This window comes from Eretmochelys imbricata, chromosome 14, assembly GCF_965152235.1.
Source record: "Eretmochelys imbricata isolate rEreImb1 chromosome 14, rEreImb1.hap1, whole genome shotgun sequence".
Classification (NCBI taxonomy): Eukaryota; Metazoa; Chordata; order Testudines; family Cheloniidae; genus Eretmochelys; species Eretmochelys imbricata.
The window spans coordinates 55,684,787-55,741,840 of NC_135585.1; the positions used below are offsets into that span (position 1 = coordinate 55,684,787).

General features: G+C 62.8%; 4 protein-coding genes across 4 annotated transcripts in view; 3 read left to right on the plus strand and 1 right to left on the minus strand.

The window, feature by feature from the left end:
* Window positions 1-1,894, plus strand: part of LOC144274207 (major histocompatibility complex class I-related protein 1-like) — a 15,359-nt gene extending 13,465 nt beyond the window's left edge. The window contains exons 5-6 of the mRNA XM_077832837.1: window positions 972-1,079; window positions 1,774-1,894. Coding sequence (XP_077688963.1) covers window positions 972-1,079; window positions 1,774-1,820 — 155 coding nt within the window. The 3' untranslated portion in view covers window positions 1,821-1,894. The remainder of the gene's footprint in view (window positions 1-971; window positions 1,080-1,773) is intronic.
* Window positions 1,895-14,063: 12,169 nt separating this feature from the next.
* PSMB9 (proteasome 20S subunit beta 9) lies at window positions 14,064-20,413 on the minus strand. The gene is made up of 6 exons (XM_077834275.1): window positions 20,291-20,413; window positions 16,973-17,040; window positions 15,913-16,044; window positions 15,678-15,807; window positions 14,889-15,030; window positions 14,064-14,239 (listed from the first exon to the last, which is right to left on the minus strand). Exons 1-6 carry the CDS (start codon window positions 20,339-20,341, stop codon window positions 14,112-14,114), a joined length of 651 nt encoding a protein of 216 aa, XP_077690401.1. The 5' UTR covers window positions 20,342-20,413; the 3' UTR covers window positions 14,064-14,111.
* A 1,979-nt stretch (window positions 20,414-22,392) lies between these two features.
* On the plus strand, window positions 22,393-52,165 carry LOC144274208 (uncharacterized). The gene is made up of 23 exons (XM_077832838.1): window positions 22,393-23,331; window positions 24,719-24,833; window positions 25,169-25,299; window positions 25,871-26,076; window positions 29,678-29,875; window positions 30,346-30,474; window positions 30,657-30,845; window positions 31,104-31,277; window positions 35,609-35,768; window positions 37,025-37,161; window positions 37,940-38,178; window positions 44,554-44,916; window positions 45,318-45,841; window positions 46,508-46,622; window positions 47,097-47,227; window positions 47,722-47,927; window positions 49,371-49,568; window positions 50,021-50,149; window positions 50,456-50,644; window positions 50,929-51,102; window positions 51,198-51,357; window positions 51,588-51,724; window positions 51,809-52,165. Exons 1-23 carry the CDS (start codon window positions 22,821-22,823, stop codon window positions 51,998-52,000), a joined length of 4,707 nt encoding a protein of 1,568 aa, XP_077688964.1. The 5' UTR covers window positions 22,393-22,820; the 3' UTR covers window positions 52,001-52,165.
* PSMB8 (proteasome 20S subunit beta 8) lies at window positions 39,177-44,061 on the plus strand. Its single transcript, XM_077832883.1, is given in 7 exon segments — window positions 39,177-39,259; window positions 39,261-39,615; window positions 39,884-40,031; window positions 40,380-40,491; window positions 40,699-40,828; window positions 41,150-41,354; window positions 43,854-44,061. Coding segments are annotated over 7 exon segments (1,122 nt in total). The 3' UTR covers window positions 43,943-44,061.
* Window positions 52,166-57,054: the final 4,889 nt, after the last annotated feature.

The following is a 57,054-nucleotide window of genomic DNA, read 5'->3' on the forward strand; positions in this document are numbered from 1 at the left end:
GTAATCTGGGTTACAGCCTGCATCTACATTGCAAAGTGGGCAGGCTCCAGGCTGGGTTCTGACCCACAGCCCCAGCCAGGTAAGCTAGCCTGGGTTCAAAGTACACCCATATCTGAGTCAAAGGTTTTTGTGGGTGGACGGTAAGGGGGGGATTGGGCTAAAACCCAGGTAAAGGCCTAGGTTAACTGTGCAGTGAAGACATATGGAAAAACACCACATTCAGGTGTGTGAACGATTTCAGAGCGACTTGCAATCTAGTCAGTTTCATCAAAACCTTCACTGCCCCAGAACCCCGTTCCTGAGCAAGACACTCCTTGCACAGGCGATCTGTCTCACTCACACAACCCTGAGCCCCACCTCTATTTGGTGTTTGGGGTTTTTTTGTGTATCATTTTGTTATGTTTCAGAGTAGCAGCCGTGTTAGTCTGTATTCGCAAAAAGAACAGGAGGACTTGTGGCACCTTAGAGACTAACCAATTTATTTGAGCATGAGCTTTCGTGAGCTACAGCTCACTTCATGCTCAAATAAATTGGTTAGTCTCTAAGGTGCCACAAGTACTCCTTTTCTGTTTTGTTATGTGTGGTTCTGATGCAAAGTGGTATCTGAGCTAAAGTCTCCAGCATTCCCCTGCTTAGGATGCAATTGCACATGTTTGTGTTCATTTGGGAGACTTTGTTTTTAATCCAGTCTATGATTCATAAGCATCTATCACACTTCTGAGTTTGGGTCTTGTATTCCTTCCCTTTCCTCCCCCATCTGCACCTCAGGCTCATCAGCCTGGCTCCTGCTTTATGTAGGTCTTCTATCCTGTTCCTACCTTTCCTGGCTAGAGAGCTTGCTTTTAAAGGGACACCATCGATTTTTTTCAGTGAGTCTTTCTACCCCTGGCTCTGGGAGGGGAGTGGGGCTGTAGTGGGGCAAGAGGATTCTGGGTTTTTTTCCGTATTCACTGGCTTCTTTTCCATTTTAGAGCCGAAGTCCAATGTGATCCCCATTGTGGCTGGAGTGATTGGTGCCCTGGTGGCTGCCATAGTAACTGCAGTAGTTGGAATCATCATCTGGAGAAAGATTGGCTCAGGTAGAGGTCCTGGGGTGGGTGGGTTTTCTGCCTTCTGTGGACTGGCTGGGCCATGCAGCCCTAGGGGGAGCAGCAATACAGAGCCCAGGATCAGTGCTGTGTGACCACCCCTCTGGGGGCTGAGCCAGAGGTCCCAGGGTGGGAGCTGCTTCTGGGCCAGACCCAGACACTACACAGCAGTGGTGGGCAACCCGTGGCCCGCGGGCCGCACACGTCCCGCCAGAGTAATCCGCTGGTGGGCCACAGAGAGTTTGTTCACATTGACCATCCACGCAGCTCCCAGTGACAGTGGTTTGCTATTCCCGGCCAATGAGAGCTGTGGGAAGCGGCGCCTGCAGGCGAAGGGGCTGCTTCCCGCAGCTCCCATTGGCTGGGAACAGCAAACCGCAGCCACTGGGAGCTGCGGGCAGCCGTGCCTGCGGACGTCTGCAAAAGATCTCGCGGCCCACAATCAGATTACCCTGACTGGCCGCAGGTTGCCCACCACTGCTATAGAGTGAGGGAGGGACGCTGCTCACACTGAGATGTCTTCTTCCCTGCCCCTTGTACTTGATCTATTGTGGGCCCCTGAGTCTCTGAGCCCCAGATGTCAGTGCTAGCCTAAGGGCCTCATTTCTGGACTGTGGGGACAGACTGGAGCCATCTCCTGCCTTGGGAACCGCATTCACTGAAATCTGCCCTTCTCTCTCCGCAGGGAAAAAGGGAGCTGACTACTCACCTCCAGGTGTTGGATCATATTAAAGAAGTTCTGTATTAAAATCACAAATGAGTTTGATTCCCCATAGTTTAAATTCCAGGGTATTACTAATTCAGAGGTCTCTTGGTTTTTGGTACTGTTTCTCTCCCTCTATGTGTGAAACTTGCAAGCTGCTAATTGTGTTAGTACATTCTAAGACCGAGTCTGTTCTCAAAGCGATTCACACAGAGAGAGACTCAAAGCAATACTCTGTAACAACAGAAACAGCACCCAGAGACTCCCCGCCCTTTTGTTGTATTCATTTCGCTTTGTTAACAATTGTGATTAAAATAGAGATAGAGAATGTACGTATGTGGATGGATGCTTGGTGTGGATAATAACTAAATGATCAGGGAGGTGCCAGCCTAAGAATCCAGCGTCCATCGGCTGAAGAAGGCGTCAAGTGGAAATAACCAGAGGACCCCCCCGGAGGGCAAACTGGAATCCACCCAACTGTCTCAAGAATGGGAGAACCAAAGAACAAGATAACATCTTGGAGCCGTCAGGAATGTGCTGATTGATTCAGCCACAGCATGATGAAGCCATTCCCATAGACTGGCCTAGGAAGAAATTCCTATAAAAATGGACTCTGGAAAGTGAGAACTTTGGGGTCTGATTCTGCAAACCAACTTCCAGGAGCATCAGACGAGCATCTGGCAAGGCCCTGCTCCCTCCTCATGTCCAGTGGCTTGGCATGAGCAACTCTTAAGGCTGGTAACTATGATAACAACCTTGCAGAACCTGTGTGTATGTGTGTATGAATGAATGTGTGAATAAATATGAGATTGAATGGAATGTTATAGCTATAACTAGCTGCTTACTATGATTCTTTCTATATTCACAATAAATGTGGCATTTTGCCTTTTCCCCTTTAATAAGATCCTGCTGGTTTTTATTTTATTGGTGTAAGCAGAGTCAGGATGAGCTCCACCCTGACATCTGGAGGTGAGGTGTGGCAAGTTGTGGAAAAGAATTTCAGGGGCCGATCTCATTTGCATAGGCACACCCACCCCGCCTAGAAGGAGGCCAGAGCTGCCCAAATGGTCGTTTGGCTGCTGTGGGATCCCCAGTGTCTCTGTTATTGGGGCAGGAAGAATAAATTGTTATTACCCTGATTATGGGAATTGAGGACAGTGGAACTGTAGTTGGCGTTTTGTTATGATGGAGGGACTCGCCATCAACTAAGTAGCACTCGCTAGGCAAGAGACATGGGGTCCAAAACTCTGTGAATGGAGAGAGGCTGGGGGCAGATATTAATACTTGGTGGTCTGGGCCCCTGGTGAGGGCCTTACATGTTAATTGCACTTCCTCCTCTCTCCACTGTGGAATATCAGAGCTAATTTTGTTTCCATTAGGAGTCTAGTTACAGGCTGCTGAGCTGAATTCCCTTTGGGCCAATGGTGCACCAGCCCTGAGGCTCCCCTACCACAAGCTGAAATCACAAAAGAGCTAAACTTACTAAGAGCTGAAATCACTGAGCGTTGCGTTAAGTAGTGGGGGAGCCTGAAGCTATATGGTGGAGCAGTTTGCGGGAGGGTGAGCGGAGCGGCTGGTGGAGCAGAGCAGTTTGCGGGACGGAGAGAGCAGCTCATGGGACAGCTGGCAGAGTGGAGCCCCATGGAGAGGTGGGGCCATCAGATTTGGACCTCGTAAGGTGTCCCTTAACCCTCCCCCACACACACACACACAATCTCCACCCAGGTTGGGAGGTAAAACTCTGCAGATAAACTTTCGAACTCTGGGGCTGCCCTGACCAGGGACAGAGACTTTTGGGTTGTTGGACTTTTGGGACTTTGAGTGATTTGGGGTTGCTGGACTCAAGAACCAAAGGGAAAGGACACGCCCCAATTTGCTTGGGGTGGGTTTTTTGCTCATGGGTTGTGTTAGGAATCCTGTTGGTGGTGTTTCCCCAACATAATGCCACATTGTTTCTCTCTGTTATTAAAAGGCTTTTTGCTACACTCAGACTCTGTGCTTGCGAGAGGGGAAGTATTGCCTCGTGGAGGCGCCCAGCGGGGGTGGTATAGATTTCTCCCAGGTCACTGGGTGGGGGCTCGAGCCGGTTTGCATTGTGTTATTGGAATGGATCCCCTAAATATTGAACCCGGCCCTTGTTGCTGCCAACTCTGACGGGCAGAAGGGTTACATTGGTATAACACAGGGAAGTGAGAGAAACCCCCCACACACACACACCTCACCCCCTCTGAGCTACTGCCTGTGCAGCTGGTAATACTGACCTTTCTCCCCAGGTTCACACAGGCTGGAGAAAAGTCTCAGAAAGTGACATTAAAATTCCATTGTGACCTCTTCCTATCCGGTTACTCTATACTCCATGCTTGTTTCTGTAACATTTTTGGCTTAGCGCTGTAGCCCAGAAGTCCCTAGGGCTCAGAGGCAGCTCAGTGTAGCTAGGGTTAGTGATGAATTATCATCATCCAAAAAGCTAATACCCATTAATCTCATACTGCTTCTGACATTGGGTTTTTGGTGCCTGTGAAATCCAGTTACATAATCAGTGAAAGATGAAGAATGTAGAACTGATCAATGAATTTTTTTTTAATTGTTCACTTTATTAATATAACTTCATAAGTAAAGTATTATGAATGAAACAATCTTTAATTCATAAAACCAGGTACCCCAAGAACTGGCTAATTGAGTTTCACTTTCAATCCAATTGCTGCTTAAATCACTGAAACTTACACTGTTTCAACATTGTAACTTCTGTTCACTGTTTGCCATTCCTTACACTTGTCCATGGTGTAACCCAAACTCTATTTTAAAATCCTCACTCCATTTTGTAAATCCTGGTGCAAACTTCATTTTGCAAAACCCTGATGTAATCTTATTAGTTTAGTTTAGATGTGGGAATGAGGTATGTATGGATAATGGAATCAACCTCCAGCCCCAGCCTGTCCTGATGAAATAAAGTGTAAACACCAAGGGCTGAAGATGCAGACAACAGCCCTGACAAAGCAAGAAGAGTCCACCCTCAAAAGAAAAGGACAAAAGTACAATTGAAGAAACATCAAAGCCAGGTCCCTGGCTGAAAGGCATGTCTGCGACTGACGGGTGATCAATCACACCAGACCCAGAGGAAGCGTGACACAGCAAGACCTATAGACTCTGGATTCAAACTAAAGCCTACAAAAAGGATGGGTGAGATGGAAGACTTTAGAGGGTAACGTTCTGCTGCCAACATGGAAGGGCCTCGGTGCACGCCCCACAGAGACCCAGCCCCTCCTTGTGCCCGGCTTTCCTGGCCAGTTAGCCGCCACAGGCTACGAACCCACGCCACGAACTCAAGCTACATTCAGGACTGGTAACTATCTAGCAGCTGCAGAACATTTGGGGGAGTGTGTGTGTGTACATAGGTATTAGATCATAGAATCATAGAATATCAGGGTTGGAAGGGACCTCAGGAGGTCATCTAGTCCAACCCCCTGCTCAAAAGCAGGACCCATACCCAATTAAATCATCCCAGCCAGGGCTTTGTCAAGCCTGACCTTAAAAACTTCTAAGGAAGGAGATTCCACCACCTCCCTAGGCAACGCATTCCAGTGTTTCACCACCCTCCTAGTGAAAAAGTTTTTCCTAATATCCAACCTAATCCTCCCCCACTGCAACTTGAGACCATTACTCCTTGTCCTGTCCTCTTCCACCACTGAGAATAGTCTAGATCCATCCTCTCTGGAACCACCTCTCAGGTAGTTGAAAGCAGCTATCAAATCCCCCCTCATTCTTCTCTTCTGCAGACTAAACAATCCCAGTTCCCTCAGCCTCTCCTCATAACTCATGTGTTCCAGACCCCTAATCATTTTTGTTGCCCTTCACTGGACTCTCTACAATTTATCCACATCCCTCTTGTAGTGTGGGGCCCAAAACTGGACACAGTACTCCAGATGAGGCCTCACCAATGTCGAATAGAGGGGAATGATCACGTCCCTTGATCTGCTCGCTATGCCCCTACTTATACATCCCAAAATGCCATTGGCCTTCTTGGCAACAAGGGCACACTGCTGACTCATATCCAGCTTCTCGTCCACTGTCACCCCTAGGTCCTTTTCCGCAGAACTGCTGCCGAGCCATTCGGTCCCTAGTCTGTAGCGGTGTATTGGATTCTTCCGTCCTAAGTGCAGGACCCTGCACTTATCCTTGTTGAACCTCATCAGATTTCTTTTGGCCCAATCCTCCAATTTGTCTAGCTCCCTCTGTATCCTATCCCTGCCCTCCAGCGTATCTACCACTCCTCCCAGTTTAGTGTCATCCGCAAACTTGCTGAGAATGCAATCCACACCATCCTCCAGATCATTTATGAAGATATTGAACAAAACCGGCCCCAGGACCGACCCCTGGGGCACTCCACTTGATACCGGCTGCCAACTAGACATGGAGCCATTGATCACTACCCATTGAGCCCGACAATCTAGCCAACTTTCTACCCACCTTATAGTGCATTCATCCAGCCCATACTTCCTTAACTTGCTGACAAGAATACTGTGGGAGACCGTGTCAAAAGCTTTGCTAAAGTCAAGAAACAATACATCCACTGCTTTCCCTTCATCCACAGAACCAGTAATCTCATCATAGAAGGCGATTAGATTAGTCAGGCATGACCTTCCCTTGGTGAATGGTGGCTGTTTCTGATCACTTTCCTCTCATGCAAGTGCTTCAGGATTGATTCTTTGAGGACCTGCTCCATGATTTTTCCGGGGACTGAAGTGAGGCTGACTGGCCTGTAGTTCCCCGGATCCTCCTTCTTCCCTTTTTTAAAGATGGGAACTACATTAGCCTTTTTCCAGTCATCCGGGACTTCCCCCGTTCGCCACGAGTTTTCAAAGATAATGGCCAATGGCTCTGCAATCACAGCCGCCAGTTCCTTCAGCACTCTCGGATGCAACTCATCCGGCCCCATGGACTTGTGCACGTCCAGTTTTTCTAAATAGTCCCTAACCACTTCTTTCTCCACAGAGGGCTGGCCATCTCTTCCCCATGCTGTGATGCCCAGCACAGCAGTCTGGGAGCAGACCTTGTTTGTGAAGACAGAGGCAAAAAAAGCATTGAGTACATTAGCTTTTTCCACATCCTCTGTCACTTGGTTGCCTCCCTCATTCATTAAGGGGCCCACACTTTCCTTGGCTTTCTTCTTGTTGCCAACATTTATCTTCATAAATGATCTGGAGGATGGTGTGGATTGCCCTCTCAGCAAATTTGCGGACGATACTAAACTGGGAGGAGTGGTAGATACGCTGGAGGGGAGGGATAGGATACAGAAGGACCTAGACAAATTGGAGGATTGGGCCAAAAGAAATCTGATGAGGTTCAATAAGGATAAGTGCAGGGTCCTGCACTTAGGACGGAAGAATCCAATGCACCGCTACAGACTAGGGACCGAATGGCTAGGCAGCAGTTCTGCGGAAAAGGACCTAGGGGTGACAGTGGACGAGAAGCTGGATATGAGTCAGCAGTGTGCCCTTGTTGCCAAGAAGGCCAATGGCATTTTGGGATGTATACGTAGGGGCATAGCGAGCAGATCGAGGGACGTGATCGTCCCCCTCTATTCGACATTGGTGAGGCCTCATCTGGAGTACTGTGTCCAGTTTTGGGCCCCACACTACAAGAAGGATGTGGATAAATTGGAGAGAGTCCAGCGAAGGGCAACAAAAATGATTAGGGGTCTAGAACACATGACTTATGAGGAGAGGCTGAGGGAGCTGGGATTGTTTAGCCTGCAGAAGAGAAGAATGAGGGGGGATTTGATAGCTGCTTTCAACTACCTGAAAGGGGGTTCCAAAGAGGATGGCTCTAGACTGTTCTCAATGGTGGTAGATGACAGAACGAGGAGTAATGGCCTCAAGTTGCAGTGGGGGAGGTTTAGATTGGATATTAGGAAAAACTTTTTCACTAAGAGGGTGGTGAAACACTGGAATGCGTTGCCTAGGGAGGTGGTGGAATCTCCTTCCTTGGAAGTTTTTAAGGTCAGGCTTGACAAAGCCCTGGCTGGGATGATTTAACTGGGAATTGGTCCTGCTTCGAGCAGGGGGTTGGACTAGATGACCTTCAGGGGTCCCTTCCAACCCTGATATTCTATGATTCTATGATTCTATGAACATACCTGAAGAAACCCTTCTTGTTACTCTTGACATCTCTCGCTAGCTGCAGCTCCAGGTGCAATTTGCCCCTCCTGATTTCATTCCTACATGCCCGAGCAATATTTTTATACTCTTCCCTGGTCATATGTCCAACCTTCCACTTCTTGTAAGCTTCTTGTTTATGTTTAAGATCCGCTAGGATTTCACCGTTAAGCCAAGCTGGTCGCCTGCCATATTTACTATTCTTTTGACTCATCGGGATGGTTTGTCCCTGTAACCTCAACAGGGATTCCTTGAAATACAGCCAGCTCTCCTGGACTCCTTTCCCCTTCATGTTAGTCCCCCAGGGGATCCTGGCCATCCGTTCCCTGAGGGAGTCGAAGTCAGCTTTCCTGAAGTCCAGGGTCTGTATCCTGCTGCTTACCTTTCTTCCCTGTGTCAGGATCCTGAACTCAACCAACTCATGGTCACTGCCCCCCAGATTCGCATCCACTTTTGCTTCCCCTACTAATTCTACCCGGTTTGTGAGCAGCAGGTCAAGAAAAGCTCCCCCCCAGTTGGCTCCTCTAGCACTTGCGCCAGGAAATTGTCCCCTACGCTTTCCAAAAACTTCCTGGATTGTCTATGCACCGCTGTATTGCTCTCCCAGCAGATATCAGGAAAATTAAAGTCCCCCATGAGAACCAGGGCGTGCGATCTAGTAGCTTCCGTGAGCTGCCGGAAGAAAGCCTCGTCCACCTCATCCCCCTGGTCCGGTGGTCTATAGCAGACTCCCACCACTACATCACTCCTGTTGCTCACACTTCTAAACTTAATCCAGAGACACTCAGGTTTTTCTGCAGTTTCGTACCAGAGCTCTGAGCAGTCATACTGCTCCCTTACATACAGTGCAACTCCCCCACCTTTTCCACCCTGCCTGTCCTTCCTGAACAGTTTATATCCATCCATGACAGTACTCCAGTCATGTGAGTTATCCCACCAAGTCTCTGTTATTCCAATCACGTCATAATTCCTTGACATCACCAGGACCTCCAGTTCTCCCTGCTTGTTTCCAAGGCTTTGTGCATTCGTATATAAGCACTTGAGATAACCTGCTGATCGCCCCTCATTCTCAGTATGAGGCAGGAGCCCTCCCCTAACAGACATTCCTGCCTGTGCTTCCTCCCGGTATCCCGCTTTCCCACTTACCTCAGGGCAGATATTAGTTATTGTTGATAAATCAAATTGTATTATAATAAACATGACATCTTGTCTTGTCCCCTGAAACAATCCTGAGGAGGGGTATGAGGAGAAGAGCATCTGGACCACCACCACCCTCATGTTCTGGGAAACACTAACCCCCTCTTCTCCTCCACAGGAAGTTATCAAGGGTCCAACTCCTCTACAGAAAATAACTTGATCAATAAAGGAACTTCTGTCCCAGGTGACTTGCTCTCAGAGAGGCCTTTGGGGGAGACACCAGTCATTTAAACCTGGAGTCACCCAGAATGTATCATCAACATGAAGAATAACAAGAAGCATATAAATTATGATTCTTCTTACAGGGCTTCTTCGCTGAACACTGCTGTTTCTAGCTGCTGGTGCCCCTGTACAAAGCAGTAGCTGCTTTAGGGTGTGGTGACTGTTAACAAAAAACTAATGCTTATAATACAGTAAATCAGTGTCCTGCTCAGAGCTGGTAGCACTGTCCCCATCAGCAGCCTGGGGAAAGCTTCATGGGACAGGAGTAACTTCCTGGGCTTGATCTGTGAATCAGTGAGCCCTTCTCCATTTCCCCCATTTCCCTGTTCCTGAGGTCTCCTGCTGTACCAGGAACAGGAATTATTTCCAAGCAACATAAGGCCCACCTCCAGTGACATAAGGTTAATCTGAACCCCAACTCTCTGCTCCATCTACCCTCTCAGGCCCCCCTCTCTCTCCCATCCAGGCAGGACTTGCAGCAATATCTTTATTAAAGGGTGGGGGCTACACATGCAGATCCCACCACTGCTGTGACACCTATAAGAAATCTGACCATTGATAGAGCCCTGCGTGGATACAAAACTTGTATCCGTGTCCGATCCGTGGGTATAAAGTGGACATCCGCGGATTTGCAGGGCTCTAACCATTGACAATTACTAGGTTGAGGGACAGTTAGGAAAACATAGTTTATAAAAAAGCAAGTGCATATAAATCAGTATATCACTTACTGTGTTCCTCCCCATTTTGTCTGTTTTGTTATTTAAGCTGCTAGGTCTTTGGGGGGCAGAGTCTGTTTAGCACAATAGGGGCCGGGGTCCCAATCTTAGTCGGGACCTCTGACTGCAACTGTATTGTAAATCTGATGATGACTTAGAATGTCAGCAATTTGGGGTGGGACCCGTCTCTTTGTTCTGTGTCTCTGCAGCAGGTGGCACAGTAGGTGGGGCCAGGTCAGGAGATGGGTTATGGGGTTACAGACAGCATGGGGCTGGTGGGGGCGGGGTCACAGACTGGGGTTCAGAAGGGCTAGTGAGGGAGGACAGACTTGGGCAGGTGCTGGATGGGAGTGGTGGTGCAAGGCCACATGGGGACAGGAGGGGAGGGGGTGCAGGGACACATGGGTATGGGGAAGGGGGCTGGCTGAGGGGATGCAGGGGGACAAGGGAGGGGGTGCAGGGAGACTGGAGGATGGGGGGAGTGGGTGTCTGGGGGTGAAGGGACACTACGGGAAGGGGGTGCAAGGACACATGGGGGTTCAGGGAGATATGGGGACAGAGGCAGATGTGCCTGACTAAATAAGAGGGGCTCAGGGTCAGCCAGAGTCTTCATTGGGGAGGCTCCCTAACAATCCCACCCCCCACAAAACCTGTTCCATACTTCTCTCACCCACACCCAACAACCCTCCCGGTTTACTTCCAGGCTCCTTCCCAGCAATTACTTCCCTCTCCCTCAGCTCCTCCAGTATCCCTGACTCCCCCAAGCCATTGCACTGCTTCTGAGGGGTGTGGGAAATAAGGTTCTGTAGTGTAGTTTAAATGAATTATTACTCAAAGTTTTGGATTAATATTCCTAGTAAGGAATCTACTTATCAAAACATTGCCTGAATATTTTTTGTTGTCTGTATTGTTACAACATACTTGCAGACAGGTATTTTGAAATAAATTACCAAAATAATTGAAAGTGGGGTGATTATATGGTGTTATTTTGACAAAATATGCAGAATTTTAAAATATCGTGAGCAGAATTTTTTATTTCTTAGCACAGATTTCCCCCAGCAGTAATTTCCTTGCTAGGTCTCTCTGCTGCCTGCCTAGGCCTGGCTGCCATGGGGATTTGCTGCCTACCGACCCAGCAAACAACCCGCCCTGATTAGCCACGAGGAAGGAGCCCGCAGCAGCTTTATTGCTGTGCCCGTGAATCAGGCCCTTTCCGAGAAATCACCCGGGAGAGGAGAAAACTTCCCTCGCTGGGCTCCAGAGGGGGCTGCTGCCTCGCCCTAGCCCAGCCTGGGCCTTCCTCCGGCTGGGAGGGGAGCTAGCTCGGGGCGGCTGGGACAGAGGAATCCCCTGCACAGTGAAATCCCAAGAAATCCCCTGCTCCTCGCCCGCCTGCCCTGCCACGTTCACCCTGGGGCACTAGCTGGGCATGGGGCATCCGGGGGCAAAAATGCAGGCTGAGCGGGGGGTGGGGGGGTTGGGTCATGCTGATGCCTGGGATAAGGTCCCCTGTGGATGCAGCATGACCCCCAGCGCGTGGGGGGCTGATGTTCCCCTGGCCCAGAGACACACAGTCTCCCCAGTGCTGTAAGGGAGCTCCCAAGGCTGGACCACCAGACAGGTCAGTGCGTGGGGGTCCCTGGGGGAGACCCAACCTCCCCAGCCACCCGCGTGGATATTACAGATCCCACAAGGCACTTTCCATAGGAGCAGGGGTTTGCCCCCACTGTCCTTGGCCAACGTTTCCACCAAATGTCTGGACGATGCGCTCTCCCCCAGAGATGGCTGCATTTCCACGGGGCTGCGTGTGCTGTGCATGGTCTGTGAGGCCCTTTGAGACGCAAGGAGTGCTAGCAACAGCAGGAGGGCTGCAACCCTGAGCTACTTCTGCTGCTCCAAGGGAGTCGGATTTTCCACTGCGGTCACTCCAAAAGGCCAGAGCCCAGCGCAGGCCCTGTTGTGCGGGACAACCACATCGGACCGCCAGCCCCTGCCCGGACGAGCTGACAGGCTAAAAGGCAGGACCCCACAAGGAGGGGCTGCAGCAGAGGGTCACAGTGTTGCCAGCTCTCACAATTTTGTCACAAGTCTCGTGATATTTGAGGGTTTGGTGTAAAATCCCAGCTGCTGGAGTCCTGGGAGTAGGGGAGAATTACAGCTTGGTTATTTTTTGTAAAGCACATCTCACCCTGCTGATTGCAAAGAAAAGCTTAAAACCACAAACCCAAAAGACTCAGAAACCAAATAAGCCCCCCCTCCATTTTTGTAAATCTCATGATTCTTTAGCCAATCTCATGATTTTTAGGGTGTGTAATTCATGATGTTTTAACATGTGGGGCTGGTTATAGTGCATATGAAGAGGTGACGTCTCAAGAGGGACCTGATGGAGAAGGTTGGCAGACTTGCTTGGGAAGCGTTGATAAAATACAATATTCCCCAACACACTGTGTAATTAGCTTGTGGAACTCACTGCCACAGGACGTCGCTGAGCCCAAGAACTAAGTAAAACTCACAAAGGGGTTGGCCATTTCTGTGGCTCACCGAATCTCCAGAGCTGGACTAGTTCATGCTGACAATGGGCAGGGATCTCAAACCTCGCACCGCAGGGCCTGAGCCGATCTCTGACAATCACAGGGCAGATTTTGTCCCATAGCTGCTCCTGCGGGCTCTGCTCCTCGCTCTGCCCTGGCTGGCACTGGTCACCGGGGCAGACGGGAGCTTGGGCTAAGTGGACGTGGGATCTGATCCAGGGTAGCAATCCCTGTGTTCCTCAATAATAATCCCCTTTGTTCCTGTCCCGTACCCCACGTGTGTCCCTGTGGGGCTGCCCCAACCCCACTCGCTCCAGGAAACAGATTTTGGTTCCATTTTCCTCCCCATTAGATAACAAGAGGGATCCCGGAGCCGCGGCTTTGGGGTTGATAAGATGGCCGAAGTTCCTCTAGTGGGTCCGGCGCTGTTCTTGGCGGGGAGCTAAGATGCCACCCTTTGCCTCTGTTCTTGGGGCATTGATGGCCCCGCTAGTGGCCCAGGAAGGTGGTAAAGGAGGGAAGGGGTCTGGGTTTGCTTGAGCCCCAGCTCCTCTCAGCCCCTGCGGGTTCTCACCCTCATCCCCCTTGGCTGGGGAAGGGCATCTCCCTCCTCTCCTGGGCAGGGTCCCCCCTTACTTCCATTCTCTGATTTTCCAGGTCTCAGAGCACCCCTCTAAGCTCCAGTCCCCTCTCCTTCCTCCTCTCTCTCTGTCTGCCCGAAGCAGGGGGGTTTATGAAGTTCCTAACAGGGCCTTAATTGACCGCAGGTGCTCCAGTTAACCTGCAGTCACCTTCCCTCCTCTACAGGGAACCACGCCTCAATTAGCCTTGAGCTGATATATTTCCCCTCTCGCACTCTCCTACTGCTCCCTGGCCTCCCCCCGTGTATCCCAGGGCCCCCCCAATGACCCAGCACTGCACAGGACCCCGAGCCTGGCTGCAGAGATACAAGCCCGTCCTCCCAGCGCCGGGCTGCGACTAGACTGTTCTACCGACACTGTGCCCCTCTGCACCCCGGATCTCTCCCTGCCGTGCCCCCCTCTGCCCGCGCTCCCTGCCACCAGCAAGCTCACCCTGGGCCGGCCCCTCACAGCCGGGGCCTGAAGTGTCTTCAGGGGGCAACCCCCACCCCGGGAAGCCCCACTGCATGGAGAACTGGGGTAAGGGCCTGAGCAGCCCCAGATATGGGGCGTACAAAGGTGACCCAGGGCTGGGGGAACAGAGCTGGGCCCCGTCTATTGCAGCCCGGGGGTTGGCAGGTGTCAGGAGCGGGGTGATAAGAGGCTGGTTTGTAAAAGGCCCCTGGGGAGTAAGGAGTGGGCCATGGGGGGAGCTGGGGTACAAATCTCTAAGGTGGGTGTAAATCAGGATAGCTCTTCATGGCTCCGCGCTGATCTACCCCCTCCGGGCTCCAGCCCCGTGCATCCGCCCAAGGAGTCTCGCAGGCCGCCGGCGCTCGGAGAGGTTTATTGGGTATAAAAGAGGGGCCGGCCCAGAACTCATTCGTCGTAGAACTTGGGGATCTCGTCCCCCAGGAACACCTGCTCCACGGCGCCTGACTTGGTGATAGTGACGAGATAAATAACCCCCCCGCTGGAGCCGTCCCGGCTCATCGCCAGGGCAATGGCTGGGGGAGAGAAACAAGGGGTTAGTGAATCGGTGCCAGCAGTGGGGAGAGGCCCCGTGTCCCATCCCCTGCCCCCTGAGCCAGCCGGTCCCTGCCCTGGGGCCGGATCACAGACAGCAGCTCCTAGAGGGGAGAGGCCCCGTGTCCCGTTCCCTGCCCCCTGAGCCAGCTGGTCCCTGCCCTGGGGCTGGATCACAGACAGCGGCCCCTAAAGGGGAGAGGCCCCGTGTCCCGTTCCCTGCCCCCTGAGCCAGCTGGTCCCTGCCCTGGGGCTGGATCACAGACAGCGGCCCCTAAAGGGGAGAGGCCCCGTGTCCCGTTCCCTGCCCCCTGAGCCAGCCGGTCCCTGCCCTGGGGCCAGATCACAGACAGCGGCCCCTAAAGGGGAGAGGCCCCGTGTCCCGTTCCCTGCCCCCTGAGCCAGCTGGTCCCTGCCTTGGGTCCGGATCACAGACACCGGCTCCTAGAGGGGAGAGGCCCCGTGTCCCGTTCCCTGCCCCCTGAGCCAGCCGGTCCCTGCCCTGGGGCTGGATCACAGACAGCTGCTCCTAGAGGGCAGAGGCCCCGTGCCCAGCCCCCTGAGCCAGCCGGTCCCTGCCCTGGGGCCACCGCGCCCTGGACCTGCCTCACGCCACCCAGGAGCAGGTACCGTTCTTGGTGAACTGGCGACACTCCTCTGGAGTCATCCCGGGCTTGTAGGCTGCATCCACGTAACCATAAATGTAGCTGCTGCCGGACCCGCCGATGGCAAAGGGGTGGCGGGTGAGCATCCCCCCCAGCGTCCCGTACACCTGTGGGAGCGAACGCACGCCGGGTGAGAGCCCAGGCCTGGCGCGGGCCGGGGGTTGGGGCGTCGTGGACGGGGGGCGACTGACGCTGCCGTTCACTGACCGCGGTAAAGACCGTCCGTTCCCTCGACCCCCTGCCGGGTCTCAGGGTGGGCGTCTCTCCTCACCACCCAGCATGGCACGGACCCACAGCCAGGCCTTGGGAGCCTCCCGGGGCCACGTGAGCATGGATGGGGCAGGAGGTTCTGGGTTCAGGTCCCCCCGGGGTGCTGGCCTGGCTCCCGGCAGCGGGTGACCTGCCCAGCCATGGCCAAGGGAGGGAACGAGGACACGTTAATGGGGTGTTTTTACCAAGCCTGGCCGGGGCGAGGGGCCACGGAGCCCTGCGGGGAAGCGACCAGGATGTACCCGGGGGCAGGTCTCCTCACCTGGCTGGCGGGTGAGATGCAGGAGCTCAGCCCCGCTGGGGGCGGTTAATGCTTTGCCCCCTTTCCATCGCCCCGAGGGGTCAGGGCCCCTTTGCACCCTGGGCGTAGCTTGTTCTGGCACATTAACCGGTTTGGCTGGGACGCTGCAGGGAGACGGGGATGGGCCGAGGGGAGATGATCACGGTCCAGAGATCCCCCCGCAGCTGTCAGCCCCCCCCTCACCTGCCCCCCTTTCCTCCGGTCCCATCCCGCCACCATGAGATGCGCCGACAGCTCCTCCTTGTACTTGTAGCTGACGCCCTTCACCAGGCTGGCGGCCGCCAGGACCAGCGGGGCCTCGTCCATGTCCAGGCTGGGGAGAGGAACGGGGGGGGTCAGTGATAACAGGAGGAGCTGCCCCTCACAAGGGGCCATGCGAGCTCCAGCCGGCACCCCCAGGGGACCCTCCCCGCCCTACCTGTGCAGCTCCAGCTGGTAGTGCACCATGTCCGCGATGGCTTGGGCGTCGGCGGCGGAGCCGGAGAGAGCGCAGTAAATCCGCTCGTGCAGCGGGGCCAGCTTATCGAAGACCCGGTTCACCACGGCCTCCCTGGGGGGGGGAGTCCGGAGCCCAGCGTGAAATCCAGAGCCCCGAGCGCAGAACCGGAGTCCGACCCGGGCGCCCAGACTCAGAATCCAGGACCTGCCCCGGTCCCAGACCCCCTGTGCTGGGTGGGACACGCGCCCACCCCCTGCTCTAGTGTAAGGCGCGGAAAGGGTTAACGACCTGCAAACCCCAATCCTGCTCCCCCTGCCCCGCAGAGAGAGGCTGCACCTGGGCTCTGAGCAGGGGCAGGCCTGGCTGTGGGGTCTTCACTGGAGAACCGGGGCTGGAAGCTGGGGGTGTGTGTGGAGGCCCTGGGAGGCTGCTCCGGGCTGCTGCCGAGAGCCTGTGAGTGGGGTCTGTGGAGGGAGATGGTTCCCGGGGACGGGGGCTCTAGTCCGGCTGGAGATCTCGGCTGGGCGAGGGGAGGCCGAGGGACTGAGGACAGGAGCCAGGTGGAGCGGGGTGGGGCTGGGACGTGCGCGAAGGCAGGGTCTGAAGTACAAACTCCAGGTGGGAACCAGGACCCCCAGGGAGCAGCGACCAGGCAGCCAGGGGACGGGGAGAAGCTCAGACAGCCCCTCACGTTGGGTACGGTCCAGCCAGTGTCCTTATGCGGGGGAGCGAGAAAGAGATTCCCTCTATTCACCGGGGACCGGAACAGGCGTCTCCCCGAAAAGCGATGAGGATCCGTGCGAGGTCCGGGGCGAGCCGGCCCCACTGCAGAGCCCTGCCCCAGCCCAGGAGTGCACACAGGGCTCAAACCCCAAACACCGTGTGTGACCCTGGCCCGGAGGGGGGTGACAGACACCTGAGGAACAGTCCTGCGCCCCCTCCCCTGCACCAGGGATACCGAGCCGGGTGAGCAGTGATAAGTCACCCCGACGCCTGTTTGCACCCGGGGCCTGTCAGCTGGGTGAGGCCTGGCACTTACCCCGCAGAGACCCTGGAGTCAGAGCCCACCACGACCCCGCCGTCAAACTCCACCGCCATGATGGTCGTCTGGGGAAAGGGAGGAGACGGGTTCAGTTTAGGGACCCTCAGAGCCCGGGGGAGACTGAGGGTCACCCCACGCCCTGCAGGGAGCTGGCACAGGGCTCCTGGGGCGTCCGGGGCTCCCCCCAAACCAGGGGCTGGTGGGGCTGCAGGCAGAGAGCGTAACTGGCCCTCACACTGCGACTCTACCGGGGGGGAAAGGGGATCCAGGACTCCTGGGTTCTATCCCAGCTCTGGGAGGGGAGTGAAGTCTAGTGGTTAGATCAGGGGACTGCAAGCCAGGACTCCTGGGTTCTATCCCAGCTCTGGGAGGGGAGTGGGGTTTAATGGGTTAGAGCAGGGGGGGCTGGGAGCCAGGACTCCTGGGTTCTCTCCCAGCTCTGTGTGGGAGTGAAACCGGGGCCCTAGACGCGAAAGCCCCTTATCGTGTTCTCTGGCCCAGCCGGTCCCGTCCAGCCCACGGCTCAGTGGGATCAGACGGGGGTGGCTCTGGGATTTGATCACACATGGCAAAGGGCCGGTTGCGATGTGTGACAATGGCCTGGCCAGGCAGCTGGGCACAGAGCCCTGGGGCTGGCAGCGCCGGGGGTGGGGGTGGGGGTGGGGGAGGCTCCAGCACCTGCTGCCCGGAATGGGCAGGTGCTGAGGGCGGCGGCTGCGTTACCGATCCAGGGTTTACACCAGGGAGCGCCCAGCTCGGGCGCCAGGTTCGGGGCGGGGGGGCGCACGGCACCTCCCAGCCAGAGTCCCCCATTCCCAGGCCACTGGTCTGACCCAGGCCATCTCCTCCACTGGGGAGCAATACGAAAAGAGTCATTTTGGGGGGTGGGGGTGGAGAGACTATGACTGTGTGGCCCAGTGGCCAGGGCCCCCACCTGGGAGGGGGAGGCCCTGGGGCCAGTCCCCCGTTTGCTATTTATTCAGAGGGCAACAGCTGCGAAGGAGAGAGGGAGGGAGCCCCCCACCCCAGAACAGCCTGTAGCCCAGTGGTTAGGCCAGGGGTTCTCAAACTGGGGGTCGGGACCTCTCAGGGGGCCGCGAGGTTATTACATGGGGGGTCGTGAGCTGTCAGCCTCCACCCCAAACCCCGCTTTGCCTCCAGCATTTATAACGGTGTTAAATATTTTTAAATGTGTTTTTAATTTATAAGAAGGGGGTCGCATCCAGAGGTTTGCCGTGTGAAAGCGGTCACCCGTACAGAACTGGGTTACAGCTCTCCACGGGGGAGACCCCTGTTCAAATTCCTTCTCCCCCCCCAGAACCTGTTTCCCCCACATCTCCGCTGTGTGCACGAACTGCTGGGCTAGAAGCTATGGGGGGGGCACCCCATACCCCTGCTCTGGCTGGATTTGGAAAGGGACCCGATCCAATAAGCAGCCTCGGTGAAGGCCCCCTGGGTCGGGCCCCACACCTCAGTTAGGCAGCTGCGTGCCACCCCTCCCGGGTTCGTGGTTAAGTGGGAACCGGGTGTCCGGGGGTGGGGAGGGTGCAGGGCGCAGGCCCAGAGGCAGGGACACCCGTGCCGCGGGGACTGTTACTCTGAGGAACGCGGGCGCCCAGGGAGTTTAGGCGCCAACAGGGCGAGGCGGGAGGTGGGTGGATCGCAGAGGAGCTGGGTGCCCAGGTCGGAGGGTTGGGCAGCCAAGTGCTTTCCCGGATCCCCCGGGTAGTCTCACTCCCTAGTAGATTTTCTAGCCCTTTAATCCATCTTGTGGCTCTTCTCTGAGCCCTCCTGCAATTTATGCCCAGCCTGTGGACCCCAGACCCAGGATCCCAGCCGTGGTCGCACCAGGGCCAAATCCCGGGGGGAAAATCCCTGCCCTGCGCCAGCTCGAGATTCCCCTCTTGATCTGTCCCACTGGCCCCTCTGTCCACAGCACGGCACTGGGAGCTGCTGGTCAGCTCGTTATCCACCACCGTGGCCCCACGGCTCAAACACCTTCATTTGTTAATCCTCAACTGACCCACCTCTCTGTGTGAGGGTATTTTACACGGGGAACTGAAACACAGCCAGGGAGAGAACCCAGGAGTCCTGGCTCCCAACCCCCCCTGCTCTAACCCACCAGCCCCCCTCCCCTCCCAGAGCCAGGAAGAGAACCCAGGAGTCCTGGCTCCCAACCCCCCCTGCTCTAACCCACCAGCCCCCCTCCCCTCCCAGAGCCGGGGAGAGAACCCAGGAGTCCTGGCTCCCAACTCCCCCCGCTCTAACCCACCAGCCCCCCCCTCCCCTCCCAGAGCTGGGGAGAGAACCCAGGAGTCCTGGCTCCCAGCCCCCCCAGCTCTAACCCACCAGCCCCCCCTCCCCTCCCCGAGCTGGCTCCACCAGGCTGCCTGCGGCTCTTGGCTTTCATTGAAAGACCAAGTAAGTTTCTCGCCCTCGTGGCTGGCGAACAGGTGGAAAGTGCGAGCGGGAGCCGGGGGCCCAGAGGACACACGGACTCTCTGTCCCTTAGTGTTTAACAGATCTCAGGGTCTGTGAACGTTTCGGGTGGGCAGTTCTGTACACTGGGGTGGGGACATTTGGGGGTTTCAAGGAGGCACGTCTGGGGGTACAGCAGGGGCATATGGGGGCGCAGCAGGGAGACATGGTGGGTTGCAGGGGCACATGGGAGCCAGGACTCCTGGGTTCTATTCCTGATCTCTGGGGAGGGAGGAGGGTCTGCAGTAGGGGCATATGGGGTGGAAGGAGGGGAAGTGGGACCCTGGAGGGAGGGACCGGTAGGGGGAGTAGCAGGGAGGGGGTGATGGGGCGCAGCAGGGGGTGATGGGGTTAGGCGGCAGAGATGGAATGGGGGGTGGAGGGGCAGCAGGGGGGGCACATGGGGGCAGCAGGGGGAGATGGGGCCGGCAGAGACAGGACGTGGGGGGGTGGAAGGGGTACATGGGGGACAGCTGCGGGAGATGGGGTTAGCCAGCAGAGACGGGACAGCGGGAGATGGGGGTGGAGGGGCACATGGGGGGCAGCAGGCGGGTCCCAGCCGACCCCCCTGAGCCCCTTTTAGGGCGTCATTGGGAAAAGTTCGCGCAGCCCGCGGCACATGGAAAGCGAAAGCGGCTCGGAGCCTGGCCGGGGGGGCAGGGAGGAGGCTGAGCCGCCCGGATCCCGCAGCCCCCGGGGCCTCCGAACCGGGCAATGCCCCTGGGGGGCCCGATCCGAGCCGGGCAGCTCCTAGGACAATTAATGGGGCGCCCCCACTTTACCCCCCCGGGATTCCCCCCTGTCCCTCGCCAGCGGATCCCCCCCGGCCCCACTTACCCCCGTGCGGACCTCCCCGTCCGCCCAGCTGGGCCCCCCGCAGCCCGCCATGGTGCAGCGACCCCGGGAGCGAAGCACCAGCGCCCGGGACAGCTCCGGGACCAGCCGCGCCCGCCCCGCCCTCCCTGCAGCGCCGCCCAGCGCCGCCAGGGGGCGGCGGACACCCAGCGCCGCTGGGAACCTCTCCAGCCCCGCTCTGCCTGGCAACGGGTGATGCCCGGGCCGGGGGGAGGGGCTGGGAGTCCTCCCTCCCGGCGTCCCAAGCCGCTTCCCCATCGATCATCCGCTGGGAGAGGGGCAGGGCTGGGCCCGGACACCGGGTGAGGGGCGGGTACGGCCCGGCCTGCCTGGGCCATACAGGAGCTGGATTGGTGGGGGGCTGGGCCAGGCAGCTGTGGGGACCCCTAGGACCGTGCCCACCCCCAGCATCTCACCGGGTACAGCAGGGGGTCCTGTCCCCCGGGGGCGGGAGGGGGGGCAGAGCGAGCCCACCCCATAGCAGTGACTCCTGCGGCACCTGTGCCGTGGGGCTGGCTGGGCTCGGCTCTGGGCCCCGGGACCTGCCCCCGGCCCCCAGGGTCTCAGCGCCACTCAGGGTCCGTCCGCAGGGGAAGAAAAGCCCCATGGCGCAGCCCGTCGGGTCAGCTGAGTCGGGCTGGTGGGGCAGGGGCTGCCCGGCTACACACTGCAGATTGGACGATCCCGCTCGCCTGGAGGCCGGGGCCGGTCGTCTCCGGGAGGCCCCCAGAGCCCGGGCTCCGACATCTCAGGGAGGGCCCCAGAGCCCGGGCTCCGACATCTCAGAGAGGGCCCCAGAGCCCAGGCTCCGACATCTCAGGGAGGGCCCCAGAGCCCGGGCTCCGACATCTCAGAGAGGGCCCCAGAGCCCGGGCTCCGACATCTCAGAGAGGGCCCCAGAGCCCGGGCTCCGACATCTCAGGGAGGGCCCCAGAGCCCGGGCTCCAGCCCCGGCCCCAGCATCCACGGGTGATTTCTTGCCCCGCGAGCCTGAGTCAGCCGGCCCGGCTCTGAGCCTGGGGGCCATGGGCCTTTAGTGCATGCGGACGTCCCCTCGGTTCCTGAGGTCTGGCCAGGCCGCCCCCCCCCGCCGACAGACAGGCCCAGGCAGGTGTTACACCAGTGTCCAACCCGCCTCCTGAAATGTCACGGGGGGGGTCGTGTGAGGGCCCGAGCAGTGTCTCTCCCCCTCCCCCCGCCAGAGCAGCCGGCCCAAACCAGGGGCCGGCGCGGGGAGCCGAGCCCATCGAGCCCCCTGGGACAGGAGCCACTTCCGTGGGGATGGGGGTCGAAGCGGGACAGTCCAGCAAATCCCAGGACTGTCTAGCACGAGCCTGGGTCCGGGGAGACCTGGGTCCAGCTCCTGGTTCTGCAGGTCGCTGTGTGGCCCCAGCTGTAACCTGGGCCAATAGCCCTGCGGGGACATGGGGGCAGCAGGGGCTGTGACAATAATTCCACAGCTGACTGTGAGGTGCCCAGAGACCACGGTGAGGGGCGCGATGTGCGTCCCATAGCTAGACAGACCTGCCTAGATCCCATGGCCTGGGGTCAGTCTGACCCCTCGCTGCCCTGGGCTGGCTGGGAGCAGAATCCACCCGGACACACGTGATTTTCAATAGCCCCCTCCCCCCCCGCCGCCCCCCAGCTGCAGTGGCTGCCCTTGAATCGCAAGCCAGGGGGTGCAGGGAGGGGGAGGGGCGCTGGATCTGCGCCATGGGGGGATTTATTATTTCATGCAACAGTAATTCACACCCCGCCTCTGCCCCAGGGTTACACCGTGACCCCGGCGTGGGAATTCCCCGTCCCCGCCCCACCCAGTCAGCTGGGGAGATGCCCCCCGCCCAGGGGGGTCTCTGCGAAGTGGGGAAGGGGGGCGCAGAGCCCCCGGCTGTAATTGTGCCGAGGCAGGGGGCGTCACTTGCTATGGGGCAAGGGGGGGCAGCTCCCCCCCATTATTCATAGGTCAACCGGCTCCATTATATTCCCCCCCTCCGGCTCAGCCGGGTAAGAGCTCATCATGTAACGCGCTCTGGCCCCCCCCCCGGGGCGGGCTCTGAGCTAATCCGGTTTCACTTTCACTTTTGGGAAGTCGCCTCCTTTCCCAGAAGCGGATCGGTGCAGCCGGGGGCTTCCCAGGGCGGGCGGCGAACCCGGGGCCGGTCCCGCCTCTCTCCGCCTCCGCCCGTTCGCGGCCCCTCGCTCCTCGCCCGGGCCGGGGAGTTGCGGGCGGCGGGTTTCCACGGGGCGGCTGCGGAGCGGGGCCAGGAATTGCCCCTGACGCCTGGGATCCGCTAGCCCCGGAGGAGCCGCAGCCAGACCGGGGAAAGGGGGGAAGACCCCAAGAGGCGTGGGACTGGATCGGCAGGACCGTTTCTGCGGTCACTCCGGCGTGGGCTCCGGGGCGCAGTGACCCGAGCGGCCGCCAGGGGGCGCCCCCGGCGGGGACCGGCCGCCGCTGGGACTAGGAGATTTAGACACTCGGCTGCTGCCAGCGGGCAGGGCCCGGCCCGGGATGAAGCGGGCCATGGCGTGGGTCTCCCTGCCCCTGGCCGTGCTGCTGGACTTCCTCACCCTGCGCCTGGCCCTGCTGCTGCACCCCCAGCTGCAGCCCTGGGACCCCCTGGCGCTGGCCTGGGGGGTGGGGCTGGCGCGATGGGCGCTGCTGAGCCTGAGCGCCCAGGCTGCCCGGGGCCGGGGGCCGGGGCTGCCCGGGGGGCTGCAGGAGGCCCTGCTGCCCCTGGTCGCCCTGCTCAGCCTGCTGCTGCCCGGCTACGTGACCCTGCAGGCGCTGGCCCAGCCCCGGGCCCCCCCCTCCGAGCTGCTGCACGGCTGGGGGCGAGGGGACGTCTTCGGCCTGAACTACGGCGCGGCGGGGCTGGTGGCCGCGCTCTGGCACCAGCTGTTCCCCGCCGGCAAGGGGGAGCCGGGGCCCTCGGCCTCGCTGGGCCGCCTGCTGGCCTGCATGAGGCCGGACCTGCTGCGCTTCGTGGCCATCGCGGGGTTCCTGGTGCTGTCCTCGCTCGGTGAGTCGCGGGCAGCGGCTGCGAGGGGGAAAGGCCCCGGCTCCTGTTCCCTGCCTCCCTGAGCCAGCCAGTGCCCTGCCCGGGGGCCCGATGGGACAGAAACCCCGCGGTCGATTTAATCGCCTCTCTCATGTCTCTGGGCAGAGACTGTCTCTTCCTGTCTGTGCAGCGCCCGGCGCGACGGGGCCCTGATCTCGGCCAGGGTCTGGGCAGCGCCCGGCGCGACGGGGCCCTGATCTCGGCCGGGGTCTGGGCAGCGCCCGGCGCGACGGGGCCCTGGTCTCGGCCGGGGTCTGGGCAGCGCCCGGCGCGACGGGGCCCTGATCTCGGCCGGGGTCTGGGCAGCTCCCGGCGCGACGGGGCCCTGATCTCGGTTGGGGTCTGGGCAGCGCCCGGCGCGACGGGGCCCTGATCTCGGTTGGGGTCTGGGCAGCGCCCGGCGCGACGGGGCCCTCGTCTCGGCCGGGGTCTGGGCAGCGCCCGGCCCGACGGGGCCCTGGTCTCGGCCGGGGTCTGGGCAGCTCCCGGCGCGACGGGGCCCTCGTCTCGGCCGGGGTCTGGGCAGCTCCCGGTGCGACGGGGCCCTGATCTTGGCTGGGGTCTGGGCAGCGCCCGGCGCGACGGGGCCCTGATCTCGGTTGGGGTCTGGGCAGCGCCCGGCGCGACGGGGCCCTCGTCTCGGCCGGGGTCTGGGCAGCGCCCGGCCCGACGGGGCCCTGGTCTCGGCCGGGGTCTGGGCAGCTCCCGGCGCGACGGGGCCCTGGTCTCGGCCGGGGTCTGGGTAGCTCCCGGCGCGACGGGGCCCTGATCTCGGCTGGGGTCTGGGCAGCTCCCGGCGCGACGGGGCCCTGATCTCGGCTGGGGTCTGGGCAGCTCCCGGCGCGACGGGGCCCTGATCTCGGTTGGGGTCTGGGCGGCGCCCGGCGCGACGGGGCCCTGATCTCGGCCGGGGTCTGGGCGGCGCCCGGCGCGACGGGGCCCTGGTCTCGGCCGGGGTCTGGGCGGCTCCCGGCGCGACGGGGCCCTGATCTTGGCCGGGGTCTGGGCGGCGCCCGGCGCGACGGGGCCCTGATCCTGACTGAGTGCTCTGTGCATTACCGGGCCCTCAGACAGGGTGTGTGTGTGTGGCGGGGGGGTGTCACAGGGGCCCCATGTGATTAGCGTCCCTGCACATTCACAGAATGAAAGCTGCACAAATATAGGAAATGACCCTGAATGGGTGAGAGGTGTCCTCTCCGGACTCTAACCATCAGCCCCCACTCCCCTCCAGAGCTGGGGAGAGAACCCAGGAGTCCTGGCTCCCAGCCCCCCCTGCTCTAACCCACCAGACCCCACTCCCCTCCTGGAGAACCCAGGAGTCCTGACCCCATGTGCTGTCGGGCTGCAGGGGAGATGGCGATCCCCTACTACACGGGGCACATGACCGACTGGATCGTGAGCGAGGACGACCCCGCGGCCTTCGTCCGGGCCATCTGGGCCATGTCCCTCATCACCGTGGGCAGGTAGGGCTGCGGGAGTTGGGGTCACGGGAGTGGGGTCAATGGGTATGGAGCATGGGGAGAAGAGGGGGGTCATGGGGTGGGGGATCTGTATAACAAGATCCCTGCAGGAATTCAGGGGTAGGTCTGGGGGGATCGTGGCTGGGTTTGGGGGGGGTTGGGGCAGGCGGGGAGTTGGGGGGCAGGTCTGGAGGGATCGTGGCTGGGTTTGGGGGGGTTTGGGAGGCGGGGAGTTGGGGGCAGGTCTGGGGGGATGGTGGCTGGGTTTGGGGGAGCGGGGAGTTGGGGGGCAGGAGTTGGGGGGCCCCAGCACTGAGCACTCCCCCCCACCCCCACAGCGCAGTGACAGAGTTCGTGTCCGACTGTCTCTATAACGGCACCATGAACCGGATCCACATGCGCATCCAGAGCCGGGTCTTCAGCTCCGTCCTGCGCCAGGAGATCGGCTTCTTCCACGGCAATCGCACCGGTACGGGAGCCCCCCAGACCCCCCCGCCCCCCAGACCCCCCCCCACCGCCCCATCCCGAGTGCTCCCCCCCATCCTGAGCTCCCTGCTCCGTCCTGCGCCAGGAGATTGGCTTCTTCCACGGCAATTGCACCGGTACGGGAGACCCCCAGACCCCCCACGTCCCTGCCCCACACTGACCCGACAGACACCCCCCAGGGCTCCCCCACCCCCCCATCCTGCGCCAGGGGATCGGCTTCTTCCACGCCAACCGCACTGGTATGGGACCCCACCCCGACCCCACAGACCCCCTGTCCCTGCCCCACACTGACCCCACACTGACAACCCATAGCCAGACCCTGCCCCATTGTCACAAGCTCCCTACTTCCTCGCTAGGGCTCCCCACCCCCCAACTGGCCCCTAAATACATGCGCAGGGCTGGCTGGCTGGCTACGCCGTGAATGAGGGAGGGAGGGACTGGGAACAAGGGTGATGTCTGGCTGGCCGGCCCAGGCTGGACGGGTCACTGTGGAATCGCTCCAGGATCCGCCCCCCCTTCCCCCCACTGACCCTCCCCCGCTGCCCCCCGCCCAGGGGACATCACGTCGCGGGTGACGGCCGACACGGACGCCATGAGCGAGGCGCTGAGCGAGAAGCTGAACCTGCTGATGTGGTACGGGATGCGGGGAGTCTTCCTCTTCGGCCTCATGGTGCGGGTGTCGCTGCGCCTGGCATTCTTCACCGCCGTGGGGCTGCCCCTCATCCTGCTGGTGCCCAAGCTCTCCGGGAAATTCCACCAGGTACCGCGCTCTCGCCCCGCATCCTGCCCCTAGGTCCCTGCCCCCGCCTCCCACCCCACAATCTGCCCCCCCCCCCGCTGCTCAGCCCCCTGCCCCACACCCTGCGCTGCCCCTCGTCCTGCTGGTGCCCAAGCTCTCCGGGAAATTCCACCAGGTACCGCGCTCTCGCCCCGCATCCTGCCCCTAGGCCCCTGCCCCCGCCTCCCACCCCACAATCTGCCCCCCCCCCCCGCTGCTCAGCCCCCTGCCCCACACCCTGCGCTGCCCCTCATCCTGCTGGTGCCCAAGCTCTCCGGGAGAGTCCACCAGGTACCGCGCTCTCGCCCTGCATCCTGCCCCTAGGCCCCTGCCCCCGCCTCCCACCCCACAATCTGCCCCCCCCGCCCCCGCTGCTCAGCCCCCTGCCCCACACCCTGCGCTGCCCCTCATCCTGCTGGTGCCCAAGCTCTCCGGGAAATTCCACCAGGTACCGCGCTCTCGCCCCGCATCCTGCCCCTAGGCCCCTGCCTCCCACCCCACAATCTGCCCCCCCCGCTGCTCAGCCCCCTGCCCCACACCCTGCGCTGCCCCTCATCCTGCTGGTGCCCAAGCTCTCCGGGAAATTCCACCAGGTACCGCGCTCTCGCCCCGCATCCTGCCCCTAGGTCCCTGCCCCCGCCTCCCACCCCACAATCTGCCCCCCCCCGCCCCCGCTGCTCAGCCCCCTGCCCCACACCCTGCGCTGCCCCTCATCCTGCTGGTGCCCAAGCTCTCCGGGAAATTCCACCAGGTACCGCGCTCTCGCCCCGCATCCTGCCCCTAGGTCCCTGCCCCCGCCTCCCACCCCACAACCTGCCCCCCCCCCCCCCGCTGCTCAGCCCCCTGCCCCACACCCTGCGCTGCCCCTCGTCCTGCTGGTGCCCAAGCTCTCCGGGAAATTCCACCAGGTACCGCGCTCTCGCCCCGCATCCTGCCCCTAGGCCCCTGCCCCCGCCTCCCACCCCACAATCTGCCCCCCCCGCCCCCGCTGCTCAGCCCCCTGCCCCACACCCTGCGCTGCCCCTCATCCTGCTGGTGCCCAAGCTCTCCGGGAAATTCCACCAGGTACCGCGCTCTCGCCCCGCATCCTGCCCCTAGGTCCCTGCCCCCGCCTCCCACCCCACAATCTGCCCCCCCCGCTGCTCAGCCCCCTGCCCCACACCCTGCGCTGCCCCTCGTCCTGCTGGTGCCCAAGCTCTCCGGGAGAGTCCACCAGGTACCGCGCTCTCGCCCCGCATCCTGCCCCTAGGTCCCTGCCCCCGCCTCCCACCCCACAATCTGCCCCCCCCCCCGCTGCTCAGCCCCCTGCCCCACACCCTGCGCTGCCCCTCGTCCTGCTGGTGCCCAAGCTCTCCGGGAAATTCCACCAGGTACCGCGCTCTCGCCCCGCATCCTGCCCCTAGGCCCCTGCCTCCCACCCCACAATCTGCCCCCCCCGCTGCACAGCCCCCTGCCCCACACCCTGCGCTGCCCCTCATCCTGCTGGTGCCCAAGCTCTCCGGGAAATTCCACCAGGTACCGCGCTCTCGCCCCGCATCCTGCCCCTAGGTCCCTGCCCCCGCCTCCCACCCCACAACCTGCCCCCCCCCCGCTGCTCAGCCCCCTGCCCCACACCCTGCGCTGCCCCTCGTCCTGCTGGTGCCCAAGCTCTCCGGGAGAGTCCACCAGGTACCGCACTCTCGCCCCGCATCCTGCCCCTAGGCCCCAGCCTCCCACCCCACAACCTGCCCCCCCCCGCTGCTCAGCCCCCTGCCCCACACCCTGCGCTGCCCCTCATCCTGCTGGTGCCCAAGCTCTCCGGGAAATTCCACCAGGTACCGCGCTCTCGCCCCGCATCCTGCCCCTAGGCCCCTGCCTCCCACCCCACAATCTGCCCCCCCCGCTGCTCAGCCCCCTGCCCCACACCCTGCGCTGCCCCTCATCCTGCTGGGGCCCAAGCTCTCCGGGAGAGTCCACCAGGTACCGCGCTCTCGCCCCGCATCCTGCCCCTAGGCCCCTGCCCCTGCCTCCCACCCCACAATCTGCCCCCCCCCCGCTGCTCAGCCCCCTGCCCCACACCCTGCGCTGCCCCTCATCCTGCTGGTGCCCAAGCTCTCCGGGAGAGTCCACCAGGTGCCGCGCTCTCGCCCCGCATCCTGCCCCTAGGTCCCTGCCCCCGCCTCCCACCCCACAATCTGCCCCCCCCGCCCCCGCTGCTCAGCCCCCTGCCCCACACCCTGCGCTGCCCCTCATCCTGCTGGTGCCCAAGCTCTCCGGGAAATTCCACCAGGTACCGCGCTCTCGCCCCGCATCCTGCCCCTAGGCCCCAGCCTCCCACCCCACAATCTGCCCCCCCCGCTGCTCAGCCCCCTGCCCCACACCCTGCGCTGCCCCTCATCCTGCTGGTGCCCAAGCTCTCCGGGAGAGTCCACCAGGTACCGCGCTCTCGCCCCGCATCCTGCCCCTAGGTCCCTGCCCCCGCCTCCCACCCCACAATCTGCCCCCCCCGCCCCCGCTGCTCAGCCCCCTGCCCCACACCCTGCGCTGCCCCTCATCCTGCTGGTGCCCAAGCTCTCCGGGAAATTCCACCAGGTACCGCGCTCTCGCCCCGCATCCTGCCCCTAGGCCCCTGCCCCCGCCTCCCACCCCACAATCTGCCCCCCCCCGCTGCTCAGCCCCCTGCCCCACACCCTGCGCTGCCCCTCGTCCTGCTGGTGCCCAAGCTCTCCGGGAAATTCCACCAGGTACCGCGCTCTCGCCCCGCATCCTGCCCCTAGGTCCCTGCCCCCGCCTCCCACCCCACAACCTGCCCCCCCCCGCTGCTCAGCCCCCTGCCCCACACCCTGCGCTGCCCCTCGTCCTGCTGGTGCCCAAGCTCTCCGGGAGAGTCCACCAGGTACCGCGCTCTCGCCCCGCATCCTGCCCCTAGGCCCCAGCCTCCCACCCCACAACCTACCCCCCCTCGCTGCTCAGCCCCCTGCCCCACACCCTGCGCTGCCCCTCATCCTGCTGGTGCCCAAGCTCTCCGGGAGAGCCCACCAGGTACCGCCCCTCCCCACTCCCTACTATCCCCCCCTTCCCCCACCCCTACCCTCTGCCCCCTCTGCACTGCCCCCACTACCCCTCCTTCCCACCCCCCACGGCAGCCTGTGGGTGGGTGCCCAGGAGCCACACGAAATGGGTTAGAACTGGCTAACGGATCGGTCTCCGCATGCAACTGTAAATGGGGAACCGTCATTCGGGGGGTTCTAGTGGGGCCCCCCGGGGGTCGGTGCTGGGCCCTGGGCTATTTAACACCTTTAGCCATGATCTGGAAGAAAACCCGCCGTCCTCGCTGAGAGAGTCGGCAGGTGACACGCAGGCTGGGGAGGGGTGAAGAAGGAAGTGAGGGGCCAGGGACACGGGGCAGGGGAGCCGGGTGCAGGCAAGCGGACTGTGCTCGGTCCGGCTCCGTGGGAACGTACAGCTGGGAGCGAGGAATGCAGGCCGGACTCACGGGCTGGGGCTCTACCCCGGGGGCAGCGGCTCGGAGACAGATCTGGGGCTGGAGGCGGAGGGGTGCCCAGAGCCCCCTCCCCGCCTTGACGCCCCCGCTCCCCCCCAGAGCCTGGCGCAGCGGGTGCAGGAGTCCCTGGCCAAGGCCAACGAGGTGGCGGTGGAGACCTTCCAGGCCATGGCCACGGTGCGCAGCTTCGCCAACGAGGAGGGGGCCGCCCGGCGCTACGGGCAGCGGCTGCAGGAGACCTACCGGCTCAACAAGCAGGAGGCAGCCGCCTACGCCGCCTCCATGTGGACCAACAGCGTGAGGGGGCGCCGCGGCAACGGGGGGAGGGGGCGCCGCGGCAACGGGGGGAGGGGGCGCCGCGGCAACGGGGGGAGTAGGGCTGCCAAGGCAAAGGGGGCGCAGAGGCAGGGTGTAGCCAGGGGAAGGCGCTGGGAGACTGTATCAAGGGGGCAGGGGAGCGTGGTAACCCTGGGGGCACGGGGCAGGGGACACTATCCCTGGGGCAAGGGGTGGCGGGGGGGCCAGGGCCTGGTGTCCCATGGCCGGGGCAGGGGGGGCATATGCTCAGGATCAGACAGGAGGGGTATCTCTGGGGGTGGGGCCCAGGGGAGGGCAAAGGGGCCCCCCGGGGGAGTCATGCTGGGCCCCTTCTCCCCGTCAGGGTGGGGTCCCCCAGCCTTGACCAAAGCTCCGAGCCCCCATCACTCCCGCAGAGCTCCCTGGGGTGGAGGGCAGACCCCCCCCTTTAACGCTCTGCCCCCCCCCAGCTGTCGGGGCTGGCGCTGAAGGTGGGGATCCTGTACTACGGGGGGCGGCTGGTCACCGCCGGAGCCGTCAGCACTGGGGACCTGGTCACCTTTGTCCTCTACGAGATGCAGTTCACCACAGCCGTGGAGGTGAGTGGGGGGGGCTCCCCCATTCCCAGGGGCTGCTGGTCACCTGCCTGGGGATGGGGGCTATGGGGGGGCACACCCAGCCCTGACCTTCTGTGCCCCCCAGATGCTGCTCCTTGTCTGCCCCAGTAATGGGGGGGCTGTGGGGTGAGCTCACCCAGCCTGTACCCCCCTTGCCCCCCCAGGTGCTGCTGTCTGTCTACCCCACCGTGCAGAAGGCCGTGGGCTCCTCGGAGAAGATCTTTGAGTACATGGAGCGGACGCCCCAGATCAGCCCCCCCGGGACGCTGGCCCCCCCGGCCCTGCGCGGACACCTCCAGGTGCAGGATGTTTGGTTCTCCTACCCTGGCCGGGACGACGCCCCCGTACTCAAGGTACCCCGTGGGGGGACCCGGCGCAGAGTCTGGGACCGGGGTGGGAATTCGGGGGCGATCCAGAGCTGAACGAAGAATTCGGGGGGCAGTAGCTGGAGGGGTTATGGGGGGCTGCAGGGGAGGAGGATCAGGGGGTCGGACTGGGGGTTGTGGGGGCAGAGCCACAGGGGGAGGGGAGGATGGGGGGTATTTGGGAGGGGTGGCGGAGGGCCCAGGGCTGGGGGAGGGTCCCCTGTGTCTAACCCCCCTCCCCCGCAGGGGGTGTCTCTGGAGCTGCGCCCCGGGGAGGTGACGGCGCTGGTGGGCCCGTCGGGCGCGGGGAAGACGGCGCTGGTGGCCCTGCTGGAGCGTTTCTACGAGCCCCAGCATGGGCGACTGCTGCTGGACGGGCGGGCCCTGCGGGAGTACGAGCATCACTACCTGCACCGCAAGGTACCCCCCTGCCGCCCCCCCATTGTCCCCCCATCGCTACCTGCACCGCAAGGTACCCCCCTGCCGCCCCCCCACTGTCCCCCCATCGCTACCTGCACCGCAAGGTACCCCCCTGCCGCCCCCCCATTGTCCCCCCATCGCTACCTGCACCGCAAGGTACCCCCCTGCCGCCCCCCCACTGCTCCTCCCATCGCTACCTGCACCGCAAGGTACCCCCCTGCCGCCCCCCCACAGCTCCTCCCATCGCTACCTGCACCGCAAGGTACCCCCCTGCCGCCCCCCCATTGTCCCCCCATCGCTACCTGCACTGCAAGGTACCCCCCTGCCGCCCCCCCACTGCTCCTCCCATCGCTACCTGCACCGCAAGGTACCCCCCTGCCGCCCCCCCATTGTCCCCCCATCGCTACCTGCACCGCAAGGTACCCCCCTGCCGCCCCCCCATTGTCCCCCCATCGCTACCTGCACTGCAAGGTACCCCCCTGCCGCCCCCCCACAGCTCCTCGCATCGCTACCTGCACCGCAAGGTACCCCCCTGCCGCCCCCCCATTGTCCCCCCATCGCTACCTGCACCGCAAGGTACCCCCCTGCCGCCCCCCCACTGTCCCCCATCGCTACCTGCACCGCAAGGTACCCCCCTGCCGCCCCCCCATTGTCCCCCCATCGCTACCTGCACCGCAAGGTACCCCCCTGCCGCCCCCCCATTGTCCCCCCATCGCTACCTGCACCGCAAGGTACCCCCCTGCCGCCCCCCCACTGCTCCTCCCATCGCTACCTGCACCGCAAGGTACCCCCCTGCCGCCCCCCCACAGCTCCCCCCCATCGCTATCTGCACCGCAAGGTACCCCCCTGCCGCCCCCCCACTGCTCCTCCCATCGCTACCTGCACCGCAAGGTACCCCCCTGCCACCCCCCCATTGTCCCCCCATCGCTACCTGCACCACAAGGTAACCCCCTGCCGCCCCCCCACTGTCCCCCATCGCTACCTGCACCGCAAGGTACCCCCCTGCCGCCCCCCCACTGCTCCTCCCATCGCTATCTGCACCGCAAGGTACCCCCCTGCCACCCCCCCATTGTCCCCCCATCGCTACCTGCACCGCAAGGTACCCCCCTGCCGCCCCCCCCACTGTCCCCCCATCGCTACCTGCACCGCAAGGTACCCCCCTGCCGCCCCCCCATTGTCCCCCCATCGCTACCTGCACCGCAAGGTACCCCCCTGCCGCCCCCCCACTGTCCCCCATCGCTACCTGCACCACAAGGTAACCCCCTGCCGCCCCCCCACTGTCCCCCATCGCTACCTGCACCGCAAGGTACCCCCCTGCCGCCCCCCCACTGCTCCCCCATCGCTACCTGCACCGCAAGGTACCCCCCTGCCGCCCCCCCACTGCTCCTCCCATCGCTACCTGCACCGCAAGGTACCCCCCTGCTGCCCCCCCACTGCTCCCCCCCATCGCTACCTGCACCCCAAGATACCCCCCTGCCGCCCCCCCACTGCTCCCCCATCGCTACCTGCACCGCAAGGTACCCCCCTGCCGCCCCTCCACTGCCCCCCCATCGCTACCTGCACCGCAAGGTACCCCCCTGCCGCCCCCCCACTGCTCCTCCCATCGCTACCTGCACCGCAAGGTACCCCCCTGCCGCCCCCCCACAGCTCCCCCCCATCGCTATCTGCACCGCAAGGTACCCCCCTGCCGCCCCCCCACTGCTCCTCCCATCGCTACCTGCACCGCAAGGTACCCCCCTGCCACCCCCCCATTGTCCCCCCATCGCTACCTGCACCACAAGGTAACCCCCTGCCGCCCCCCCACTGTCCCCCATCGCTACCTGCACCGCAAGGTACCCCCCTGCCGCCCCCCCACTGCTCCTCCCATCGCTATCTGCACCGCAAGGTACCCCCCTGCCACCCCCCCATTGTCCCCCCATCGCTACCTGCACCGCAAGGTACCCCCCTGCCGCCCCCCCACTGTCCCCCCATCGCTACCTGCACCGCAAGGTACCCCCCTGCCGCCCCCCCATTGTCCCCCCATCGCTACCTGCACCGCAAGGTACCCCCCTGCCGCCCCCCCACTGTCCCCCATCGCTACCTGCACCACAAGGTAACCCCCTGCCGCCCCCCCACTGTCCCCCATCGCTACCTGCACCGCAAGGTACCCCCCTGCCGCCCCCCCACTGCTCCCCCATCGCTACCTGCACCGCAAGGTACCCCCCTGCCGCCCCCCCACTGCTCCTCCCATCGCTACCTGCACCGCAAGGTACCCCCCTGCTGCCCCCCCACTGCTCCCCCCCATCGCTACCTGCACCCCAAGATACCCCCCTGCCGCCCCCCCACTGCTCCCCCATCGCTACCTGCACCGCAAGGTACCCCCCTGCCGCCCCTCCACTGCCCCCCCATCGCTACCTGCACCGCAAGGTACCCCCCTGCCGCCCCCCCACTGCTCCTCCCATCGCCACCTGCACCGCAAGGTACCCCCCTGCCGCCCCCCCATTGTCCCCCCATCGCTACCTGCACAGCAAGGTACCCCCCTGCCGCCCCCCCACAGCTCCTCCCATCGCTACCTGCACCGCAAGGTACCCCCCTGCCGCCCCCCCACTGCTCCTCCCATCGCTACCTGCACCGCAAGGTACCCCCCTGCCGCCCCCCCACTGCTCCCCCATCGCTACCTGCACCGCAAGGTACCCCCCTGCTGCCCCCCCACTGCTCCCCCCCATCGCTATCTGCACCGCAAGGTACCCCCCTGCCGCCCCCCCACTGCTCCTCCGAACGCTACCTGCACCGCAAGGTACCCCCCTGCCGCCCCCCCACTGCCCCCACATCGCTACCTGCACCGCAAGGTACCCCCCTGCCGCCCCCTCATTGTCCCCCCATCGCTACCTGCACCGCAAGGTACCCCCCTGCCGCCCCCCCACTGCTCCTCCCATCGCTACCTGCACCGCAAGGTACCCCCCTGCCGCCCCCCCCACAGCTCCTCCCATCGCTACCTGCACCGCAAGGTACCCCCCTGCCGCCCCCCCACTGCTCCCCCATCGCTACCTGCACCGCAAGGTACCCCCCTGCCACCCCCCCATTGTCCCCCCATCGCTACCTGCACCGCAAGGTACCCCCCTGCCGCCCCCCCATTGTCCCCCCATCGCTACCTGCACCGCAAGGTACCCCCCTGCCGCCCCCCCATTGTCCCCCCATCGCTACCTGCACCGCAAGGTACCCCCCTGCTGCCCCCCCACTGCTCCCCCCCATCGCTATCTGCACCGCAAGGTACCCCCCTGCTGCCCCCCCACTGCTCCCCCCATCGCTACCTGCACCCCAAGGTACCCCCCTGCCGCCCCCCATTGTCCCCCCATCGCTACCTGCACAGCAAGGTACCCCCCCTGCCGCCCCCCCACAGCTCCTCCCATCGCTACCTGCACCGCAAGGTACCCCCCTGCCGCCCCCCCACTGCTCCTCCCATCGCTACCTGCACCGCAAGGTACCCCCCTGCCGCCCCCCCATTGTCCCCCCATCGCTACCTGCACCGCAAGGTACCCCCCTGCCGCCCCCCCACTGCCCCTCCCAACGCTACCTGCACCGCAAGGTACCCCCCTGCCGCCCCCCCACTGCTCCTCCCATCGCTACCTGCACCGCAAGGTACCCCCCTGCCGCCCCCCCACTGCTCCCCCCCATCGCTACCTGCACCGCAAGGTACCCCCCTGCCGCCCCCCCACTGCTCCTCCCATCGCCACCTGCACCGCAAGGTACCCCCCTGCCACCCCCCCACTGCTCCTCCGAACGCTACCTGCACCGCAAGGTACCCCCCTGCCGCCCCCCCACTGCCCCCACATCGCTACCTGCACCGCAAGGTACCCCCCTGCCGCTCCCCCACTGTCCCCCATCGCTACCTGCACCGCAAGGTACCCCCCTGCCGCCCCCCCACTGTCCCCCATCGCTACCTGCACGGCAAGGTACCCCCCTGCTGCCCCCCCACTGCTCCCCCCATCGCTACCTGCACCCCAAGGTACCCCCCCTTGCTGCGGCCCCCAGCAGCCCCCCAGGCATCCCCTTCCCCTCACCACTACAGGTAACCCCTGTACCCTCCCACCCCACCCCGCTCAGATGTCTCTATGCCCCCTGGCATGTCAATGTCTGGGGCATCAGCCCGCCACCCTCCCTCCCCCTACCTGGGGCAGGGATCCCAGAGTTGCGGAGGGGAAGTCCCCGGCAGCAGGACCCTCTCGGGGGGCCTGCTCCAGCCAGCCCCACCTGAGGTCCCCCGGGGTCCCTCAGCCTCTGTCAGCCCCCCGTTAGGTGCGGTGAGTCTGGGCGTTCTCAGCCCCTCGATCTCCATCTCCCCTCGCCCCCAGGTGGCGCTGGTGAGCCAGAAGCCGGTGCTGTTTGCCCGCTCGCTGCACGAGAACATCGCCTACGGGCTGGGGGGGCGCAGCCGGCAGGAGGTGATGGGGGCTGCCCGGCGCGCCAACGCCCACGGCTTCATCGCCCGGCTGAGCCACGGCTACGACACAGGTACTGAGCCCCCCCCCCCGGGAACCCCCAACCCCCCTGGGACTCCTATACCCCTGCACCCCAGTACCCCCGGAGACTCCCAACCCCCCTAGGACCCCTATACCCCTCTCCCAGCACCCCAACCCCCATGGCTTCATCGCCCGGCTGAGCCACGGCTATGACACAGGTACTGAGACCCCCCCAGGAACCCCCAACCCCCCTGGGACTCCTATACCCTGCACCCCAGTACCCCCGGAGACTCCCAACCCCCCTAGGACCCCTATACCCCTCTCCCAGCACCCCAACCCCCATGGCTTCATCGCCCGGCTGAGCCACGGCTACGACACAGGTACTGAGACCCCCCCGGGAACCCCCAACCCCCCTGGGACTCCTATACCCTGCACCCCAGTACCCCCGGAGACTTCCAACCCCCCTGGGACCTCTATACCCCTCTCCCAGCACCCCAACCCCCATGGCTTCATCGCCCGGCTGAGCCACGGCTACGACACAGGTACTGAGACCCCCCCGGGAACCCCCAACCCCCCTGGGACTCCTATACCCTGCACCCCAGTACCCCCGGAGACTTCCAACCCCCCTGGGACCTCTATACCCCTCTCCCAGCACCCCAACCCCCATGGCTTCATCGCCCGGCTGAGCCACGGCTACGACACAGGTACTGAGCCCTACCCTGCCCCTGGGACCCCAGTATCCTCCAAGTACCCCCAACTGCCAGGAACCCCTATACCTCTCCCCCAGGGCCCCCACCCTCCACAGGACCCAAACTCCCCCACCTCCCACGGGTTCATCGCCAGCCTGAGCTGCAGCTGAGACACGGGGACAGCACCCCAATACCCTCTGGGACCCTCAAATCCTCCCCATGGCTACTATCTGGGTACTGAACTCTGGGGGGCCCCCCAGTACCTCCCCCATACACACAGAGACCGACACTAGATCTCATCCCTCCCTGCTCAGGCCCCCGACACCCCCACCTGCCTGGGACCCCGATACTCCCGCAGCCCCATGGCTACGACACAGGAACTGAACCCAGCCCCTCCCCGGTACCCCAACTCCCCCCTCCTCTTCCCCTCTGGCCACAGGCACCAGCCCTGATCCCACCCTGTGACTCCCTCCCAATAAACCCCCTGGGAACCCCAGAACCCCTCCCCACAGGCCACGACCCAGCACCCAGCCCTGCCCCAGGGTGTGTGTTGGGGAGGGTGGAGCGGGGGGGTACCCACATACTGCATAGGGCACTGACCTCAGCTCTCCCCCCACAGACGTTGGGGAGATGGGGGGGCAGATCTCCGGGGGACAGAGGCAGGGGGTAGCCATCGCCCGAGCCCTGCTCCGAGACCCCCGAGTGCTGATCCTGGACGACGCCACCAGCGCCCTGGACACGGAGAGTCAGCTGTGGGTGAGTGATATGGGGGGAGCCACAGGTCGGGCGTGAGGGGCACCGGCAGAGCTTGGGGGAGCCCTGGGCTAGCAGGGGCTGCGGGTCGGGAGTGAGGGGCCCCGGCAGAGCTTGGGGAAGCCCTGGGCTAGCAGAGGGCTGTGGGTGAGTGATATGGGGGGGCCACAGGTCGGGCGTGAGGGGCACCGGCAGGCCTGGGGGTGGGGGGAAGCCCAGGGCTGGGCTAGCAGGGGCTGCGGGTCGGGAGTGAGGGGCCCCGGCAGAGCTTGGGGGAGCCCTGGGCTAGCAGGGGGTTGTGGGTCGGGAGTGAGGGGCCCCCGGCAGAGCTTGGGGGAGCCCTGGGCTAGCAGGGGCTGCGGGTCGGGAGTGAGGGGCCCCGGCAGAGCTTGGGGGAGCCCTGGGCTAGCAGGGGGTTGTGGGTCGGGAGTGAGGGGCCCCGGCAGAGCTTGGGGGAGCCCTGGGCTAGCAGGGGGTTGTGGGTCGGGAGTGAGGGGCCCCGGCAGAGCTTGGGGGAGCCCTGGGCTAGCAGGGGCTGCGGGTCGGGAGTGAGGGGCCCCGGCAGAGCTTGGGGGAGCCCTGGGCTAGCAGGAGCTGCGGGTCGGGAGTGAGGGGCCCCCGGCAGAGCTTGGGGGAGCCCTGGGCTAGCAGGGGGTTGTGGGTCGGGAGTGAGGGGCATTGACAGAGTCTCCATTGGCTGGGGCAGGGGTTGGGGGAAGGGGGTTCCCCACGCAGCCCCCCCCAGTCAGGCTGTTTATTACCCCGGGCTCTGTCACTGCAGGTGGAGAAGGAGATTTACGAGGGGCCCCGGGCCGGGCGCTCGGTGCTGCTCATCGCCCATCGCCTGGGCGCCGTGGAGCGAGCCGACCGCATCCTGGTGCTGGAGGACGGGGCGATCCGGGAGCAGGGCACCCACCGGGAGCTGCTGGCTCGTCGGGGCAGCTACTGGCGCCTGGTGCAGACACAGCTCAACGGGGAGCGGGGGGGCGGCTCCGAGGGTGGGCTGGGGGCCGGGGGGCCGTGAGGCTGGCACCGCGGGGCACCCTCCGGGGAGGGGGGGTTCTCAGCCCCCTCCTGCACACGTGGCTCCTCCCCAGGGTAGGGGGGAGTTCTCAGAGCCCCCCATACGTGGCTCCTTTGCCCCGGGGAGCCGGCCCAGGACACAGGACCTGAGGGTGCGCAGGGGGCTCCGACTCTGGACAGACCCCAGCTCCGAGACCTGTCCCGATGCAGAGAGACCGGGGCCCCTCGCCAGCTGGGGGCGCACAGGGGGGGCGGCTGGTGTTTGTCTGGTGGAGCTTGTGTGTAATAAAGTGTCTGTTTTTCCATATTCCTGCGTGATCCTTGGTGTCGGCCCCCCAGCACACCCCAGGGCCCGGACTCACATCCGGGTGCCTGGAGCCCCCTGGGGGCAGGATCCCCCTTGGAACGTGCCGCTGTGTTCCTGCCCCCTCCCTCCCTCCCTCTGTGCCCCTGGGGGTCCTGCCTGGGGTGGGGGGACCCCAGGGTGCCAAGCAGCAGGTGCAAACTCCGCTGGGTCTGAGCTGGGCAACGCCCCAGGCTGGGAGCAGGGAGGGGCAGGGCTGGGGGCGGGGAGCTGCGAACGCCCCGGGGCAGTGCCGGAGGGGGGGAGGTGCTATTAGCCGAGAAATGCCCTTGTGGGGGGACCAGCGTCACCAGTTACCAGGCAGATCGGGCTGCAAAAGGTTAGAGCTGCCCCACCCCATCCCCCGCCCCCTCGCCTGCGCCCAGCGCCGGAGCAGCGCCCCTGGGGGCGGGTGGGGGCAGCGCAGGGAGGGTCACACGACACCCCCCCCCCCCCCAGCTGCTGCAGGGTGTCGCGCGGACCGGTCCGTGGCTGCTGGGAACCCCCTTCCACCTCCGCCCCCCGGGGGGGATCCCTGCGCCCTTCAGTGCCACATTTCCCCGCTGGCTGCCCAGGGCCCCGCGCCAAGGAGTTCCCCTGAGCAGTCTCTGGACTGCGCCCCCCCCGGCTCCCCCTCCCCCAGGAGCCCCCCATGCGCCCCTGGACTCTGGACCGTGCTGGCCCCGCTGCGCCCTTCCAAGCCCAGATGTTCCCCTTCCCTGAGAGCCCTCCCACCCCCTGAACCCGCCAGCCCCCCTCCCCAGCGCTGCCCCCTGCGTCCCGTCCCCCGGGACACCCCCCTGCGCTCTCATCCCCTCCCCAGGGCTCCCCGTGCGCCCCTCTCCAGCGCGCCCTTGGCCAGGCAGGGCGCGGACGGTCCCTCCCCAGCTGCCGCTTTCGGTTTCTCTTCCCCCGCCGCTCAGAGCCGGGCGGGAGGCGCAGCGAGGCGGATGGCGCTGTTTGAAGTCTGCGGGGCCCCCCGGGGGGGCTGGGACTGGGCGCCCCCCGGAGCCGCCGCTGCGCCCCGGGGACCTGATCACTACAGCTTCGGCCTGCGGGCGCCCGAGCTGGCCCTGCCCACGGGGGAGCAGGTCAGTGCGGGGGGGGGGTGAGAGGGCAGCGCCATACGGGGGGGGCGCAGTGCCCGGGGGGGGGCTTGGGCGGTCAGTGCAGTAGGGTGTGGAGGTAGGAAGTGGGGGCAATGCCCTGGGCATGGGGGGCAGGATGGGGCCAATGCCCTGGGGGTTGAGCAGAGGAGGAAGTGCCCTAGAGGTGTGGGGGGCGGGGAGGGGGTACTGCTCTGGGCCTGGGGGGCAGAGCTGGAGAGCCTCCCTCACCATCTCCCCCCCCTCCCCCCAGCCGGCCCAGTTCCTGCAGACGTACTCCGAGGAGGGCCGGGACCGCGTGCGGATCCAGCTGGCCCACGGCACCACGACCCTGGCCTTCAAATTCCAGCACGGGGTCGTCGTGGCTGTTGACTCCCGGGCATCGGCCGGCAGCTACATTGGTGAGACTAAGCCCCCCAGCTCTCCCCTCCTGGGCCACCTTCCCCAGTCCCCCCTCCCCGGCCCCTTGGAACTGGCTGGCTCTGTCCACCCCTCCCTCATGCGGGGTTGTGTCCAGGAGCCTGGCAGGTGGGAGCAGGTACCCAGAGCTCCAGCTCCCCACCCCACCCTGATCCCTCGGCCCAGCACCTCCATCCCGCCCCTTGGCCTAGACCTGACCCAGCTTGAGACTCCAAATGTGGCCCAATGCACCTGGAGGATCAGACCAGGTCCCCCCCTCTCCACCATGACACCCCTCCCCCCAGCCATCTGCCCATGTCACACAGGGTCCCGTCTCTCCTTCCCCACAGCCTCCCTGGAGGCCAACAAGGTGATCGAGATTAACCCCTACTTGCTGGGCACCATGTCGGGCAGCGCGGCCGACTGCCAGTACTGGGAGCGCCTCCTCGCCAAGCATTGCAGGTACCCATCCGGGGAGGGGGGCAGGAAATGGGTGTCCAGGGCAGGGGACTTAGGAGATGGGTGCTCAGGGAGGGTCTGGTGTGTGTGTGGGGGGGTGAGTACTCAAGGAGGGGACCCCATGGTGGGGAGGGGTTTGAGGTGGGAAGCTCAGGGGGGCTGGGATCTGAGACTCACCCCATGGTGGGATCTGCCTCCCCCTGACTCCAGGCTGTACCAGCTGCGGAACAAGGAGCGGATCAGCGTCTCGGCCGCCTCCAAGCTGCTGTCGAACATGATGTGCGAGTACCGGGGCATGGGGCTGTCTATGGGCAGCATGATCTGCGGCTGGGACAAGAAGGTAGCGGCTGGGCCCCCTGCCCCAAGCCACAATGGGAGGGGACTCTGGGGGGGGAACCCCATAGGCTGCCTCAGTGTCCCATAGCTAAGCCCTCCCGCATCCCCATCCACCTTCACCTCTACAGGGGATCCCCCTGGCTCAAAGACCCCCTGACACCAGAATCCACAGTCTCCACATTGGGTCCCCCCTTCCCTTTGAGGTTCAGGCCCCACAGACCTTCCCCCCACCTCTGATCTGACCCCGGCAGCTCCAGTCCCTCAACCCACCCCCAACCCCCACTCTGGTCCCAGCCACGTCTCACCAGCTGCCCCATCCCTGCAGGGCCCCGGCCTGTACTACGTGGATGATAATGGCACCCGTCTCTCCGGCTCCATGTTCTCCACGGGCTGTGGGAACACCTACGCCTACGGGGTGATGGACAGCGGATACCGGCCCGACCTGAGCGTGGAGGAGGCCTATGACCTGGGGCGCCGTGCCATTGCCCAGGCCACCCACCGTGACGCCTACTCCGGGGGTGTCGTCAACAGTAAGGCATCAGGGCTGGGGTGGGGCCCCTGGGGGTGAGCACCAGGACACCTGTGTCCCATTCCTCCTCAGGGATGAGCCTCCTGCACTGCCATCCCAGATGTCTGGGTCCCAAAGAATCATAGAACTGGAAGGGACCTCGAGAGGTCATCTAGTCCAGTCCCCGGCACTCAAGGCAGGACTGTATTATCTGGACCATCCTTGACAGGTGTTTGTCCAACCTGCTCTTAAAAATCCCCAATGATGAAGACTCCACAACCTCCCTAGGTAATTTACTCCAGGGCTTAACCACCCTGACAGTTTTTCCTAATGTCCAACTGAAACCTCCCTTGCTGCAATTTAAGTCCATTGCTTCTTGTCCTATTGTCAGAGGTTAACGAGAACAATTTTTCTCCCTCCTCCTCATAACAACCTTTTATGTACTTGAAACGGTTCTCATGTCCCCTCTCAGCCTTCTCTTCTCCAGACTAAACAAACCCAATTTTTTCAGTCTTCCCTCCTAGGTCGTGTTTTCTAGACCTTTCATCATTTTTGTTGCTCTTCTCTGGACTCTCTCCAATTTGTCCACATCCTTCCTGAAATGTGGTGCCCAGAACTGGACACAATACTCCAGTCGAGACCTAATCAGCATGGAGTAGAGCGGAAGAATTACTTCTCGTGTCTTGCTTACAACACTCCTGCTAATACATCCCAGAAGGATGTTCACTTTTTTTGCAGCAGCGTTACACTGTTCACTCATATTTAGCTTGTGATCCACTATGACCCCCAGATCCCTTTCCGCAGTACTCCTTCCTAGGCCGTCATTTCCCATTGTGTGTGTACAACTGATTGTTCCTTCCTACGGGGAGTACTTTGCATTTGTCCTTATTGAATTTCATCCTATTTACTTCAGACCATTTCTCCAGTTTGTCCAGATCATTTTGAATTTTAATCCTGTCCTCCAAAGCACTTGCAACCTGTTCCACCTTGGTATCATCTGCAAACTTTATAAGGGTACTCTCTATGCCATTATCTAAATCATTGATGAAGATATTGAACAGAACCGGACCCAGAACTGATCCCTGCGGGACCCCACTTGTTATGCCCTTCCAGCATGACTGTGAACCACTGATAACTCTCTGGGAATGGTTTTCCAACCAGTTATGCACCCACCCTATACTAGCTCCATCTAGGGTGTAGTTCCCTAGTTTGTTTATGAGAAGGTCATGCGGGACAGTATCAAAAGCCTTACTAAAGTCAAGATATACCACATCTACCACTTCCCCCCCATCCACAAGGCTTCTTACCCATCAAAGAAAGCTATCAGGTTGGTTTGACAGGATTTGTTCTTGACAAATCCATGCTGACTGTTGCTTATCACCTCAAGTGCAGTCCTGCACTTAGGACGGAAGAATCCCGTGCATCGCTACAGACTAGGGACCGAATGGGTGACAGTGGACGAGAAGCTGGATATGAGTCAACAGTGTGCCCTTGTTGCCAAGAAGGCTAACGGCATTTTGGGCTGTATACGTAGGGGCATTGCCAGCAGATCGAGGGACGTGATTGTTCCCCTCTATTAGACATTGGTGAGGCCTCATCTGGAGTACTGTGTCCAGTTTTGGGCCCCACACTGCAAGAAGGATGTGGAAAAATTGGAAAGAGTCCAGCAGAGGGTGACAAAAATGATGAGGGGGCTGGAACACATGAGTTATGAGGAGAGGCTGAGGGAACTGGGATTGTTTAGACTGCAGAAGAGAAGAATGAGGGGAGATTTGATAGCTGCTTTCAACTACCTGAAAGGGGGTTCCAAAGAGGATGGCTCTAGGCTGTTCTCAGTGGTGGCAGATGACAGAACAAGGAGTAATGGTCTCAAGTTGCAGTGGGGGAGGTTTAGGTTGGATATTAGGAAACACTATTTCACTAGGAGGGTGGTGAAACACTGGAATGCTTTACCTAGGGAGGTGGTGGAATCTCCTTCCTTAGAAGTTTTTAAGGTCAGGCTTGACAAAGCCCTGGCTGGGATGATTTAATTGGGGGTTGGTCCTGCTTTGAGCAGGGGGCTGGACTAGAACCTCCTGAGGTCCCTTCCAACCCTGATCTTCTATGATTCAATGTCTTTTAGGTGTTTGTAAATTGATTGCTTAATTATTTGCTCCATTATCTTTCCGGGTACAAAAGTTAAGCTGACTGGTCTGTAATTCCCTGGGTTGTCCTTATTTCCCTTTTTTTTATAGATGGGCACTATATTTTCCCTTTTTCTCTTCTGGAGTCTCTCCCATCTTCCATGACTTTTCAAAGATAATTGCTAATGGCTTACTTGTCAGGGGTGAGCATCCTGCACTGCCATCTTGGATGCCTGGGTCCCATCTCCTCACTCTGGGGGGGTTGGAAGCACTGCTGGGCTCGCCCTAGGGATGCCCTTCCAGACGCCTGGGTCCCATGTCCTTATTCCGTGGGGGATGGAAGCGCTGTGGGGCCCCCTGCTGGCTGCCCTTGACCCTCCCATGTCCTTCTCCCCCAGTGTATCACATGAAGGAGGATGGATGGATCAAGGTAGAAAAGACAGACGTCAGCCAATTGATCCACAAGTACCTGGAGGCCAGGAAGTGAGACAGGACAGCGACCAGAAGGCTCCGGATTCAGGGATGCAGGAGACTTAGGGCCAGCAGGGGATGCGGTTAACGGGTTTCTGTGTGTGATGCAATAAAGAGAAACAGTGAAAACTCCAATCTGTGGTGTCGATTTAAAGTGTCTCCCAGCTGCTGGGCCAGGAATGGGGGCTAAGGGGGGAAGGGGGACCTGGGCGGCTGATGAGGGGAGCTGCGTTTTACCATGAAGCAGAGGCAATGGGAGGCAGGCGCAGAAATTCACACGGGTTAGTGCAGCACCAGGAAAACCAGGAACCATTCGCCCAGCTCCGCTGGTGCCCCTCAACCCTGCTTTGCCAGCCCTGGGCTCCCTTCCAGCACCCATCTGCCAGCACCCCTCAGAGGGACCCTCCCCCGCTATTCCAGCCTGGGGGTGCCCCCATCCAGCTCTGCCCAAACTCACCTAGCACTGGGGTCTCGCCTCCAGTGCCCCTCAGTCCTGACACTCAGCCCCCGCCCCCGACTGACCCAGGCTCTGCACCCAAAGGGCAGCGAAAGGAGCCCAGCCCCATGCCCCAGGCCGGATCGCACCGGGAGCCAAGGTTTGAAGCAGAATCTCAGACTCGCACCCAGGGGTGTCTTTAACCCGCGGGGATCTGGCCGCGTCGGACCCCAGACTCCCTCGGCGGCTCTGTCCCAAGAACCACCGGGGGGCTGCACGGGCCAGCCGGAGCTCGTGGGGAGGGGGGCGCAGGTCGGCCCCGGGCCCCCCGGCCGGAGGATGCTGCGAGCCGCCGGTGCAGGGAGCCGGGACCCGGAGCAGCCCAGAGGCGGCGGCCGGTGCAGCCCGGGCTCCCCCTGGCGGCCGCAGCCGGCAGCAGCAGCGGGCGGGGCCCGGCCCGGGAATCCCCCGAAAGCGAAACCGGGCGGGCTCGCGCGGGGTCCGGGCGCTGCGGACCCGGGAGAAGGAGCCGGAGCCCGGAGCTGGAGCTGCAGGTACCGGGCCCGGAGCAGGCAGCGGGAGCAGCCGGCGGCGGGGGGCAGGCAGGCAGGCAGGAGCCGGGGATCGGGGGGCGGTTTGTTCCCTCCCCCCAGATTCCAGTGTCTGACTGGGAAGGGCTGGCTTTGCTGGGGGGCGACGGGGGCTGGGAGGCACCAGGACTGGATCGGGGTAATGTGGGGGTAAGTGGGGTGCTGGGTAGGGGGCAGCTCAGGGCCATAGGGTGGAGATGGAGCTATGGGGGTAGATTGTAATGGGGTGTGGGGAAGGGGTGTGTGGGGACTGGGGTACGGGGCAGGGTTGGGGGACAGATTGGGGTAAGGCATCGGGGGTCACCCAGTGCTGTGGGCCCCCAGCCTCCCTGCCCTGTATAACACCCCTCCCATTCTTTCTGCAGACTGTCCTCCACCATGCCGCTGCCCCTCACCCTGCGTCTGGGCTGCCCCCTGCTGCTCTGCGACCTGGCCCTGCTGGCCCTGCTGGGCTGGGGCGCCCCCTCGCTGGCCCCCCTGGGGCTGCCGGCCACCTGGCTGGAGGCTGCTGTCCGTTTCCTGGGGCTCTGGGGGGCCTGGGGGCTGCTGGCCCCGGATCGGCCCCGCCTGTCTCCCCCCAGGGCCCTGGCTGCCCTGTGCCTGCTGCCCCCCTCGTACCTCACCCTGCGGAGCTGCCTGCCCCTGCCCAACGTGCCCCCCGCCCTGCTGGCCGGCGCCCCCTGGGCCTGGCTGCTGCTGAGCTATGGGGCAGTGGGGCTGGCCCAGCTCACCTGGGGGGCTCTGGGGCAGAGGGACAGGGCTGGGGGACCCGGCGCTGAGGACACAGAGCGGGAGTCCAGGGCCACCCTGCGCCGGCTGGTGGGGCTGTCCCGGCCTGACGTGCCCTTCCTGTCCGGGGCCTTCGTCTTCCTCGCTATAGCTGTGATCGGTGAGTGGGCCGGGGGGGGGAGATTCATGGGACTAGGGGGAGGGGACTTGGGGTGTGAGCGGGGGCTGTGTTACTAACAGAGCCAGGCAAAACCTTCCAGCCAGAGCCACGCAAGAGTACAGGCCAGCAGCTGAGCTGCTGGGCCAAACCAGGAGCCCTGGGTGCAATTCCTGGTTCTGCCACAGTGTCCCTGGGTGACCCTGGCCCTGTCACCTGCTCCTGCTGAGCCAGTTAGGCACTGGCAAGATTTACAAAAGCACCCTGTCTGCAGTGTTAGGTGCCTAAACCCCTTGGGAAATCTGGCCACTCTTGGAAGTGGGACTCCAGCACCTGGCTCATCGGGCGATTGGGGAAATGGTACCAAGCTGGCTGTGGGCCCTGTGGGGTCCGTGCAGACGGGAGCGTGCCCCCTTGCGTGGTTCCCTGAGTCCCAGAACCAAGGCAAGTGCTCCAGGGAGCTCTGCACGGGATGGAGGGTTGTGCCTGGGGATGGATGGAGGGAGGCGAGCAGAGTTTGCAAAGGGCCTAGCGTGTTGAGTCCCAGTTTCCGAGGGGGCGGGATGTTGCATGGGAGAGTCTCTTGCGGAAGGATTCCTCTCCCTGGGGATCCAAGGAGACTCCCTTGCCCAGGACAGCCCCTCTCTCACCCCCGTGTCTCTGTGGCAGGCGAGACATTCATCCCCTACTACACGGGACGTGTCATCGACATCTTGGGCAGCGCCTACGAGCCCGACGCCTTCACCACTGCCATCGGCCTCATGTGCCTGGCCTCCTTCGGCAGGTGAGACCCCCTGGCCCCTCAGCCCCAGGGCGAGCCCCCCAGTGTCCCTCATGGGACCCCCAGCCCCAGGGAGACCCCCAGGGAACCCCCCTCACCTTCCCACTGCCACCCAGGACCCAGACCTTGGAAGATACCCATCACCCTTTGCTGTCCCACAGCCCTGGGGAGACCCCCTCTCAACTCCCTGCTGCTCCCCAGCCCCATGGAGACCCTCTGACCCCCACCCACTGTCCCCTATGACACCCCAGCCCTGGGGAGAACCCCGCTACTCCCAAACTCCAGTCCTAACACAGGTCTCCCCCACCTCACACGCTGCTCCCCCCCATGGGATCCCAGCCCTGCCCTGGGGTTCCCCAGGCCAATGGGGTGGGGGCTGTGCTGGGCAAGGTGGGAGGATGGTGTATCTGGAATAGGCTCCGTATGAGGTTGCTGGTGGGATCAGTCTCCCCCATGTCTGTCTGTCCCCTCCCCCAGCTCCCTGGCCGCCGGCTGCCGCGGGGGACTCTTCATGTTCACGTTCTCCCGACTCAACATCCGCATCCGGTGCCAGCTCTTCTCCTCCCTGGTGCACCAGGACCTGGCCTTCTTCCAGCAGGTCAAAACAGGTGGGTCCTCCCTCAGTGACGCCCTCCTGCCTTCCCTCCCCCAAGTAACCCCAGCATCTACCCTATTAGCACCCCTCCCCAATTCCCACCTCCAGCGTCTGCTCACACCAACCCCCAGCCTCTGCTGCACCCCACTACAGCCCAGCTCCCCACATCCCCTGTATCAGCATCGTCTTCCCCTCAGCACCTTCCCCCAGCCCTGCCCCGGCACCCTCCCAGCACCCCTATGGCATCCGCTCTGCCCCAGCATTGCCCTCCCATTCTCCCCCAAACACTCTTCCCCCCAGCATTCCCCCTGCCCAGTCTCCCTCTATCAATGGGGCAGCCTCCTCTCCCCCAGGCTCTGGATATTAACAAGGCCCTTGTTGCTGGCTGCAGCATTAAATGGCCCAGTGCAGCCCCACAGCCCCCTGTTCCCCACCACCACCCTAGCCCCCAGCTCCAGGCCTCCCGGGGCAGATCCCTGTCTCACTCTGCCCCTCTCCCCACCCCAGGGGACCTGACCTCGCGCCTCTCCATGGATGCGGCCATGATGAGCCGCTCGGTGCCGGCCAACGCCAACATCTTCCTGCGCAGCCTGGTGAAGGCGCTGGGGCTGTACGGCTTCATGCTGGGGCTGTCCTGGCGCCTGACGCTGCTCACGCTGGTCGAGACGCCCCTCACCATGGCCGCCCAGAAACTCTACGACGCCCGCCGCCAGGTACAGGACAGGGGAGACCCCCCCTTACCCTCATGATCCTGGGGAGACGCCCCTGAGATCCTGTGACCCAGAGCCCCCCAGGGCAGTCCCTTTATGGAGCTCCCCTCTCTGATCCCAGAGGGGGGTCACCCTCCAGTGGAGCGTTTCTGGAGGGTCCCAATGGGCTTGGCCCGGTGCTGTTCAATATTGTTACTGATGATCTGGGTGGAAAGTTAAACCCATTGCTGGTCAAGTCTGTAGGAGACACTGAGCCTGGTGGGTGGTGGATACTGATGGGGACTGGTCAATTACACACAGCGAGCTGGATCGCTTGGCTCACAGACCTCCCAGCCCTGGGACTCCCGGCCCTTTCCCCAGGGAGGGGATCCCCCCAACTCACAGACTCACCAACCCTGGGGCTCCCAGCTCTGCCTTTGGGGCGGGGATCCCCCCTCTCACAGCCCCTCTGATCTCCAGCCATCAGTGCTCTCTGTGAGGTGCGCTTTGACATTCAAAGATGTCAGTGAGCTTCGTGGGGCAGGGACTGCCCCTTTGTTCAGTGTCTGTGCAGCACTTGACCCAGCGGGGTCCTGATCCATGATGGGGGCTCCTAGAGGGAACCGCAATACAAATAAATAATAGTAATTGTAACACAGCAAGGCTACGTCTTCAGTACAGAGACTGTGTCGGCATAGGTGGGCCAGCAGAGCTTCCTGGCGTAGACGCACCCACACCGATGGAAGGGGCGTTTCCGTGCGAGGAACATCGGCAGCCCTTTCCCGTTAAAACAGCTCCTCTACACTGGGGGTTTTGCTGGCCTAGTTCTTCCCTTGGGGGGAAGGGGGGTGTAACTCTGCCGTGTAGACAGGCCCAAGGCAGACACCTAGGCCCCGGAGGTGTGGGTCACCCTTACAGGCTGGGAAGCGCTATCTGGAAAGCAGTGACCCTGGGAAGGGTTTAGGGGTGACCGGGGACAAGCAGCTGGCCATGAGCTCCCCATGTGATGCTGTAGCTAAGAGGGTGAACGCGACCCTGGGCTGTATAAAGCTGCCTTGCCATGAGAGTCTGGCGGACCTCGGTCTGCACCGTTTATCCGAGAGACGGGTCGGGGGGGCTGGACCATGGTCTGTAAGTCCCCCCTGGGGGGAGGTTTCTGCAAGCAGGGGGCTGTTTCATCTCACAGGCGAAGCAGAACGGAGCCAATGGCGGGAGCTGAAGCAAGACGAATTCAGGCTGGAAATGAGGGGCAGACGTCTACTAGGGAGGGGATTAGCCACTGGACGAGCTGACCCAGGGGCGGGGTGGATTCCCCAGCACTGGGAGGATCGAGATTTGAGTATCTCCGAAGAGTCCCCCACCAGGCAGGTTATGGGGCTAGAATCCGGGGGCCCGGGTGCGACTCGCTGGCCGGGGCGATGCAGGAGCCCAGACGCGGTGGGCGGGTTGTGACCCCTCTCTCCCCAGGCCGTGCTGAGGGCGATCCAGGACTCCCTGGCGCGCTCCGGCGAGGTCGTGAGCGAGTCCGTCTCCTCCATCGAGACCGTGCGCAGCTTCGCCACCGAGGAGGAGGAGTCGGGGCGCTACGAGGCGGCGCTGGCCGAGACCCACCGGCTGAAGAACCGCCGCGACCTGGAGAGGGCGCTCTACCTGCTCTTCCGCCGGGTGAGCCGGGGAGAGGGACCCAGGCATCCGGGGGAGGCAGTTGGGGAGCTGATGGGGGAGTCAGTGAGAATCCAAGTGTCCGGGTGAAGTGGTTCATGAACCAACGAGGGAGCCAGCAAGAGGGGGTCCAGACATCTGGGGATGGCAGCTCACCATTTGAGTGGTGAGCTGGGGGCAGGGGACCCAGCCATCCAAGGAAGGGGGTTTGCTCTCTGAAGGGGGAGCCTGTGAGAGGGGACCCAGTCATCCGGGCATGGCAGTTCCTGATGCAGTGGCTTAGCTGGAGAAGAACAAGGGACCCAGATGTCCGGGGAGGGCTGATAGTGAGACAGTGGGTGAGCTGGGGCCAGGGGGACCCAGGCATCTGGGACTGAGGTGTGTTAATTTTAGGTTTGGGGTGCCCAATGCCTCCCTCCCTGCTCCCCACATGACTTGTCTCCCCTCCCCCCCAGCTGCTGCAGCTAGCCGTGCAGGTGCTGATGCTGTACTGCGGGCACCAGCAGATCCGCGCCGGGCTCCTGACCAAGGGCAGCCTGGTCTCCTTCATCCTCTACCAGGGGGACGTGGGCAGCTACGTGCAGGTGAGGGGCCCTGCGCCAGGGACGGGGCCATAACGGGGCCACCTCGACCAGTCTGTCATTCTCTGTCTGTGCATCCATCCATCTCTCCATCCCCACATCCACCCTCCATCAACCTCCCCCCGACAACATCCATCTGTCCCTACACCAACCCTTTCATCCAGCCGTCTCATCGCCCCTCCGTCCCTCCGTCCACATCCCTGCTTGCACCATCCATCTGCCCCCACACTCACCCCTCCACCCATCCATGTCTCCATCCATCCCTATTCTGTCTGTTCAGCTTTCTTTGACTCTTTGCTCTGGCCCCAGACCCTGGTGTACATGTACGGGGACCTGCTGAGCAATGTGGGGGCGGCGGAGAAGGTGTTCGAGTACCTGGACCGGGAGCCGGCCGTGCGCACCGACGGGACGCGGGCGCCGGAGTCGCTGCAGGGACACGTCTCCTTCCACAACGTCTCCTTCTCCTACCCCTCCCGCCCGGACCGCCAGGTCCTAAAGGTACCTACAGCGAGGCAGCTACACCCGACCCCCAGCTCATGGCCCCAGGGCTCCTGGGCCTTCCTCCAGGGAGGGGATCCCCCTGGCTCCCAGACACCCACAGCCCCATGGCTCCTGGCCTGTCCCCCGGGGAGGGGATCCCCCAGCTCAGAGCCTCCCCCCTGCCCCAGAGCTCCTGGCCCTTGCTCCCAGGAGGGATCCCCCCTTGCTCACAGACCCCCCAGTCTCCAGCCCTCCATGCTCCCCGTGCGACTGGCACTCTGCAACTCTCCCCGCTGTTCCAGGCCGTGTCCTTGGAGCTGCGCCCCGGGGAGGTGACGGCGCTGGTGGGGCTGAACGGCAGCGGGAAGAGCACGTGCGTGGGGCTGCTGGAGCGGTTCTACGAGCCCCAGGCCGGGGAGATCCTGCTGGACGGGGCGCCCCTCCGGGAGTACGAGCACCGGTACCTGCACCGCCAGGTGAGGGCAGCAGGGGCAGGGTCTGGGCTGCTGCTCACTGGGTGTGACGAGTTGGGCAGGTCTCAGCCCATAACGCCATCCCCTCTCGCCGGCAGGTGGCCCTGGTGGGGCAGGAGCCCGTCCTCTTCTCCGGCTCCATCCGGGAGAACATCGCCTACGGGCTGGGGGCCTGCGGGGAGGAGCAGGTCACCAGGGCGGCCAGAGCGGCCCACGCCTCCGGGTTCATCGCGGAGCTCGACAGCGGCTTTGAGACAGGTGAGTCACCACCATCCATGCTGCAAGGGCTTCTGGGAAATGTACCCCCCCCGTAACCAACTAGCCCCCACTCCCCTCCCAGAGCCGGGGAGAGAACCCAGGGATAGAACCCAGGAGTCCTGGCTCCCAGCCCCCCCTGCTCTAACCCACCAGCCCCCACTCCCCTCCCAGAGCCGGGGAGAGAACCCCGGAGTCCTGACCCCTCCCTCTCTCTCTCTGACCCCCTGCAGATGTGGGGGAGAAGGGTGGGCAGCTCTCAGCAGGGCAGAAGCAGCGGATCGCCATCGCCCGGGCACTGATCCGCCAGCCGGCCGTGCTGATCCTGGACGAAGCCACCAGCGCGCTGGACGTGGAGAGCGAATGCGCGGTGAGTGGTGGGGGCGGTGGGATCCGAACTCCGAGCCTGGCCGGGTGCAGATGGATCCTAACGGGGCTCTGCTCCTCCCCCTAGATCCGGCAGTCGGTGCTGAGCCGGGGGCCCCGGACGGTGCTGGTGATCGCCCACCGCATGCAGACGGTGGAGAACGCCGACAGGATCGTGGTGCTGGAGGGCGGGGCCGTGGCCGAGGAGGGGACGCACGCCGAGCTGATGGGGCGCGAGGGGCCCTACTACAGACTGGTGCAGAGAGACCTGGCCGAGTAGCCCACCGCCCCGGGGAATAGCCCAACGCCAGCCTCACGGCCCTGCCCCCTCCTCCCGCCGGCCCAGTGTTACACGGAAAATATTGACAGCGTCTGATCAGTGTATTATGTTGGGTCTCTGGCTTTATCGTCTGTTTTAGGGTTTCGGTTCTGTGCCGAGGGGTGTCCCGGGGGGTGGGGGTGGGGGTGGGGGGGCAGGCGTGTTCGACTGGCTGAGCGCGAGACGAGTGTGTTGTAAAATACATTAAAGGGGTGAAACGTCCGAGCGGAGTCTGGGATGGCCTTTGGCTGGAAACGCCGTCGCTGGTCTCGTGGCCCAGCCCAGGGCTGCAGTTCGCTCTCGATTGAACCAGTCCGTGGCTGTAACGCTCCACGGAGTCAGTCGTGTGTCACGAAGAGCGTGGCCTCCCGGTCAGCCTGGCGCTCGCCGACCCCACGGCGAGCTGTGAGTTGCCGGGTCAGGGCGTGGCTGGGGCTCGGCCCCGGGCAGGGCCAGCTCGCGGCTGCGGAGAGCCAGCAGGAGGCGCTCCAGGCTCTGAGCGGGGCCGGGGGGGGCCGGGGGTCTGTCTCACAGTAACAGCAGCTGCTGCCTCTCAGCGTCAGGGGCCGGTGTCACTCCTGGTTCATTCCCGGCTGGCAGAGCAGAGCTGATCCCGGGGAGGGGGCCGCAGGCCGGCAGGCAGTCCCTGTGTCGCACGGACGCTGCTGGCATGTCAGACAGGCCTTCGCGCCTGGGGGGAGCAGGGGGGTGTGAGACAGGCTGTTAACCATGGCCAGGCTGTGGGATCATTGACGGTCTCCAAGCTAAATAAAAGGCTAATGGAATCTCTCAGGTCCCTGGGAGGTGGGTCACTGTCACTGTCTCCAGAGGGGGAAACTGAGGCACAAGTATCAGGGGCGTGATTTGTCCTTCAGGATTAGACAGCAAGTCAGTGGAGTCTCCTTCCCCCACTGTAACCCTCTAGCCCCACACAACCCTCCCAGAGCCAGGGATAGAACCCAGGAGTCCTGGCTCCCAGCCCCCCCCAGCTCGAACCAATAACAATTCTTTCCTGAGTCTCTGTGGACTAAGGCCGCAAAACCCAGCACTGGCTCCCCCTGTGCTGGGTAAGGCACTGAAGGAGGGGGAGCGGGAGGGGTAGATTTGGGCTGAGGGGTGCCCTGTTTGTAGAACTGTCTCTCCTCCCAGTCCTGCTCTGGAGGATGGGCTTGTTGCTCTGTACAGCAGTGCAGGGGCGGCTGGTGTTTCGTGCGGGTCCTACACCAGCTCTGCGTCATCTTCCACCCACAAAGCCGCGGCTCCGGGATTCTCAGTCGGGGGTGAATGGAACCGAATCTGTTCCACTGAGCGGGGTGGGGAAGGGGGTCGGGGCAGCCCCCCAGGGACGCACACCCAGGGGAGGGTGCAGCCGGGAAGGGGTGGTTCTGCTTACCCAGGGTAAAGGTACAAACTCCCTCCCTGTATCGGCTGCCCGGGCCAGGGGCCGCAGCGGGAGGAACACGCCCCCACGGCTGTCCAGCACTCGGGGAGATCCCTGACCGACCTCACCCCAGGGTAGCCAGCGCTGTGGCACGGGGAGGGCTGCTCCTGGCCACACAGCTCCCGCCTCTCAGGCAGAGGAGCACCGGCTCCGGGGGGAGACGCTCTCCTGTCGGCATAGGAGGCGGTTTCGCTAAGCACCCCAGCAGAGCAGCTGCACCGGGCCGCCCTGGCGGTGGGGACCCGCTGCAGTAGCATCGATGGGAGAATGAAGCAGATGCCCAACCCCTGCTTTCAGGGCTGCCTCCCAGCTGCACCAGCCCCTAGCCTCGGTCAGGGTCACGAGCCGGGGGGCTGGTAAATGCGGCTCCTGCTCTTGTTCCCCACCCCCACTCACCTGCCACCCATTAAACTGGGCCCCAGCCAGGGCGGGTGGGTGGTTCTCAGGTGCTGGACTGGGCCTGACCCTGTCCCCCCAGACCCCCTGTGTCTGAGCCTCTGAGCAAGACTCCCAAGAGATTAGCCCCTTCCTCTTCCCCTGTACAGGCCCTGTTGTGACGAAGTTGGGGGTTTTTGTAGTGTTTTACATGAATAGTGTGTGCGTGCCTCAGTTTCCCTGTGTGCTGTATGCTTAACAAGGTGGTGGGAGGGGGTTGTTGTTACAGAGGACCAGGTGTCACCTCGCCTAGCAGCCGGGACCCCCCAGACAATGGCCTGGAGCTGGGAAACCCTAACAACTGGTGACCTGCAGTCTAAGAGGCCCACCCCAGCTTGGCCATCAGCCGGTTCTGGACAGTGGGAGGACAGTGGGCTGCGGGGTGACCTGACCAGCCGGTTCCAGCCAGCGGGGAACAGAGGAGAGAGGGCCTGTGACGAAGTGGGACTGTTCTTGATGTTTCCTCCGAGTGGTGTGGGGGTGCCTCGGTTTCCCCTGGGCAGTTCTTGGGTGTCTCGGTGGTGGGGTAAGGGTGTATGATCATTGCAGAGCCCTAGAGGGCAGGTGTGGGCAGGGGTCTGGACACAGAGAATGGCCGACACCCTGTTTCCTGGCCACTGATGGCCTGGGCCCTTCCCCCCTGCAAGGTGAGAGCTAAAGGGTTGGAGAACAAAGGGATCCGGTGACCTCCTGGCCCCGGGAAGGGGACAAAGCCCAGGGGAGGAGGGGCTGGAGGGAGTTTCAGTTTGGGGCTGGCTGGGACATGGAGTGAAGGGCAGACGGGGTTGTCTGGCTCACTGCCCCCCAAAATGGACCCAGCTGAGGGGTCCTGTTCTCTGCACCTACAAGCTCTGTGTTAGACCATGTTCCTGTCGTCTAATAAACCTTCTGTTTTACTGGCTGGCTGAGAGTCACGTCTTACTGCAAAGTTGGGGTGCAGGACCCTCTGGCTTCCCCAGGACCCCACGTGGGCGGACTGGCTGGGGGGAAGCGCACGGAGGGGCAGAGGAGGCTGAATGCTCCGAGGTCAGACCCAGGAAGGTGGAAGCTGGGTGAGCTGTGGGTCCTGCAGACAGGCTGCTCACAGAAAGGTGACTGCCCCAGAGTCCTGACTGGCTTCATGGGGAGCAGTTCCAGAGCATCGCCCAGGGACTCCGTGACAACTGGTGGCAGCAGTGGGATGTACTGCACCCCGTGGATGGCGCTTCCTGCAGTAAGTGACTGGGGAGCAGTAACACGAAGGGGGATTGCCGAGGACCAGGCCTGCTGAAGGCTCAGAGAGGAGCGGTTTCGGGGGGCGGTTAACCCCTGGGAGTGTGTGACCAGCGAGAAGGACTGTGCAGTAGTGGGGTCCCCCTGGGGACTGCGATGAGCAGTCTCAGGGGCGGAGGAGCCTGCAGCTTGGCCCTGGGAGAGAGAAGGACTTTTGCAGTAACAGGGTTCCCCTGGGGATTGCAGCGAGCAGTCCCAGGGGTGAAGGAGTCTGCAGCTCGACCCTGGCAAAGAGGTGGTGACCTCGAGAAGGGCTGGCACACTAGGGGTTCTCCCTGGAAACCGTGGGGAGCTGAGAACACATGGGCCTGTGAGTCCACAACAACTTGGGAGGAGCGGAGCGATGGCCTGTCACCGTCTCCTTAAGAAGGACATTGTAACCCTGTGCAGAAAGAGAGGGTTGAGCGTTGGAAAGTTCACCAAAGCAGAGTTAATCGTGCAGCTGGAGGAGGATGATCGCTCTAACGAACAGATTCCTGACCCCAACTGGGGCTATAGCAGGATCTGGGAGCAGCTGGAGTGGGAGCCAGGCATCACCAAGACTCCTGTCCCCGACCAGACGAGGGTCTTCACGATCGGGTTCCCCATCGGGGGATCAGAGACGGACGGGATTGGAGCTGAGTCCGAGAGAGCAAGAGGACCGTGGGAGACAGCGAGAGCCCGAGAAAGAGCTGCAGAAGCAGCAGCAGCATGAACTGGCGGTGGGGAGCGGAGAGGCCTAGGGGACCTCCCAGGGGCGAGTGGGGATAGACCCTGGGGGGCCAGTTCCGCAGGGAACCTCGAGACTAAATTGCTGCCCCGGTTAAGGAGGGGGGCGGTGTGGATGCCCACCTCACTGCCTTTGAGCAGGCTGGCGATTTGAACCAGGGGGACCCTGCGGAAAAGCCCCGGTGTCTAGCTCCCTTGCTGGGTCCCAAGGCCATAGACTCCGTCGGCCAGATGGGTGGGGAGGTGGACAGGCTCCCACTCCTGACCCCAACCTATATGTCTGTGTGGAGTTTCCTGGGGCCAGGCCCCTCGGACCTCCAGTGGGTGATGGTCAATGGGGAGACATTCTTGGGGTGGCCAAAGGGCATGGGCTGCATAAACCTTCCCACATGCGGCCTGCGAGTGCTATCGACCACCCCTGACCTAAGGGAGGGCGTGAAACTGGAAGGGCCTGGTGTAACTCCTACCAAGGAATGGGAGAGATGCTGAGGCATCCATGGGAATGTTGGTGGCTTCGAACTTCCCCAGGTCACCGGGTAAAGTGACCCTGCTCAGTTCGATCTCGAAGGGGGGAGAGATGTGATGAAGTGGGACTGTTCTTAATGTTTCCTCTGAATAGTGTGGGGGTGCCTCAGTTTCCCCTAGGCAGTTCTTAAGTATCTAGGGGGTGGAGTAAGGGTGTATGATCATTGCAGAGCCCTAGAGGGCAGGTGTGGGCAGGAGTCTGGACACAGAGAATGGCCAACACCCTGTTTCCTGGCAACTGATGGCCTGGGCCCTTCTCCCCTGCAAGGTGAGAGCTGAAGGGTTGGAGAACAAAGGAATCAGGTGACCTCCTGGCCCTGGAAAGGAACAAAGCCCAGAGGAGGAGGGGCTGGAGGGAGTTTCAGTTTGGGGCTGGCTGGGACATGGAGTGAAGTGCAGACGTGGTTATCTGGCTTACTGCCCCCCAAAATGGACCCAGCTGAGGGGTCCCGTTCTCTGCACCTACAAGCTCTGTGTTAGACCATGTTCCTGTCGTCTAATAAACCTTCTGTTTTACTGGCTGGCTGAGAGTCACGTCTGACTGCGGAGTTGGGGGCAGGACCCTCTGGCTTCCCCAGGAGCCCTGCCTGGGCGGACTCGCTGGGGGGAAGCGCACGGAGGGGCAGAGGATGCT

Coding starts and splice junctions, on each gene's coding strand:
- PSMB9 (XM_077834275.1), bottom strand. CDS start 20,341: ATGGCGGGCTGCGGGGGGCCCAGCTGGGCGGACGGGGAGGTCCGCACG. Junction 16,045..16,972: donor GACTCCAGGGTCTCTGCGGG/GTAAGTGCCAGG, acceptor TCCCCCCCCCAG/GGAGGCCGTGGTGAACCGGG. Junction 15,808..15,912: donor TACCAGCTGGAGCTGCACAG/GTAGGGCGGGGA, acceptor TCCTCTCCCCAG/CCTGGACATGGACGAGGCCC.
- LOC144274208 (XM_077832838.1), top strand. CDS start 22,821: ATGAAGCGGGCCATGGCGTGGGTCTCCCTGCCCCTGGCCGTGCTGCTG. Junction 25,300..25,870: donor CTTCCACGGCAATCGCACCG/GTACGGGAGCCC, acceptor CCCCCCGCCCAG/GGGACATCACGTCGCGGGTG. Junction 26,077..29,677: donor TCTCCGGGAAATTCCACCAG/GTACCGCGCTCT, acceptor GCTCCCCCCCAG/AGCCTGGCGCAGCGGGTGCA.